This window comes from Lactuca saligna, chromosome 8 (assembly GCF_052625555.1).
Source record: "Lactuca saligna cultivar CGN05327 chromosome 8, ASM5262555v1, whole genome shotgun sequence".
NCBI classification, from domain to species: Eukaryota; Viridiplantae; Streptophyta; class Magnoliopsida; order Asterales; family Asteraceae; genus Lactuca; species Lactuca saligna.
The window spans coordinates 216,713,635-216,785,723 of NC_136424.1; the positions used below are offsets into that span (position 1 = coordinate 216,713,635).

The 72,089-nt window shown below is 37.2% G+C and overlaps 3 protein-coding genes and 1 non-coding gene across 4 annotated transcripts in view; 3 read left to right on the forward strand and 1 right to left on the reverse strand.

Annotated features, from left to right (window-relative positions):
- The window catches only part of LOC145013223 (uncharacterized), a 3,741-nt gene extending 589 nt beyond the window's left edge, over positions 1-3,152 (forward strand). Inside the window, exons 1-2 of the mRNA XM_078972032.1 lie at positions 1-664; positions 2,156-3,152. The exon at positions 1-664 is cut by the window's left edge and continues 589 nt beyond it. Coding sequence (XP_078828158.1) covers positions 1-664; positions 2,156-2,927 — 1,436 coding nt within the window. The 3' untranslated portion in view covers positions 2,928-3,152. The remainder of the gene's footprint in view (positions 665-2,155) is intronic.
- A 19,198-nt stretch (positions 3,153-22,350) lies between these two features.
- On the forward strand, positions 22,351-22,457 carry LOC145013586 (small nucleolar RNA R71). Its single transcript, XR_013665136.1, has one exon. It is a non-coding gene; the product is annotated as a small nucleolar RNA R71 (small nucleolar RNA).
- Positions 22,458-52,820: 30,363 nt separating this feature from the next.
- On the forward strand, positions 52,821-54,252 carry LOC145012342 (uncharacterized). The gene is made up of 4 exons (XM_078971138.1): positions 52,821-53,080; positions 53,478-53,657; positions 53,780-53,868; positions 54,022-54,252. The coding sequence occupies exons 2-4, from the start codon at positions 53,495-53,497 to the stop codon at positions 54,151-54,153; spliced, it is 384 nt and encodes a 127-aa protein (XP_078827264.1). The 5' UTR covers positions 52,821-53,080; positions 53,478-53,494; the 3' UTR covers positions 54,154-54,252.
- Positions 54,253-54,298: 46 nt separating this feature from the next.
- Positions 54,299-57,571, reverse strand: LOC145012341 (G-type lectin S-receptor-like serine/threonine-protein kinase At4g27290). Its single transcript, XM_078971137.1, has 7 exons — positions 56,200-57,571; positions 55,944-56,081; positions 55,652-55,803; positions 55,352-55,562; positions 55,035-55,272; positions 54,770-54,920; positions 54,299-54,676 (listed from the first exon to the last, which is right to left on the reverse strand). Exons 1-7 carry the CDS (start codon positions 57,485-57,487, stop codon positions 54,386-54,388), a joined length of 2,469 nt encoding a protein of 822 aa, XP_078827263.1. The 5' UTR covers positions 57,488-57,571; the 3' UTR covers positions 54,299-54,385.
- Between the last annotated feature and the right edge of the window lie 14,518 nt (positions 57,572-72,089).

Sequence of the window (72,089 nt, forward strand, 5' to 3'; positions counted from 1 at the left end):
CAAAACCCTCTAGATTGAGATTATTCTTGTTCCTATCAAAACCCGAAACTGCAGCTTCCATGGGATCGTTACTTGACGATGCAAAATCTGAAACGTGGTTTGTTGATGCATTAAACGGCGCCGGATTGCTCCCTAGAGGGTTGTCGGATTCTGCCACCATTGATAACTTACTTGAACATAAAGATGGGACGATTCAAGAGGAGAGAGATAACTACACGGAATCTGAGATGCAACGTCGTCGTTTAGATGTGCAGTTAAATTTGCCGGATTCTCCGTTGGTGGAAACAACGTCGTCGTTTGGATCTAGCTCTTCATCTCCTTCAATGTCGAATTTGCCGCCAATCAAGGTGAGGGTGGATCAGATGAATCAGATGGCGGGACTGGATGAGCAGTTGTCACAGTTGAATGTGAATGTTCTTCCGCCGCCTGTTCCTGTAAATAACGTCGGCGGTTGGGCTGCTGTAGTGTCATCCGCCGGAGGTGGCACGACTGTTTCTGATGATGAGAGATCCGATCACGGAGCACCCGGTGGTGGGATGAGGAAGCCGCCGTTGCCGCTTCAGCCTGTGCAAAGGAAGTTTGGTCATGATGCTTACAACTTGCCTTCGCCGGACTCGAAGCACGGTGGCGCGTATGGATTACACTCGCCTGATTCCATAGCCAGGTAAACCTCCTGTCCCTGTTGTTACCCGTTGATGTCAACTCAATTAACCGGAATATTTTTTTTACAGTTTTTTTTAGTTCATTACATTAAATTTAGTGTAAGATTTAATGTGTTCCATGAAGATGGTTTTTTACACGTTCATCTTAAATTTAATATTTTGAGAGCATCGATAAGTTTGAAAAGTTATTTTTAAATTACCTAATAATAATTCTTTGTTGCAAACCGAATATTACTACTATTATCGTAATAAACTAATAATAATTCTTTGTTGCAAACAGAATTCAAGAACATAAAAAAAACTCATTCTTTTCTTGAACATTTTACATATCTCTTTTCTTGATTCACTAAAGATTTACAAAAAATCTCTTTTCTTGATTCACTAAAGATTTACATAAACCATTTTTAAATTAGATCGAAAGAATTTATTTAATAAAATCAATTATGTTCACCTTCTAACCCCCAAATCGAGTGCAAAAACTTTGATTTTAAAACTAAGAAGAAGATCAACTTGAAACAATGTAAACGTTGTAGGAAACATTTCTGCAAAAAAGAGGTACCTCGAGAACATTTGCGAGATTTAATCTATTCACAAATTCGTAATTAAAATTAGCGAGCTTTTGTTCGAGAAATAAAGTCATGAATTAGCACGTCTTTTTCATTGTTTTGAGGGTTATTTATGATATCTTTTGAAACAATAATACGGAATTTGTTTTATAGGTCATTTATAGTTTTATTATTTTAATAGGCCATAACCTTTTTTATTTGTGCTTTCGTTATAAATTTAAAATGAATTTCAATCGAATAATTTGTGATAAATATTATATAACATCGTAGAAGTAATGTCGTGTATATCTATATAGATAAATTACGTCAGATTGAAAAATATTATAGTGAATGACCATTAAAATTTAATATCATTTTACTGGTTGAAATATGTTCTGATGATGAATCCAAGTTTTTAAAAAGGTTAAATAATACGTTAAATACAATTAAAAGACAAATAACCTAAAAAACAAATTCTTTAAAATTGTTGTCTGTTTATAAAATTAAATAACCTTAAAAAATTGTTTAACATTATTCTCATTTTTTAACATTATAATACAAATAACCTTAAAAACAAATTGTTTATATTGCTGTAATTTTATAACGTTTTTTTCCTTAAAATTCGGGTTATATGATGATAGGAGAGACCCCACCCCACGTGTAACTTTAGTCAATAACCCATAAGAATATGATATAATAAGTACAAAAATACATATCAAATCAAATAAAGAATAAAGAAATAAGTTAAATGACCCTTATTTATAAATTAAAAAGCTATAGTTATTCTAATAGTAGTTTATAATATTTAGATGCTTATGTATTTGTATTAAATGAATTTAAAACCTCAAAAAAAGTTAAAATAATGTTTGCCAACTTGCCAATGCATACGCATTCAATAGAATAATAATCGTATTCCTAATTTTATGTTATGATCAAAATATTTTACAGTGATAGCAGCATTGCATCGGCAAACTGTCACTCGAAGTCCACATTCACTCAAGATCCAAACCCTTCGTTAACCAGAGAAACCGGAACTCCACCAGCGACCACCCAACAAGTCTACCCCACCACCACCTCCGCCACCATGTCCACCATGAATTACCAAATCCCAATCCAACAAATCCCTGATTACGCCGACACACAACCACCACCACCACAACAACAACTTAACCAAGATCAACAACAACAATTCTATCAAACTCGACCACATTACATCCACAACCAGCCACCGCCACCCGGTTCATCTTACTATCCAGTCTACGCCCCACCACCACAAATGGACCACCAACAATACCCGCTCTACTTTCTTCCGGTATCGCAAAACCACCAATATGGCATGCAAATGCAGTCCAACCCACCGGATGCCGCCGTCAACCCCACCGCCATTCAATCTTCTGCCGCCGTCCCCCCACTTTACCCAACCAAAACCGCTGTCCAGATGACTACAACACCAGGGATGATTCAAATCCCAAGCAACCAATTCCAACAGCAGTATGTGAATGTCTCTCATCATCCTGCTACACCATTGCCGAATTCGAGTGGTGGAAAGTACGGATATGAATACGCCCACCCGACCCAAGATCAGGTTTATTACTCGAACCACCACTCGGTGGCGGCACCATTGCCGTCACAGTATCAGACCATATCTCCGGCATCAGCAATGTTGTTGACGCAAGTGTCGCCGCCTCAGCAACCGGCATCGGAAAGTGTCAAACAGTAGTCGGAATTGAGTCGAAGGGAATCAATCAAATGGATTTGATTTGGGAATGTGAATGATGAAATTAATATCATCATCGAGCGGTGGAATATGATGGACGCCAAGGGTTAGGTTTGGCTCATGAGGTGATGTTTAATAATATGAAAGTATTGTTTGGGATGATTTCTATAGTTCGTAGTTGTATTGTATAAGATTATAAAACAGAATAAATTTTAATTTTACAAATAATATAGATTTAAAAACTGATAAAACTTATTATCTAAAGGATCCACGTAAATCTGTCTTAAAACCCATATGAAAATCAAATACCAATACACTAACAACATTTCGAGGATGTGAGAAATCTAATTGTGGACCTCATATGTAGAATATAGTTCGGGGTGAACATTTAGACTGGTGGACCGGACTGTTTTTCGGACCCTGGATCGGTTCTCGGTTTTAGGAATCCATCAAAACCGGTCAAGTTTTTTTTTCCGATCCGGTTCGGTTTTTACGGGGTTTAGAATCAATTGGACCCAATTTAAAAAAAATATTTGTAATCTTTGAAAATTTTTAAACAGTCATAACTCATTTGTTTGAAGTCGGATTGACTCTCGGTTTTCCAAACATTTAATTTACAGTTTTTTCCAATATTCAATGAGTTACAATCTTTCAAAGTTAACTATCAAAGTTGAAAATTTTCAACTTTCCAACAATATTTTTAAAATTTTGTAATCTATCGGATTGATTCTCGGTTTTCCAAACATTTAATTTACGGGTTTTCCAATATTCAATGATTTACAATCTTTCAAAGTTAACTATCAAAGCTGAAAAATTTCAACTTTTCAACAATATTTTTAAAATTTTGTAATCTGTGAAAATTTTTAAACAACCATAACTCATTCGTTTTAAGTCGGATTGACACAACGTTTTTTTTCCAACATTTAATTGACAGTTTGTAGATAAATTTAGACTATAATTTTGTTGTTTTTGGTAAAATATTCAATGAGTTATAAGTCTTTCAAAGTTGAGCTATCAAAGTTGAAAATTTTTAGTTTTTCAGCAATATTTTTAAAAAATTTCAATCTGTGAAAATTTTTTATACAACCATAACTCATTCGTTGTAAGTTGTATTGACCTGTGGTTTTTTTCCAACATTTAATTTACAGTTTGTAGATGGATGTAGACTATACTTTTGTGGATTTTGGTATTATATTCAATGAGTTACAAATATTCAAAGTTGAGCTATCAAAGTTGAAATATTTCAACTTTTTAACTATTATTTTAGACTATAATTCTTAGTTTTATGTATCTTTGAAAGATAAATCATATGAAATGGATCTTGGTTAAATTGATTTATATGTTAGTTGCTTTTAGTTGGAAAATTAATTTTGCAAGTTATAATATTATAACATTAAGGTAGGTTAGTTATGCATGAAACGGAAACGTAATCATTTTTACAAGTTGTATCGCATCAAACCCAATGACATATTCGTTTTTACGAGTTCTATCAAACCCAAAAACTTATTTTAATGACTTGTACTCTATGTAATTAAAGTTGTACCGGTCCAAACAGGTCCAAGAACTAGAAAAACCGGACCCAGACACGACTCATCGGGTCCGGTCCACGGTCCACAATATTCTCTATAACCGGTCTGGTTCAGTCAAAATGTTCACCCCTAGAATACACATTAACCATTCGACTGCTACCGCAAAAACATAACGTATATTTTACATGTGAACTTTGGATCTTATTTTGTTTAACTTTTACGATGTGCATCAAATGGTATCGAAAGAATAAAGAAAAAAATAGCAGTATTTATTATTTATATTGTGAATTAGCAAATATATGTCCATATTCATGGATATTCGTTAATTACACAAATTTATGCACATATAAATGATATTGGCCGTTTATCCGCGCCAAGTGAAGGGCGCACAAAGTTTAATTTGAGAATTATTTTCATTCAGAAACATGTCATATTTCAAGCGAATGTTGCACAAAGGTTTACCAAAATTGCCCGGCACATCCACCGTCCATTCAGAAACATGGTCTATTATACCCTAGAACACTAAGCACAACAATTTTCAACGAAAAATATATACTGATTTTTTGTGTTGAAGACTTCGGTTCTTCATGTAAGACCTAATATATTACAATTTGTTGTTTTGTTGTTCATGATTTTGGGATTGGGCAAATAATTTGCTCTATTGGTGTTCTTCATTCCGATGCTCCCTTCACCGCCATTGGATTTTTTTGGTTGTTATCAAAAAAATCAGAAATTGAAGATTTTTTTGGTTGTTATCGAAGAAACCAAAAATTAAAGATGTGGTGAAGGTGCTTCAGTATCTGAATCCAAATCCACGCCCAACTTGAAGTTTTTAATATCATTTAGGAAAATTGGTAGTTGGGTGTATGTTGGACGCTTTGGGATCGAGAAGAACGAAATTGAGATTGACAGATTTAACAGTTTTTAAGATTTCTTGCAAATTATTGATATTGTTTAGTATTTCTTGTGATCTTACACTCTACAACCAGCATTGGGTGGTGTTTTTGGTGGTGACAGTGGATGTTTAAGGTTGTTGGGTTGTGGTGGTAGAAGGTGGGGATGGTGGAGATGGTAAAGGTAGATGAATGTGTTGTATTGGAATAGAAATGGACTTAGGGACAAATGCACTTATTTACACAAACCCTAAATAAGAAGAAATTGACAATGAATGCAAAATAGAGGTACACTCTACTTTCTCAAGCTATTATGTTGTTGTAACGCCCGTAGATTCGGGCTAGTCAATTTAGAGATAATATGGGTCGAAAATGAATGTTTGACAAAAGTTTATTTAGAATAAATAATCTTAACCAAGTTTTAGAATATGTCTCAAGGTTTCCGTACATATAAACAACGCCGAAATCCGATTTACAACGAAGAAGTTATAGCTCGTCGAAGTTTTTCGGCAAAACCGATATGGCACCGGGAGATGTAAATAGTGAAATTACGATGGATGATGTTTTAGCCTTATAAATCTAAACAAAAGTTGTAGTATACGTTAAACCGAGAACATACAAAAAAAGAACGCCCAAATATGACTTCGTATGAGTAAGTTATGAATTTTCTAAGATTTGGCATAGCAGTGCACGACCCGAAACTCGAATTTTAGTTCGAGCGGTTTTTGGACTACGCGACCAAAATGAGATTTGAAGATTTCATTATTGAAACTTAACGATAAAAAAACAAACGAAAACGGAGTCCGTATGTAGAAGTTAAGAATTTTACGCTGACATTTAACAATATAATCTCCTCCTACTATTAAATTTAAGATTGGTCGAGAATTAGTTGACGAAGTCTAAAATTAAGTTGTAGATCTTGTTTTTAGCTACGCGTGGATATAAAGAACCAGCTGGCTCATGACGTGAGCATCATAAAAATCACGACGTGAGTGACCCTCCAGCCCCTATAAATAAGAGGTGAAGCCCTCTTCATTCTCACAACTCGCATCACTTCCCTCTCTCTCTATAACTTCTCTTTAGCCCCGAAACCCCCCGAAAAGCCTACGGAACCTCCCTAGCATGAGGTGGAAACCTCGGAGTGCCCGATGGCTCTGAGAAAAAGAGTCTTTCGATTCGGGAACGCTGCTTCAGCGGAGCCCGGTTTTGATAAAAACCTACTGTAAGTGAGTTATGCCTAACCTATCTTTAGTATATCTTATGTTATAATATAGTAATGTTATTAGGAACTTATAATAAGTACTTGGGCTATTATTATGGGTTATATAAGTATTTTTTAACGCTTATATAATAGTAATAATAGCTAGACTATTAATTAGCCTCGTTGAATATTAGACTAAACTCTAGTGGTAATGATACTAGGTTTTTTCCGAGGATAATTGTTTTAAGAGTAACGAAGTGTTGTCCAAGTGCCAATGTGACATCCCCAAAATCACGGCCAGAAAAGACCGATTTTGTTTATGCTTTATAAAAATCAGAGTTCTTCTTTTAATAAAAATATTGCGGAATTTGTTCCCAGAAAAACACGATAAATACGTTATTAAAACATTTTTGAAGAAATGTATTTTTATCATTTCAAAACGTTTGGGATGTCATAGTTAATACATAAACATAAGTGTAAACAGGACTTACATTTATTTACACTAGTGATCTACATCTCTTTAAATCTCTCAGTGTAATATGACTTAATATCAACACCTGTGATATAAATAAACTGAGTGGGTCAGCTTGGGAAACCTGGTGAGTACATAGGGTTTTCAACCCACAATAATATAATTATTATGTTTAAACACTCAAACAATCAACCCAATTACCCATCCCCATTAACTTCTTTACTCTTAAGGATTTAACCTAAGAGTCATCTATCCTGCATTTGTTTATTCCGAAGTCCCTTACTTCCAGGGTCTGACACTAAATCCATAGCTGACAATGTTCGTTCGTAAAGCACTAATTCCATAGCTGCTATAGTCTACTCATCGGGTACTAAATCCATAGCTACCGGTGTTCATCTAATTAGTACTAAGTCCATAGCTACCAATTCCTAACAGGTACTAAATCCATAGCTACCAACGTCTAATAGGTACTAAATCCATAGCTACCAGTGCTTGTCCAATAGGCACTAAGTCTATAGCTGCCAATGTATACTCTCATCATCTTATATCTCTCGTCATTCATCTACCCATGTTATACCCAACATATTCGTATATATAAAATACGTATATAGTTTAAATCATTTAGAACATGTATAAAACATTCATCCAGCATAGACAACAAATATTCAGATAATATGCACACATAGTACGTAGTTTATATAAAATACTTCATATCTATGTGTAAGATGAAAGGGAACTATGCACTCACCTGATAAGGTGATGACTTGGTACTCGGACAACACTTCGTTACTGTTAAAACAATTTCCCTCGAACAAAACAACGGGTTTTTTCGCAAAACTGGGCTTCGCTGGAGCAGCGTTTCTGAGCTGAAAGGCTCCTCCTCTCGGAGCTTCCCAATGCTCCGGGACTTGCTTCTAACACCTTGGAGGTGCTAGGGAAAAACCTTGAAGGTTTGGGGGTATTTGGGAGGAAAGAAGTGGGGAGTTGTGAAGAAAATGGGAGATTTTCGCCTCTATTTATAGGCTGCCAGCGCCGAGTACGCCGAGCGTACTCAAAAATTACGCTAAGCATAATGGTTACGCTGAGCGTACTCAACATTACGCTGGGAGTAATGTGCCATGTGTCACCATCTTGTGGCTAGCCTTGGGGAGGAAGCAACGGCTGTGATCGCGCCACGTCACCCAAACTCGCACAACAGCCTCCCGACTTAGAAAAATCATAACTTTCGCATATGAGCTCCATTTTTTACGTTCTTTATATCCACGCGAAGGTGGGAACATACTCTACAACTTTCAATTAGACCCCGTCGGTTAATTTTGGCTTGATTTTAAGTTTTATATTGTTAACAGGCCGGGATAGGATTGGTCCGTTAAATCCTCATAACTTCTTCATCCGATGTCCGTTTTCACCCATATTTTTCTCGTTATGCTACTCTTAACGAGATCTTCGATTCTTGTTTAGGTCGTGTTGGCTAAAAACCGCTCGATCTAATATTCGAATTTCGGGTTGTACACTATTAACTCGAAACTTCGAAAAATCATAACTTCTTCATACGAAGTCAGATTTGGGCGTTCTTTTTATCGATGTTCTTAGTTTAACATATTCTACGACTTTCGTTTAGAGCGCTAAGGCTAAATCTCGCTCTATCGTAACTTCACTGTTTACGCTTCCCGGTGTCGTGCCGGTTCCGTCGCGAAACTTCGACGGGTCATAACTTCTTCGTTATAACTCAGATTTCGGTGTTCTTTATATGCACGGAAACCTTGTGACATATTCTATAACTTGGTTAAGATTATTTATTCTAAATAAATTTTTTTCGAAAAGTATTTTTCGACCGCTATTGCCTCTAAATTGACTAGTCCGGATCTACGGGAGTTACAATTATCTCCCCCTTAGGATGATTACGTCCCGGAATCATCAACGAAACAGGGCTCATATAATGACTCCATACGTCATTTATTCATCCTAGGTAATATTTTATAACATCCATATTCCTTCAAGTCTATCTCTTAGACTCATTGACTGCAAGCAGTACTCGATCGTGCACCTACTCTCTACCTCAGGTTAGACTCCAAATTATGACCTATCATCATGTGATGCACATTTAGACTCAGGTCTCTTAGTGTCAAATTTTAAAACAAGCTATGCCTTCCTTCATGTTCTAATGTGATATAATCACACTACCAACTTCTTTAACAACAAGTGCGATACTTCTATTGTTCGCTTTGATTTTAATCGTTTGGTTTAAGTCAGACGCTACATCGATCTTGATTTTCTAAGTCACATAGCATACTTAGCGTAGTCGGACTCAATTCGATATGACCACTAGGGTCGGAATATCAACAATCTTCTTAGTAATTACCGAAACAATGGTAACGACATACTTGAATAAAACAAAATCAATTACTAGCTTCTTGGTAACCTTGTGACTTTCCCTGATCCAAACGTGAGTCCTATGCTTCCAGTAGTATAGGCCTCTACTACCATTCACACCTACTCATACTCGTCCCAAGTATAGTCTTGCAGTTTTCCAAGTCACCATACAAGAAAATCACATAACAATTTAACACACCAGATAACAAAACGAAGATTTTATTATTTCTTGAAACTATTACATAGGTGTTCAAGTTCACCCTGGACTATGCCACTAACGGGCTACATCATACGATACTATGGCTACTGCATAACTTGATCTTTGGGTATAAAGTCCTCATCCTTGATTCCTCGCATGGTTATGTGCTTCGTCGAGGATCATGTGAAATGCCCTTGCCCTTGGTGGCGTTTTGGGTCTTGCTGCTTTATTTTTCCTTGGGCAGTGTCTAGACATGTGCCCCTTGCCTCCACATCCGTAGCATACTTTATCATTATGTGTGCAGTCTTTGGAATAGTGACCAGTCCTCCCACACTTGTAACAAGTCACATCTTCGTTACACTTCCCACCATGCTTCTTCTTGCATTTATCACACCATCTCGCTTCACCTCCATCTCCCCCTCCAAGCTTTGAGAATTTGCTAACCTTTTCAGACCTTAAAGATCCTTCAAACTTCTGCTTCTCTCCTGCCTTATCTTCTTCTAGACCCCTTTCTCTTATCTGGGCCTCTACATTCTTAGCTGCCCTAACAACTGTTTTCAAGGTAGTTGCCATTTTAACCATTGGGCCAAAGTCAGTGGGCAGTCCATTAGCAAACCTATCAATCTTGGAGAGTTCAGTAGGTACTAAGTAGGGGAATAGCTTCATCCTCTCGGTGAATGCGGTGGCATACTCATCAACACTCATCTTCCCTTTCTTCAGGTTCCGAAACTCGTTGTTTAGGTCTATCAGATCTACCTCTGAGCAGTACTGCATTTTCAACTGTTCCAAGAACTCCTCCCATGACATCCTTATGGCTTCTCCTCATGGCATCATATCTGCCAATAGCTTCCACCAGCTCAAGACTCCAGTTTTCAGTTGTCTTACAGCGAAGACGGTCTTCTGTTTCTCGCTACAGTCGCAGCTCTCAAACACCATTTCCATCTTGGAGATCCAATCCATAATCTCAACAGGCTTTGGGCTTCCTGAGAGGCTTGGTGGTTTCGCACCGAAGAAATTCTTGTACATTCGCCTATCCTTGTCGTTTCTCCTTTCCAGGCCATCCCTTTGATCACCTTGAGTCCCCACTTGACTCACTTGGCGGCTGTAGTTCCCTTCCTCTGATTGCTCGGGTTGCTTAGTGGGCACAGTAGGTTCATCCCTATTCGACATCCACCTCATTTCTTCCCTTTGTTTAGCTAGCATATCCCGAATCATGGCTTGAACTCCAGCCATGGTGACTGGCTCAGGTGCTACTTCTTCTACAACAGGTATTTGCTGAACCACTGGGGGTTGGTTCCTATTCTCATTTGCATTCACGTTTCCGCTACGGGTCCTTGCCATCTTGGTCTATACACCGAATATGGTGAATCTAGACCTTTACTTAGGATTGACGTTTAAATCATCCTTATCACTCCAAAACGTTTATATGCTAGTTCTAATATCGTAGTTAAACGCTTAGAATCCTAAACACATAAGGTTTCCAGATCCGGTCGGCAACAGACCATAGATCCGAACAAATAATAGTATGTCAGGCACAAAGCATTTAGCACATAAAAGCATTTTAGGCACAATCCCTAAAATAATCTAGTGCTCACACCTCACAATCATCGTTTAGCATTCTAAGTTTAAGTCTCGAAATAAATCCATATTCCTAGTTCGCTTAAACTAATGCTCTGATACCAACTGTGACATCCCCAAATCACAGCCAGAAAAGACCGATTTTGTTTATGCTTTATACAAATCAGAGTTCTTCTTTTAATAAAAATGTTGCGGAATTTGTTCCCAGAAAAACACGATAAATACGCTATTAAAACATTTTCGAAGAAACGTATTCTATTCATTTCAAAACGTTTGGGATGTCATCGTTAATATAGAAACATAAGCATAAACAGAACTTACATTTATTTACACTAGTGATCTACATCTCTTTAAATCTCTCAGTGTAATGTGACTTCATATCAACACCTGTGATATAAATAAACTGAGTGGATCAGGTTGGGAAACCTGGTGAGTACATAGGGTTTTCAACCCACAATAATATAATTATTATGTTTAAACACTCAAACAATCAACCCGATTACCCATCCCCATTAACTTCTTTACTCTTACGGATTTAACCTAAGAGTCATCTATCCTGCATTTGTTTATTCCGAAGTCCCTTACTTCCAGGGTCATAGGACTGACACTAAATCCATAGCTGACAATGTTCATTCGTAAAGCACTAATTCCATAGCTGCTATAGTCTACTCATCGGGTACTAAATCCATAGCTACCGGTGTTCATCAACTTGGTACTAAGTCCATAGCTACCAATTCCTAACAGGTACTAAATCCATAGCTACCAACATCTAACAGGTACTAAATCCATAGCTATCGGTGTTTGTCCAATAGGCACTAAGTCTATAGCTGCCAATGTATACTCTCATCATCTTATATCTCTCGTCATTCATCTACCCATGTTATACCCAACATATTCGTATATATAAAATACGTATACAGTTTAAATCATTTAAAACATGTATAAAACATTCATCCAACATAGACAGCAAATATTCAGATAATATGCACATATAGCACGTAGTTTATATAAAATACTTCATATCTATGTGTAAGATGAAAGGGAACTATGCACTCACCTGATAAGGTGATGACTTGGTACTCGGACAACACTTCGTTACTGTTAAAACAATTTCCCTCAGACAAAACAGCGGGTTTTTTCGCAAAACTGGGCTTCACTGGAGCAACGTTTCTGAGCTGAAAGGCTCCTCCTATCGGAGCTTCCCAATGCTCCGGGACTTGCTTCTAACACCTTGGAGGTGCTAGGGAAAAACCTTGAAGGTTTGGGGGTATTTGGGAGGAAAGAAGTGGAGAGTTGTGAAGAAAATGGGAGATTTTCGCCTCTATTTATAGGTTGCCAGCGCCGAGTACGCCGAGCGTACTCAAAAATTACGTTAAGCGTAATGGTTACATTGGGCGTACTCAACATTACGCTGGGTGTAATGTGCCACGTGTCACCATCTTGTGGCTAGCCTTGGGGAGGAAGCAACGGCTGCGATCGCGCCACGTCACCCAAACTCGCACAACACCCTCCCGACTTAGAAAAATCATAACATTCGCATAAGAGCTCCGTTTTTGACGTTCTTTATATCCACATGAAGATGGGAATGTAGTCTACAACTTTTATTTAGACGCTGTCGGTTAATTTTGGCTCGATTTTAAATTTTATATTGTTAACAGGCCGGGACAGGATTGGTCCGTTAAATCCTCATAACTTCTTCATCCGATATCCGTTTTCACCCATATTTTTCTCGTTATTCTACTCTTAACGAGATCTTCGATACTTGTTTAGTTCGTGTTGGCAAAAAACTGCTCGATCTAATATTCGAATTTCGGGTTGTACACTGTTAACTCGAAACTTCGAAAAATCATAACATCTTCATACGAAGTCAGATTTGGGCGTTCTTTTTTATCAATGTTCTTAGTTTAACATATTCTAAGACTTTCATTTAGAGTGCTAAGGCTAAATCTCGCTCTACCGTAATTTCACTATTTACGCTTCCCGGTTCCGTCGCGAAACTTTGACGGGTCATAACTTCTTCGTTATAACTCGGATTTCGGCGTTCTTTATATGCACGGAAACCTGGTGACATATTCTACAACTTGGTTAAGATTATTTATTCTAAATAATATTTTGTCGAAAAGTCGTTTTCAACCGCTATTGCCTGTAAATTGACTAGCCCGGATCTACGGGCGTTACAGCCGACTCACCACCTTACCATGTGAGTGCATAGTCTCTTTCATGAACATGATTTTAATACAAGTATTTATTGAAGTATTATGTGTGATTTAATTGATGTTGCTTGAAATATGTGTTAAAGAGCATACCTTATTATATTTGATGATTTCGGATAAAGAGTAAACCTAAATTAATTATGAGAAATATTGGGTAGTATTTTCTTATGGGTACGAGTGAGTTATACTCAGATAATAGAGTTTTAGTATATGTCATTGATCCAGGAGCATGGATTACACATAGTCATTGTCCTTAGTCCGGGAGTATGGATTAAGAAATAGTCAATTGTCCTTAGTACGGGAGTATGGATTAAGACACAGTCACTTATCCTCAGTCCGGGAGTATGGATAGGACATAGTCATTCGTCATTAATCTGGGAGAATGGATTTACACATAGACACTTATCCCTAATCCGAGAGTATGGAATGGGCACAGTTATTGATCCGAGAGCATGAAATAGATCCGAGAGTATGGGTTAAGTAAGAGGTAAAATTTAAGGTCTGAGAGTATAGATAGTCTCGTTGTAAGAACTAACGGGGTGGGGTAAGAATTTCCTATATATATATATATATATATATATATATATATATATATATATATATATATATATATATATATGTATATATATATATAGGGAAATTGTATATTTTGTGAGTTCTAAATTATATATATGATATAACATTGTGGGATTGAAAACCCTATGTACTCACCAGGTTTCCCAACCTAACCCACTCAGTTTATTTATATCACAGGTGTTGATATGAAGTCACAATACACTGAGATATTAAGGAGATATAAATCACTAGTGATAGTGAATGTTAATTTTGTTTATGCTTATGTTTATGTATTGACGATGACATCCCAAATGTTTTAAAATGAATAAAAATACTTTTCTTCGGAAATGTTTTGATAACGTATTTATCATGTTTTACTTGGAACATATTCCACAACATTTTTATTAAAAGAGGTACTCTGATTTTTATAAAGCATAAACAAAATCGATCTTTTCTGGATGTGAAAATGCGGATGTCATAGTTGTGGATTTATTCCATGTTTTCAACAATTAACATATGGTTTGAAGATCTTTGTCATCAAGAAATGAAAAGGAATGCCCTTTTCATACTTGTACATAATCTGATCCAGAGCATGAGGATGGAATGAAGGAGGTAGTGAATAGTGAAATATGTTAGTGATATGGAAAGGGGCTATTTGATGTGAAGGATGAAATAAACACTTATAATATTGGTAATTTATATCTTTATCCGTTCTCTTTTATTTCTCTTCTAATCAATAATGGATGATAAAAGGCTCAAGTTCAAAATGAGTAAAACCATACAAAAATCTGTAAACTTGGCACTTCAAAAGCAAAACAATTTGCAAAATTGGTTTGGAATGGCCTATAATCTAATTTTTGGTGTTTTCTTACATGTTATTAGTAAAAATATCTCATGAAATTACCATAATAGTTACAAACTCATCTGGGTTTTATGTGTGTAAACTCAACTAGTTTTAAACCTACTTTTAATTATAAAATAAACACACAAAGGCAGTGGACCTATCAATTGTGGTAAAGCTAAATAAGTAGCGTATCGAACACAGAGAACGGTATATTAAAACTAAAGACTAATTTTATCTAAATTAAATAATAAATAGAGGTTTTCTCTAGTTTTACAAGACTAGAAACTTACTAGCTATCACTTATACTAAAAACTAGAAAAGCAAAGATTCAATGATGAAGGGAACTTCTGCCTAGTTCAACTCAATTGATCCTATGGTTGATATTATTGTAATAGTGCAATGGATTAATTCTTCTATTGACTACCGATTCAAGTGATTAGCTTTGCATTCGCTGCACTAATCCTTAGAGAACAAACTAACTCAAACAGTGATCAGTTGTCTAATTTAATTTAATTCACTATGTTATTTATTCGAGTTAATTTAGACTTGTAATACCTAACTAATTTGGTCCTTTAGTTAACCTCTTGTTGATGGTCATCACACAAGCTCACACATGAATTTTCCTAATTTTCTATTAATTCTAGTTTCATGTTCGTTATTCCTAGACATATGATAAAGTGGTCACACAAACATATGAAGTTGACAATTAAAAGATGTTCATGCTATTTAATTATCTTCCTATCAACAGAAAAATAGTTATCATTCACACACAAGGTTCTTTAACAAGCTAAAGTCAACAAAATCACCAATATTGAATTAATCCTACCATAGATCAAACCATAGTTTCAATATTGTATCCCCAAACAGAAGTTTAAGAGTTTTAGCTCATGATTGAGGTAATTAACAGCAATAAAACAAATTCTAATTGTCTAACCATGATTGAAAACAATAGATTAAGTAGAATGATGAGAATTTGCCTCAAATCTCCTTCGGAATTAAATTCTAGGTTGTATCTTCGTTCTTCAGATCTCTCATGGCTCTGATTCGCAACTTCCTTCTCCCCAAGGGTTCCAGAATACCTTGTGTCGATCTGGACAGCTATTTTTATAGATTTGAACCGACTCGCCGAGTCCAAGACCGACTCGTCGAGTCCATCCCTTAATTCCCATACATGGTAAGTCACGGAGTCTTTATCCTCTCGAATCTTCGATAAGACTCGCCGAGTAGTCGACCCTACTCGCCGAGTACCTTGTATTTTTAGCTTTTTTTTCTTCTTTGTTCAACTCCCGAGCTCCTAACCGCTTCTCCTGCTTCCTTTTGCTTCCGAGCTTCGCTTTTGGACTGAAAACACAATTCAAACACTTTTAAGTATCTTTTGTCCATGATATGCAATAAATTAGCTAATAAATGATAAAAATCTATACTTATTATATATGAGGCTAAATATGCAAATATCAAAATACCCCACACTTGACTTTTGTTTGCCTCCAAGCAAAACTGAATTTTAACAGATTAGAATCACATAAGCCGACTCCAATCCAACACAGTCATTATGCCAAGACCGCAACACATTCATTTGTGTCTAAAAATTTCCTAATAACCCCCCATACTCCAAATACTCACAATCCTCATAAAAATCCACCCACTTGTCGCGAACAATGCTCATATTATGCATCCCTCCGAATCCATCCGCAGAAAACCTCCTATCCTCAAGGTGTTTTTGGTTGAGCAACCCAAGCATACATAATCCAGAATTACAATTTATGATACCACTATGGAGCTCTTTTGAATTCTTCACTTCCTTGATAATTTGATCTTTGATTTCTGTGAATTCACCACCTTGTTTGATTTGATTTTTGGTATCTTCAATTTTTGAACTCTTGGAATTTTGATCTTTTGATCTTACCTTAACTGCTCCAAAATTCTTACAACTTTTCTTGTAATTCTTTTTTTTTTTTTACATGTACCTCACTTTTTTTCACTCAAAATCCTGCATGCTTAAGTAGGGGCGCTCAACTTCAACCTTTATTGGTTAACGATAATAATTTTCCTGGATACATTTCTGGTACATGATGCTAAACATATTGCATCCTTTGGGCTAAGCAAGGTCGTGTTTTTGTCCCATGATTTCACTGGAATAAGAAAGCCACAAATGCACTAGAACGTATATAAGCTCAACTAAACATTTGGGTCTTCATGCAATCATCAACATAACTCTAACATGGAATCCTAATTACTTTTTACCAAAATTTTCTAAATTAAATTCTAAGTAACATTTTTGGTATGCAAAAATTTAAAAATTTACCTAAATTAGGACATTAGGATTCTACATTTACTAAGATGACATCAACCCCCTACCCCACACTTAATTTATGCAATGCCCTCATTGCATGTTATGCATAAAAAATAAAAACATGAAATATAGAGAGAATTGGAACAAACTCCTCTGGGGTAGCAGTCACTAGGTTGATATCTCTTCTCTTCAACTTCATCTTTAATTGACTTTAGACATGTGAACAAGTCATCCATGTCTTGGGCATCAAATCGCATGTGGGCAGCTCCAAATGTGTAGGAAAAATATTGTAAAATCTTCAGGAATTGATTGCAAATAATGAGTGGTCAAGTAGTATTTCCAACAGCATCGAATCAGCAGTCTTCATGGTGTAAAAATAATTTACTCGTCGAGTCATATAAACGACTCGTCAAGTATAGTCGCGGAAAGTCTCGAAAGTGTGAGCATATATTGCGACTCGTCGAGTTTGTTTAGTGCACTCAGCGAGTCTGTGCTGGTTGGAAAAATAAAAGTTCTGCACTTGTTCCAGCTTGTGATAAACCTCAAGAACTTCCCATAACTTCTAGAATTATTAACTCGTGTCCCTTAGGACCGGACTCGACACCTTAACTATAAACTTCGCCCTTTCTTTCTTTCAAACTCTAAGCCCTTTATGCAAGCATTCCTAATCCAAAATCTGAAAGTCACCAAGGCAAACATCAAGCACATGAAATTAAGTCCTAATTAAGAATTCAAAACACACCAAACAAAATAAAAACAAAAACAAATTGTTCAATCAAAACAAAAAAAACTAATCATCATCCTCTTCATCATGGCCATGTGCAGCCCCGCTCCCACCAGCTCCACTCCGTCTTGTGTAATGATCTTGTCCCAAGATGGTATGTAGGGGAAGTTACCCCCATCAATGTGTGGAATATGAAAATGGTCAAAAAGCTGCACGTGGGATTCATTGCTTAAATTTATACCCCTCGCCATTTGGTCTTGTAGCTGCCTCATATCGACATTGTACCAATCCATTGGCACTTCATCATTGTCCACCGGAATCACCGGTGGTTCCTCCTCCACTTCCCGCTCACGTATCGATTTAACCCTCCTTCCCGGTGCCTCGGGCACGACCACCGGATCGTCATGCGGGATATCATAGTGACCACCGCCATAATCTTCAATAATTCTTGCCCTCCGAAAAAAATAGGATTAAAGGGAGGGGCAGGAATCATTGTCATCAAGTTCCATGCACCGCGGGTCATCACCCCATAGGAGTTAGCTAACCGGGTCACGAACATTCCACCATTAACCTTCGAAGTTTTTCGATCTTGACCGCTCCCTCCGCCAAGTAAGAGGCCAAACACCATGGAATGTTGCAGAAGGTGTCGGGCGTGATGATACTCCAAAGATAAAATACGTCATGGTTGGAAACCTTGTCGTCGTCCTTCCTTTGATTGATTGTAGTGGAGATAAGGCGGTGTATGAGGCGGTGTGTGGGTGACCTAATGCTCCCTTCTTGAACCGATTTTGGAATATATAATTTGTTGGCGATGGTGTTCCACCAACCAATACTTGTAACACCATCGAGGAACACCTTATGAGATTGTTCCAAGAATGCGCGGAAGATAGCAGTAGTGACCAAGGGTTGGTCATAAATCCCCAACCGACATGCAAGATCAATGACCGAACATTGATGGAATTCGCCCCAAGACAAAAACTAAAGCTCCCAAGGTGGTAGCAATCATCCCATCCTCGGAAAGATACCATGGAGAAAAATTCCCAGCAGAGTTCTCGAAACACCGGCTCTTGAATTCTGAAAACTCGGCTCCATCCATCACATATAATTGACACCCCATCGTAAGTAAATTCCTTAACAAGGTAAGGCGCCAACTCTTCCTCATATCAGACATTCTTTAACCAATCCCAGTCAATCCTATTACGTACATAAACCTCCTTCTTCCTGACCTCAACCAGCCTCTTCCTCCATTTTGTCATCGTGGAAGCAGATTCAATCTGAGGGAAATTCAACCAAGGAAAATCTCCTTGGCTTCCACGAGAGCTTTGTCCTCTTGAAAACATTGTTCCTACAAAACAAAGAACAAACAACCCAGAAGATACAGAAAAACATCAAAACAGATTCCATCTGGGTCCCAGACTAGACTCGTCGAGTCCATGAATGACTCGGCGAGTCGGATGAACTGCGCGAGTTAGTCGACGGGTCGAGCGAAATTCGATAATAACACTCAAAATTTTCTACTGGGGTTTGTATTGGGATGTTCCTAAGATGTATTAGAGTAAGAATAACCATCCAAAACAATACAATTAATACAAAATCAAAACCATAAATATTCATTAAACTTCAAAATCGGGTACTCTATGAAATTGACACCTTAGAACATCTAAAAATCATGACTTTAACAGAATTATGGAAAAAATTAAGTACCTTTATTGATAGAATTCGAGAATTTTGAAGAAAAGGTGAAAAACTTGATGAGTGCTTGAGAGAGAAAGAAGAGTGGGCGCACGGCAAGTATGAATGGGAAATGATCTCATTAGGGTAAAAACCCTAGTTTTACCAGATGTAAAGATTATTTTTAATTAATTTTTTTCTGTAAATAAAATTGACTCGTCGAGTCAGGGTTAGACTCGGCGAGTCTAGTCGCGAATTGAAACTCATCTGGAATCTGAATAGACTCGTCAAGTCAGGGTCAGACTCGGCGAGTTACTTGCAAACAATTCAAAAATTATATCATTTTGTTGAAAAAAAATTCCATTCCACCCCACACTCAGCCCATACGCACTCTCAAGCAGTCATGTTTGATGATTTAGAAGATGAAAATAAAATCCTAAAAAAACGAAAAATAAAATGAGAAAGAAAGCAAACTCTCATAACGGGTTGCCTCCCACTAAGTGCTTCTTTTTAAGGAGTCGTTAGCTGGACTCCTTCTTACGTTTCTTCATTTTCCTACATCGGTAATGCATGCCTAATCTTTTGCGGTTTATACTTCGTCTTGTAAGCGTGTATCTTCTTCTTGTATGCCCGTCTCAATTCTTCTCTCTTTTTCCTTGTAGCACCATCTCCAGCTGCATGAATTTCCCTTTTCCTCACCTTCTTCTTCTTTACCCCATTCTCTTGCACCCTCTTTTGCACTCCTCCTTCTTTAAACTTCATTACTTCATAATTGGTCAAAACTCAGGCTCGAGGTTTGGTCATACATGACTCAATGAATGGGTTATCAGCATCATCTTTCCTAATCCTTGCATTTTCCTCTTCTCCAAAACTCACCTCTTCTTCAAGTGGAATGTCTTCATCTTCTTGCATTATTGTATCGAGGCACGCTACTTGAATGTTTTGAAAATCACCATATGCTTTAACCATTCTGCCTTATGCTGCTTGATCTTCTAAAGAATTAGGGAAAATCTTCATGTCCAGAACATGCAAGGAGCTGGTAACAAGCAAGTCAAGGTTGTCTTCTTTTCTGCACTTTTCGATGGGACTCGTCGAGTCTGTCAAAGAGACTCGGCGAGTCAGAGCGTATTCCATAAAATCCTTTGTTTCTTTTGGATCAGCTCCCCCAAGCAACCTCTCCATCTCTTCTAAGTCTTTATCAGCATCAAAGTTTTCTTCAGACGATAGCAAAAACTTACTTGGATCTTCTTCTTGCAAGAGTGCAAGTTCTTTTTGTAGTATTTCATCATCCAGGTCAATGAAGGAAACGTCTTCTTTTCTTGTTTCTTCTTGCTTAATCTCTGGTAGAGCTTTAAACACTGCTGACTCATCTCCTACCCTCAATGTTAGTGTGGACTCGCATACATCTATCAATGCGCATGCGGTATTCAAAAATGGTCTCCACAAAATAATTGGAATTTCGGGGTCTTCTTCCATGTCAAGCACTATGAAGTCCACAGGGATTACAAATTTCTCCACCTTAATGAGAAGATCTTCACAAACACCTTTTGGACAAATAATTGTCTTATCTGCTAAATGGATCTTCATATTCACAGGCCTTGGCTCCGGTAAATTTAGCTTCTTGAAGAAATAAAAAGGCATTAGGTTAATACTTGCACCCGAATCGGTCAATGCTTGAGTGGCAAGTATATTTCCAAGCTGGCAAGGAATCGAGATGCTTCCCGAATCGCCCTTCTTTTCTGGTAGTTTATTCAATACTAATTCCGCCACATCTGCCATATCTTTCCTAGCAGCAAAAACACCCCTAAGCAAGTTTAAATATTTGGGTGTTTGAAGCATTGTTTCAACAAATGGAATGTTGACTTAAAGGGATTTAACATGTTCCATGAAAGCTCTGTGTGCTTTGACCTTTTCATCAGGTATGGCTCGTATTGGGAATGGCAAAGGAGGATTGTAAGGCTTTAAGGAAAGCGCGGATTTGTGATCAGGGCATGGACTCGTCGAGTCCATTAGAGGGACTCGGCAAGTCTGGTTGGGTTTAGCTGAACTCGACTCTTCTGTCTTTTCTGCATGCACCTTAGTTGAGACCTTCTGTGCATGGGTCATAGGAGTGAAAATTTTTCCATAGCTGGAGGTTATAGCATTCACATTCTCCATTCTCGGATTATTCTCGGTTTTACTTGGAAGTTCACCCAGTCTTCTCTCGTTCACTTGATGTGCAAGTTGTCCAAGATATTTTTCAATGTTGAGAATAGATGCTTGCTGATTCCTTAGTATAGTTCTGGTCTCTTTTATTGCAGCATCATGATCATTGTGTCTTTTTTCAGATGCGGCTATAAATCTTGTGAACATTTCTTCTAAGTCGGCTCTCTTTTCCACCACCGGTTCTTCCTTTCGATAGTAAGCCCTTTCTTTTTGCTTATATTTCTCTTCCTTTTCCTTTTTATATTCTTCGTACGGGAGCCATTCCTTCTTGGGTTTCCTCCAATTCTCAGCGTATTTATCCCCGCTTGAGTAGAACACTTGCGCCTTCTTGTTTCCATTTTCATCCAAGTCACAATCCTTTGTGAGATGAGGTCCTCTACAGTTCTCGCACCCAAATCGAATAGCATGGATTGTTTGATCCATTTTTGTCATCCTTCTATCTAAACTATCAAGCTTAGCCATCATCGCTGCCATGCCATCATTGACTGAGTTCACTACCCCCCGACTTACTTCATTTCTTGGGTTGTGGTATTCTCTAGAATGTTTAGAAAATTCTTTAATTAATTCCTTGATTACCGGGGGTGCCTTCTTTGTGAGCGGGCCTTGCGAGTCGAGCAATTGCCTTGTGGTAACATTGAATCCATCATAGAAGATGGAAACTTCTTGTTGCCTATTAAGGTCATGGTGTGGGCAATTTATGAGAAGACCTTTGTACCTCTCCCACGCCTCATAAAGGGACTCTCCGGGTTGTTGCTCGAAGTTGGCAATAGCTTTCTTCAACTTGGCTATTTTAGAAGGCGGGAAAAAATGGTCTATGAATTCGTCTTTCATCTTAGCCCATGTGGTGACCGACCTGGGGGGAAGTGACTTGAGCCAGTCCTTTGCAGCACCCTTGAATGTGACTGGAAGCATACGAAGTAGCTAGGTCTCGTGTGACACATTTGGAACATTGAAGTAGTTGGCTACATCATTGACTTCATCCAAGTGCTTGTAGGCATCTTCGTGGTCTTTTCCATAAAAGGGAATCTCCTTGATTTGAGCGAGTATGTGGTCCTTTAGCTCGAAAGTAGCAGTAGCAGGAATTGCGGGTTGCACAAGTCCTGGGCTAGTATTGTCACGCATCATCTTCTTCCATTCCCCTATGGGGACTTCATCGATATTAGCCATAGTAATAGCTAAATCGTCCTCAAAATCGGATTCGTGATCGTATTTAGGTTCTTCTTCTTCCTCGGTCTCGTACTCGGTGTCTTCTTTAATCGGGTCTTTGATTGCTACAGAGGCGTTGGATGCTCCTGATTTACTACTCTTCTTCTTGCTGAAAACGGACTTGAGGTTCTTTAGTGGAGAATTCTTTGAAGAAGAGGATTCTCCAACGGATTTTCCTTTGTTCCTCCTTAGTGTGGATTCTGGGTCTTCGAGAGGAGGGACCAGAGGTGTATCAAATACTCAGATCATGAAACAACTGCAAATAAAACAAGAGAAATGCGTAAAAAGAACAAAAATAAAATAAAAATTAATACTGTGAACAGCGATGGACTTGCCGAGTTGTCATGAGTGCACTCGGCGAGTTCAAGGCAAAAACAGAAAAAAAAAATTTCTAATTACTTATTAAAACGGATATTTATTAAAACTTATACTAACTACTAATTTACCTAAGAATTAACTTCGTGTAAGATAAATCTCACACAAAGGATTGATAAAAATAGAAATTAGTTCTAATTTAGAACTGTTCCCCGGCAACGGCGCCAAAAACTTGATGTGTGTAAACTCAACTAGTTTTAAACCTACTTTTAATTATAAAATAAACACACAAAGGCAGTGGACCTATCAATTGTGGTAAAGCTAAATAAGTAGGGTATCGAACACAGGGAACAGTATATTAAAACTAAAGACTAATTTTATCTAAATTAAGTAACAAATAGAGGTTTTCTCTAGTTTTACAAGACTAGAAACTTACTAACTATCACTTAAACTAAAAACTAGAAAAGAAAAGATTCAATGACGAAGGGATCTTCTGCTTAGTTCAACTCAATCGATCCTATGGTTGATATTATGGTAATAGTGCAATGGATTAATTCTTCTATTGGCTACCGATTCAAGTGATTAGCTTTGCGTTCACTGCACTAATACTTAGAGAGCAAACTAACTCAAACAGTGATCAATTGTCTAATTTAATTTAATTCACTAGATTATTTATTCGGGTTAATTTAGACTTGATATAGCTAACTAATTTGGTCCTTTAGTTAACCTCTTGTTGATGGTCATCACACAAGCTCACACATGAATTTTCCTAATTTTCTATTAATTCTAGTTTCACGTTCGTTATTCCTAGACATATGATAAAGTGGTCACATAAACATATGAAGTTGACAATTAAAAGATGTTCATGCTATTTAATTATCTTCCTATCAACAGAAAAATAGTTATCATTCACATACAAGGTTCTTTAACAAGCTAAAGTCAACAAAATCACCAATATTGAATTAATCCTACCATAGATCAAACCATAGTTTCAATATTGTATCCCCAAACATAAGTTTAAGAGTTTTAGCTCATGATTGAGGTAATTAACAGCAATAAAACAAATTCTAATTGTCTAACCATGATTGAAAACAATAGATTAAGTAGAATGATGAGAATTTGCCTCAAATCTCCTTCGGAATTAAATTCTAGGTTGTATCTTCGTTCTTCAGATATCTCCTGGCTCTGATTCACAACTTCCTTCTCCCCAAGGGTTCCAGAATACCTTGTGTCGATCTGGACAGCTATTTTTATAGATTCGAACCGACTCGCCGAGTCCAAGACCGACTCATCGAGTCCATCCCTTAATTCCCATACATGGTAAGTCACGGAGTCTTTATCCTCTCAAATCTTCGTTAAGACTCGCCGAGTAGTCGACCCAACTCGCCGAGTACCTTGTATTTTTAGCTTTTTTTTTTCTTCTTTGTTCAACTCCCGAGCTCCCAACCGCTTCTCCTGCTTCCTTTTGCTTCCGAGCTTCACTTTTAGACTGAAAACACAATTCAAACACTTTTAAGTATCTTTTGTCCATGATATGCAATAAATTAGCTAATAAATGATAAAAATCTATACTTATTATGAGGTTAAATATGCAAATATCAGGGTTCTATTACATTTTTAATTTGAAGTTTAACCTATATTATTGACAAAATCATAATCAGGAATATATGTGCAATATCCAACATACAATGACTTAGATACCAATGACGTAAGAATTTGTTTCATGTGGTAAATAAACTTTGTATGAGTATTTGAGCTATACACTTCAACCGACCTAAAGTAGGTATATATTTTCAACCGACCTAAAGTAGGTATATATATATATATATATATATATATATATATATATATATATATATATATATATATATATATATATATATATATATATATATATATATATATATATATATATATATATATATATATTAAATTTTATTTGCAAACCATTAAAGGATGAAAATGAATCCAACAAACAATTAGATCACAAAGGAAAATGAACAGGAAGTTTTGGAATCAATAGTGTTGACTGAGGTAGGTTCTTAACTTATGTTTCTAACGAATTTACCATCAGTCCTCTCGTTTAACATGTGTCTTGACCCTTCCCTATGGAAAACACAAAGACCAACCAAATTACTTAATATGATCCGTAGACTTGATTAATTTGCAATAACAGTCCTCTTATTTAACATGTTAACCTTTGCAACCCCTAAATGAAATTCTCTATGTCAATTTCGTCGACCAATATATACACATATGAATCAAAAACTCATCACACATTATCCATGAGCAAAAGTGATATGTTTAACTATATTTATCTCAACTGACTTTATTTGATACCTTTGATTTTTAGGTCTTTGACACCTTTAAATTGGTGAATGAAATTATACACGTATATTTGTATTTACACACGAAAGCCCATCAATATATTTTGGGCTTAGTGCCATAACTTATTCTATGACTATAACAACCTAACATTTGTCGATACTCGATAAAAGAATTCTAAAAAGATAGAACACAAACGCTGACATTTTCCATAGCCCATCCTACATGTTCATTAAACAATCTTTTCAGCATTTGAAATACAGGATGTACTAGATTTTTTATGGGTGTTTATGTTTCTTTTCCCATATGATTATCGATTGGTAGATGTTATGCGAGTTGAAATTAGGTTAATGTAATGTAACTTAATAAAATCTTTATGTTTTGTTTATCTCTTTGCCAAATCCAACCCCGCAAAATGGGAATTCTTCCCTAGTTTGTATTTAATCCCTTAATTGTCATGTTATGAATTTATTTATATAATCGTATATAAAATGTCATTTTTACTTAGTCTGTTTTTTTACTTATTCCGGTTATGTATGATTTTTTATAGCATTTTTCTACTTTATATTTAAAAAATATATTAGTAAGAGAAGTACGATTTTAACACCTCAAATTTCAATCTAAAATTTTCAATTAAAAATTGAAGTGTTTATTCAAATCACAACTACAAAATCTTAAATAGGACCAGTTAATCTTAGAACATTCATCAGAGTATCGTCAAAAGTTATCACGTGCACAAGTCTCCCATGGATGTGATGTAATCGAGCCGTGCCTCTCCTTTATTATAAGAAAACCTTAAAACATTTAAACCACAAAGTTTAACGAGTTCCCAAAAATACCACATAACACATATAGATGGCCACATACAAGTATATCGGGTCCGTATTGGCCCCGAGCCCAGATCGGGTCCATCAGGTTTGTATCAACCCCGAGTCTATAATGACTACGAGCCTAGGTCGACTCCATGTATACAATATAAGCATAAAAGTAGAAGTCACAAAGATAACATACACAACAACACATGTCACAGTACAACAAATAAGACTCACTAGTAACACATAATCTACCACACTGGTAAGTATAGTGAGAAGACTCACCTAAATCAAAGAACTCTGAAAATAGTATGATACGATCCCTTTTCTGCACCGCTTACACCCGCGAATCCACTAACACCATATTCAGAAAAAAAAATTAATTAATAGCCCAAAATCCTCAAGTTTGACCCACGGTCAAATGTGGTCAAAAGTCAAACTTCAGGCTGAGTACGCGCAACATACTCAGCTCGTTCGAATGGCATACTCACCATAGATAATCGGGACACCGTACGAGTACGTGCAGCGTACTCAAAGGTACGCCTAACATACTCGGTCATATGGCGCTTTTCCATTAAGTGCTTATTCTCTTAAGTCCTTTAATCCAACACTCAAATCTAGTCCTACAACATCATTCTAAGTCATAAAGTTTCCACCATTATGACTTTCCATGTCTAGAAAAGGTCCAAAAGTCTAAAACTTAACTTATTAATCCATTAAGACATCATCACACTTACATGGAAGGAATAGAAGGAACAAGATCACATTTTTAAGGATCCTAATAGCTCCATAATGAATAAAGGTAACTTTATCCATCAGAATGGTACAAACAACCAAGATCTAGTTTTTAAATCACAAAGGGACCAAAAGAGCATCTCTTTCAACTTAATCCATTAAGTCCAAGTCTCCAACTTTAGATCTGAAAAAATATGATGTTTAGATGGATAAAGTTTCCAACTTTATCCATAACAAGGTCACACAGTTTCAAGATCTAAAATTTATGCACTAATGTGACAAACGCTCATAACACCCAAGACTAGCTAGATCTATCAAATGCATCATCAAGATTCAATCTTTATACCTCTAGAAGAAAGATCAAGGTGAACAAAGTCTGGATCTACAAGCTTCAATGCAACCAACACTTCTCCAAAGAGCTCTTTCTTCTCCAAGATGCACTAAGAACACTCCAAAGCACTCAAGATCACTTTCTTTTGCTCAAAAGGCTCACACTAAGGTTAGGGTTTTCATGGGAGGGTGTTGGAAAGGTGGAGGCTGAGAATGGAATGGGTTCAGGGAAGTTAAGGGGCTTAAATAGGTCTCAAACCACGAAAATAGGACTTGGGCACTGATCGCATATGCCAAGCATACTCAGAGATCCCCTAGTACGCCCAACATACTTTCCCATACGCCCAACATACACAACTTAACCCAAAATCGTCCTAGATTCGAACGGTCATAACTTCTTCATTCTAACTCTGATTTCGACGATCTTTATATCCACGGAAAGGTATTGAGGAGATATACAACCCTATATAATTAATTTTGACATAAAACACATAAAAATAAAATCCTTAATTCACAAAGCATGTTTAAAACACCACTTTTCCCATTTACCCTTTGAATCCAAAGCACAAACTGAACTCTTGGATCATATAATCTAAATTACCCACATCTAAATGGGTCTAAACCTCTATTTCTCAAATCCCGAAGCCTTATGATACTTGATCTGTGGGTCATAGACCCAAATTGTGAAACGAATCGACCCAAGGTGTTACAACTCTTCCCCATTTAAATTAGATTTCGTCCTCGAAATCACTATTTTCTAGTTTCTAGGAAATTAAAAGATCAGACCATGTCTTCTAGATCCCTAATAAAAGTCAACTTTGACTTAAGATGGCCTTCCAATAATCAAATCCATCCTTAGTAGAACCCACATACCGATGACAAATGAATCCTTGATCCCACTGACCTAAACTAATAGAGGGCAGCCATCACTACTCATCTCAAAACCAGGAATCTAATACATTATCTGGCTTTCTGACATACAAAATCATTCTCAATCACAGACAAAATGGGTCCACTTTGTAATCTAATCTGAACGAAATCCTTATGACCCTAAATTATCATGTTGTCTAATATTCTCATTTTCGATCTATCTAAGATCTTTTTAGCTCTGAGCTGATCTAACAGTTATTTGAACCATCAGATTTCTAACCGGTCGTTGAAACTAACATCATTTAAAATGACTGTACCATGAGATTCTATCCAAGAGTATGTCTGGCAAAGCTACCCTAACCTACTTGTACATAATGCTTCAACAACCCTCTGACTCTAACCATGGATATCATAACTAGCCATCACACCGATGCAACGTAGCTTACTTTGCTCTAAATGAATTTTACATGCCTAGTTGTAGTCTTACATCATAATCGCACCCATACGGCCCACCACCTTCCTCGATTCCATGGATATTGTGTCCTTCCCATAGTCAAACTACAATCCTGCTATGGTCTAATCCCACCAAGATAAAACTATGAGCAAAATTGTAGAGTCACCACACTCTCTTAGCTACTCATGGACCAGGTGAATGCTACGGGTCACCACACTCTAATGTTTTCTAAGAATTTGAAGGTATAGTGCTAGTCTTTCACCTTTAACTGCATAGGATCCATTAAAGTAGTTAGTTATTAATAAAAAACCGACATATACATGAAGATCCTTAATATGAATATCCTTGACTAGTTGTAGCCCCATGATTAGTGCTTCATACTCTGGTTCATTTTTAGTTGCATTGAATTTATAACTAACTGCCTTGGGTAGGATGTCCCCCTTTGGCGATGTTAGTATGATCTATGGGCTTGCTCCTCTAAAGTTGCGAGTTCCATCTACAAAAGCGTTTATTTTCCCATGCTTTCTTATTTTTTGAGTTGTTGGCTTTCAAATTCTGCTTTGGGTTGTATATCATCACTAAAATGAGCAACAAAGTATGCTAGTTCCTATGAATTTATTGAGGATCATGGCTCATATTTGATGTCATATGGGATGAGCTTTATTGACCACTTAGTTATTCTACCTAACATTTCTAGATTTCTCATGAAATTCTTGATAAGATAATTATTTTTGACACGTATAGTATGAGTTTCAATATAATATCTTAATTTGGTAGAAGTTGTAACTAGTTCAAGTATTAGTTTTTCAAAGTTGGAGTACCTGGTCTTAGCATCCAAGAGGCTTTTACTTACATAGTAGATGGGATGTTGGTCCCCGTTAAGACCTTTAGCTAAGACTACACTCACCGTGTTTGAGGATACTGAAAGGTAAAGAAGAAGTGGTCCCCATCTAATGTTCTTACCAATAAGGGTGTTGAACTTAAATATTTTTTAAGTTACTGGAAAGCATATGCATGTTCCTTGGTCCATTCGAACCTTTTGTTCTTCTTCAAGACGTCATAGAAAGGCTTGCATCTTTCTAAGGATCTTTGAGATGGACCTGTTTGGGGTTGCCACTCTTCATGTTAGTCTTTGAATATCTTTTGTCGAGGATGGTGATCTTAGGTCGAGGATGGCCTTGATTTGCTCTGGGCTTGCTTCATTTCCTCTTCTCGCCACCATGTATCCAAGGAATTTGCATGATCTCATTCCAAAGTGACACTTGGAGGGATTCAACTTCATGTTATATTCATCCAGTATGTCGAAGTTTCTTCAAGATCATTGAGGTGGTCTTCAGCTTCCTTGACCACCACGTCATTGATGTATACTTCCATGGTGTCCCCCAGTTTCTCTTTTAACATCTTGTTGACTAGCGTATGGTATGGTGCACCTACATTTTAAAGACCAAACAACATGGTAGTATAACAACAGATACCTATTGGAGTTATGAATGTCATATCATCTTGGTCGGATGGTTCCATCTGGATATGTTGGAATCCCGCTAATGCATCCAAGAATGTTAATAATTCATGACCCGCTATCACGTTTATCATGGAGTCATTCTTCTTCTGTACTATGACCACGTTGGCCAGCCACCTTGGGAACTTGACTTCCTTGATCATCCCTATTTTGAGAAGCTTTTCCACTTGCTCTTGAATGATCAAGTTACTTTCAGGTGCCAACTTCCTTCTATTTTGGCATATGGGTCTGAAAGAAGGGTCAATGTTAAGTTTATAAGTTATAATATTCTTATGTATACTCGTCATGTCTTCGTGTTTCCATGAGAAGGTTTTCCTTCTTTCTTTTAGGAGTGTAATTAGGTCCTTTTCGTTTTCTTTTGGTAGTGAGGATCCTCAAGATTTAGGGGAACTTATTTTATATCTTGCTCATTCACTTCTGGTACGTCTCGTGCCCCCTACTTTAATCGTTATTCTTTCCTTGGTAATGATGAAAGCTTCGTCAAAGTCTTATAGCAATCTTTGGATTCTTGCTGATCTCGAAGGATCTGTACTGTCCTCCCAGGGGTAGGCATTTTGACACATTAATGGTACATCAAGGGAACTACTTTCATGCTATAGATCTATGGACTACCTAATATAAAACTGTAGAAAGACAAAACACTAGTAATACAAAAGCGTTGCATAGAGCCTACCCCTTTGATGTAGATAGGTAGTGTGATTTCTCCAATTGTATGCTTTGTTTCACCGTTGAATCCCATTAATGGGATTCTGGGATGTTCATCCTGGTCAGAGCATCTAAGAGTATGATGTTTATCGAGGACCCTTCATCCATCGGGATCCTTTTGTTATTGATGTCTTCTTTTGGGGTCTTTCTTCTTTTTCTATTTTGGATACTTAGTATGTCTTTTTTCTGTAGAGTAAGAAGTTACACAAATATCAAAGCCCCTAGAGATAACATTAATTTCCTTTGTGTTCGAAGGGGGGGGGGGATCATTGTTTTTCCAGGATCTTCGTAGGATACTGCTCTTTTTCCTTCAATATTTCTTTTCATTTTCCTAGGATCTCTTTGAGATGTCCTTTGCTTAGGAGATAACTAATCTCCTTTCTGAGGGATATGCAATGCTCAGTGATGTGGCTAAAATCTTCATGGTATGTGCACCATTTAGACTTGTCTTTCCAGCTACTCAATTTCTCTTCTTTCCTAAGCCACCATGCTTTCTCGCCAAGATCTTGCATGGTAAAGATTAGACCTGAAAAATCCACAGTAAAACAATTGTCACTGATCCTAGGGAATTCATCTTCCTACTTTTCATCAAGGGAATTAACCGTATGATGACCAAGTTTAGAATATGGTTTTAGCTTGTAGGATATTTAGGCCGAGTAATCGGCCTTCCTAATAGGATTGTCATATGAGTTTAGGGAGCAAGTCATCTTCTAGATTTCCTTTCCGTCTTTAAGTCTAATGAACCTTGATGTTCTACTTCTGACTTCATCCGTTTTCCTGCATGGGGTCATTATGAGATCCTCATAAAAGTGATTATCCTTCTTTAAACCCATCTTGAAGGCTTCCACAACAATGATTATGTCGATATAGTGTGATGCACTGCGATCAAGCTGGCTCCTTTCCTTTGAAAACGAAGTACTTGAAACCAAAATTGAAAACCGTAAGCACAAAGCTTAGTGAGTTCCCCCCCCCCCCATCACACCACATACCATACAATACACATACTGCCTAGCATATCTGGGTGCTGGCCTACCCCTTTGGTCTCTTTCATCCGATAACTGCCTAGCATATTTGGGTGCTAGCCTCCCCTTCGGTATCTTTCAACTGGTAGCCGGGAGCTAACCTCCCCTTTGGTATCTTTCAACTGGTAACCAGGAGCTAACCTCCCCTTTGGTATCTTTCAACTGGTAACCAGGAGCTAACCTCCCCTTCGGTATATTTAACCGGTAACCGGGAGCTAACCCGCCCTTCGATATCTTTCAACCGGTAGCTAAGAGCTAACCTCCCCTGCGATATCTTTGAACCGGTAACCGGGAGCTAACCTCCCCTTCAATATCTTTCAATCAGTAACCGGGAGCTAACCTCCCCTTCTGTGTCTTTCAACCGGTAACCGGGGACTACTTCACCCCTACCATTACCACATAATAACATAATATAAACACATTGCTAGGCATACACGGTTTCTGACGACCCCTTCGATATCATTCAACCGGTATCCGGAGACTATTTCACCCCTACTACTACAAACATGTATCACAGAGCATCCTAGCACACAAACATAATAGATAAGGGCATACCAGATAATTATCACAAAGACAATCATCTAACAAACAACTCCTACTGGTGGGCCGACATTGTGGCCTTAGGCCCACTTCTACTGGAAGGTAACTCACCTCACACTGTTGAAGTCTCGCAGACGAAACCTAGGTTGCTAGATGACAGATTCCCAAACTGTCAACATCAAAATAACAGCCAATTAATAATTGGGTACCAACACATATCATAAGTCCATACTTGGGGTAAAAGGCTACTTAACCCCCAAAAGTCAATTATGAGTCAAATCCCAACATATGGCCCAATTTTCTAAATTGGGCCTAAACCTCTACATGATCTTCTCCTAAGGCCCAACCATTTAGTCCAATCCAAAGATTTGGCATTCAAACGACACAATATCTCATAATCATCAAGGCCCAAATTATCGCCAATCTATGGCCTAATTTTCCAAATTGGGTTCAACCCCTCAATGGGACTTACCCTAAAGCCCCTCCAATTATTCTAGTCCATATGATTGTTCTTGAACGTCCCATTATTGGCCCAATCACCAAAGCCCAATAGAAAGGCCCAACTTAAGGCCCAAGTAAAACTAGGGTTATAAAATGACAATTAGGGTTAAGTGTTTCTGACTTAACCCATTAAGGACTTAATCCATTAAGTCCATCAATCTATTGGGTAAATCATATAGTGTGGCGGGCTTAATACACAATCCCAATCCTGTCATCCAAAATGCGGGTCCCGACAACCCATAATCCATATATCTAAAATTAGGGTTTTCTAAACCCTAATTACGGTTTCAGACCCAATAGGCCCAAAACTAAGTCTTTAGATCAATTAGGGTTTCATTAGGCCCACTAGGGTCTCATAAAGGCCCATTTGAGTTTCATAGGTTGGGCACCACCAACTACCACCTCGGGTAGTGGTGTTCAACGACGGATCACGGTGGTGGTTATGGTTCTAGTCCAATCGAGTCCAAGCATCCCAAAAGTAATCCAAACACATGCAATGCGCACCACCACCCGACACGGCGGTCGGTGGTGGCAGCCACCACCCTATGGTGGTGGTTTTGAGTATTCCTATCCAATTACAATCTTACAATGCAAAATCTCAAATAACACACACACTAAGATAAACACACACACACAACCACCTTGCGGTGGCCGACGGTGGTAGATGGTGGTAGCCACCACCTCACGGTGGTAGTTATGGTTGTTCTCAGTTTTCCGGCCAAGCTACACTATACACACAAACACACCAAAAATAGAAACGCACCCATCCACACTTCTATTCGCAAGCATCCAGCTACCCTCCTGGTGGCATACGGCAACGACAACATACTCACGAAATGGCGGCAACAGTGGTTAATGGTGGTGATTTGCGATGATAGCCACCAGCTCACAATGGTGGCGGTGGTCTCTCTTTCTCTTCAGCCCATCAAATAGGTCAACACCCGAGGGATACGATGTGAAACATCAACCTTTAGCCACCGACTTGGTGGCCAACAGCGTTGGAGTATGAGGAAGTGGCGATTGAGGCCGACAGTGGTAGTAAAGGCGTTCCATACGTCATGCACACCGGAAATAATAAAGGAGAAGAAGAAATGGGTTGTAGCTAGCCCACTGTGTGCCTCCGGTCGTGGAAAACTCAAGCAGTGACGTTCACAACCCACACTTTGGTCTCAGTGGGCTTTCCCGGCCATTCACGACATTACAAGCGACATTAGGTGGCTGAACGGTAGCGTTTGTTGATGAGGTAGTAGGTAGCGGTCATTCAGGAATTCATTTGGTCAAAAAACAATAATGTGAAAGCAGGGTGGTGGTGGTTGATGTTTTGCTTTAGGGTTAGGGTTCGCATGGTGGAATAAGGTGACAGGTTTAATACCCGTATCCCATACAAACTTTGCGTCCAAATAACACCTTTGGTCCTTCCTTCCCGTTTTCTTTCCAAGATTAGGCTACAACTTACCATTTAAACCATGTCGCCTAAAACCCTTTACAAATTAAGTCCGAATTTTACCAAATAGCCCCTCCCTCTGCAAATCCTTCTCAAATTAGGTCCAAAATTTACTCTTTAGCCCTCAACATTCTAAATTCATTTCAATTTAGGTCTAATGATAAAACTTCGACTATGTTAACATTTTTAGTTCTTCCCTCTCATTCTTTTCAGCCTAAGCTCCAATAATTACCATGAAACCCCTATCTTCATAAATATTTATGACCTGAATCCAAAATTTACACTTTTAACACCCAATCTCTAAAATTATGACAATTAGCTCCTCAAGACCAACACCTTACTATATAGTTATTGATTTTAGGGATACTATACATTAATTAATTAATTAATTAGTTAATTAAATAAACGGGGTGTTACATACAGTATACCTTAGGGGTGTCCGAATTAAGAGGAATTGCTTCACTTCCTTTGAGGTATATCTATTGTAGTGTCAGGTTCCATAACCTCGGACTTAGAAGCTTTTTTGACTTCCTCCTTTCTGTGAACTTTCGAAAGTCTTGCCATAACACTTCTGGTAGATCAACGGTGTTGGATTGGTCAGTAAAATTACTGTAGACAACGAAGAGCCAATCATTGATCATGATGTCTGCCCTGCCGTGTTTACCGAACAAGCCTCTGAGAATCATATGCATCAACACAGTCCAAATTTCAGAAACTGGTGATTTCTTGAACTCCTTAGCCTTGAATTCCCCTTTGTATCCGATTTGAAAAAGAACAGATTGAAATTCTTTAGGAGAGGATTCCACCACTTGGAATCCTTGATGATTTGCTGCAAATACAATGGAACAAAGGATGCTTTCTTTGTGAGTAGTAATGATAAGATCAACAATAATCTTGCACTTGAGCACTCCACCTTCAAACTTAACTCGCTCAAAGGCTTTGTGCAACAATTTGAGAGGGAAGCTGGGTTTGGGATTTTGGTGAGAGAAATGGAAATGGTGTGTTTGGATATATACTCGATCATAACCCCTACATAATCTTCATAATCCATAGGACCAATGGAGAACATTATATTTTTCCCTTAGAATGATCTTAGTCGAAGAGGATGAAGCATATCCCTTCGATGACTTCTTCTAAGTTGCAGGTTTGGAAGATTTTGACGCCATTGTTATGAGAGCTTGAAGAATACTGGAGAAAAAAGGAGTGTAGCTGAAGATTCTAAAAAAAGATAGCCAAAGTGAGAAAAGTTGAACAATTATGATACAAAATCCTTTTATAGGTGGGTGTTTTCGGATCAGGTAGAAGAATAGGAATAATGACACCCAACTCAAGAAACGGGTTGCATTAAATGCATAGGTCTAAAAGACCTCCTTATGTAACAGTTAAAGACCACGAGATAAGACCTTTGTTCGCATAAACAGGGCAACTGTCGACTCGTTTCAGAAACGCTCAATGATATTTTTAAAAGGCATGCCAAAGCATGTTTATTGGGAATTAAAAGGATAATCATAGAGGAAATTACTCTTTAAATTATCATGAGAAACGTGTTGGAAATAACACATTAATTGATAACCTTAAAATTCAATTTATTAGATAAGGATCTTGGAAGGATTTGGTTCTGAGATGGAAAAACTTAAGATACTTCTGAAAGAAAGTTAAAAGAGCATTAATACTTGATATAGGTTCAAGAGATGGCACAATCTCTAAACGAATATTAAAGGTAAAAATGACTGAGGATCTGAGAGGTCAAGTTTTGAAAAACTTATATTGAGAAGTTCCGAGAGCTCAATGAGTTAAGCTCGGAAAGAGACAAGTATGGAGATCACAATACCAGCTCGGATTTGAATTCGGAGGAAGACTCTGTTGGAGAAGGTGTCTAAGTCCATAACTTATTTGGTATATACTTGACCCGACCCGGCATGGTCCATTTGGGTTGCATTGCATTCGAACTATTTATGGATAATTTTATGAGAGTTATACACATATGTCTATTAATATATTGTAAGTTATAATATATTAATATGAAGTTATTTAATTAGTGTTAGTCTTAAATTAATTATGAATTAATTTAGAGATTAAAAGGAAGACTAATTAAATTGTGGGCTATTGTTTTATATGGTGTGGGCTAATACTCATTAGTTAATGGGCTAGGCTTATATGGAAGTCAATGGATGATCCATGGAGCTTTTAACCCATGGATCCTTGGGAAAGGAAAGGTCATGGGTTATTAGGGTTTCACCCTAACCATGCACACTATATAAGCATGCTTATGTTGCATGAAATGGATAGCTAGCTCATGTGTGTTTGTGTGTGGCCGATTTTATAAGTGTGTATACACTCTCTCAAAGTTTTCCATGAGTTTGTGGTGATTTGTGATTCCATTTGAGGCATTCACACTATTGGTGCTTGGCCCTCAAACTCCTTAGGAATCAAACTCATCATCAAAAGGTATGTAATCTCATCTAATTCTTTTATGTTTAAAAGTACCCCATGCCATGTTAGATAGGTTATGAACCTTGGAAAATTAGTATTTTGCATGTATTTAGACAAACATAGATCCAAGGTTTATTAGGGCTGCATGCACACTTAGGAAGTGTTAGATTGCTCAAAACCCAACAGTGGTATCAAAGCCTACGCTTGTTTTCTTGAATACTTGATGCAAATTGCTGAAAAATGTCGAAAAACTGCATTCTGCACAGCAGACTCGCCGAGTCCATGTGTAGATTCAAACAACTCACCGAGTCAGTTCATGCACTCAACGAGTTGTCAGGCCTGAGTGCAGATTTTCGAGTTTTGGTGTTGGAATTGGTCTAAAATCATTACCTTAAACTGTTTTGATCTTATAAAACCTGTTTTTGATGTGGTAATGATGATGGTGGACCAATTTCAAAGTTATAATCAAAATTTCAAGTTTCTTTGTGTTCATATGATTCTTGAAATTGTTGATGTGGATGTTCATGTTCATATGAGTTTTGTTAGATCATAGGAATTATTTGCAAATTGTTTGTTAGTTAATTCTTGATCTTAATGTGTTTTAATGGAATTCATAATTTGTCCTCAAGTTATGGAATTCCAAAAGTTTTTCTTTTAAATGTTTTTTTTAAGAAGTCATAAGTTACACTTTTGAAGAGTTTTTCTAATAAATGCTTTTATGGACGTCATAACTTGTCCTCAAGTTATGGATTTCCAAAAGACTCTTCATTAAAAGTATTAAACACTTAATTAAAACTCATAAGTTATAAATATCCAAAAGTTTATGAATTCTTCAAAACTTGCCCTCAAGTTTTGGAATTTGTAAAGTCTTACACAAACTTTAATTCCAAACCCTTAGAGTTTTAAAAATTAAAATTCAACACTTATACTATTATAAGATTAATGGTTAATTATTATATATATGTATAAGAACAAGTCGTTTTATCGTTAGTAGGCCTCATTCACGAAGCCGGTCTATAAGGTTGTTGCCTATAAAATGGCAACTTAATGGGTGTCCACTCTCACCCACCGCTTGCTTGACTGGTGGAGGGTCGTTAGCCTAACGGGTAGGATAATAACTTTAAATTCTCATTAAAAGTATAATGATTATTATAAAGTAACTAAATATTTTTTTTATTTAATTCCCAATCTTAGTTACTTTAGGAAAAATGTGAATTTGGTGCTAGCCCATGGAATTCACACTTTGTACCTTACCAAGTCGTTGGTGGAGCGTGTGTGGTTAACCGGCACACTAACTTCGACTAGTAAGGATCACGAAGGGTGACTTAATGTTTGTCATAGATTAATGGAGCGTGTGTGGTTAACCGGCATATTGATTAGGTGATAATATTAAGGGTACCAAGTGAATTGGTATGGTTATTCACACCTTGTTTTGTGATCCTCGGCATCCCAGTCACAAAATTTGAGAGGGCACACTTGAGATTGAAACATGCCATTGAAAAGTTTAATGAATCTCAAAAGATATAGGAATTTCAAATCCAATTAAAACGTAATAAATTATTTCGTTTTTCATGGTGGAAATTGGAGAATCGTCATTCGCCTACCTTCAAATATTTTATAGCTTGGATTACGGCATCCCTCTTCCAAATTATAAAATATGGTGTTGGGTCCTAGCCTTAATAGTTTATATTGGGTGTTATATTAAGGATTTTGAATCAACTAACTTGATTTTCTCCCATTATAGATGTCTGGTTCAGACAACTATGATCTTCCCAAATCTCTTGAAGATGGTATCCCTCAACATCATGCTTCACTTCCTCCACCTCCTCCAATTATTCTCCCTCGCCCACAAGTTCTTGAAAAGTTTAAAGTCACTCAATCCCTATTGGCAAGCATAGTCTATGTGTGCTCACATCTTGGAGATAAAGTCACATATTGACAAGCCGGGAGAGTTGGGTGTCAAAGTCTCGTGAAAGTTGGATGTTCAATCACTTTCTTAGTAACATAGTGAGTCTCTTTGGGACTACTATGAGACAGACTATGACACGAGCCTTAATGATCTTATCTATTTGCTCAGTGCTGCAGATTCAGCAATGATTCAGAACACTAGTAAAGAAAATTTTATTAGAAGATCAACTTCCTAAACCTTAAATGGACATTGGCAATGGTAGCATTGGATATCTAGAAAAACATTTCTCTTCCCAATGGAAAGGGATCGGCCATAGTCAACTCGGTTGACCAAATGGTAAAGAGAAAGGCTAAGTCTGAGATAGTCTCATGTGCCATTACCAAAGGGTCTATATGTTTTATTGCCAAAGGGAGGGACACTGATTGCGAAGCTGCCATATTTACCTAAAAGATCATAAGATTGATCAAGTCAAAAAGTTCGACTCTACTTTAGTTAAAGTCCACTAACTAACTCTATTAAGTTCCTATTTGGAGATTCTTATTACATAATGTGAATGGGTCACATGTTGATGTTTTTTTTAAGAATCAAAGAAAATATAGGAAGCTTAAAGTAAGTATATGTTGATTCTGATTACGAAGGTGGGTTTCGATCGCATGGTTCGGTAATCAGAATTTTGAGCTGTTGCTGAAGAGTTATAATATATTGCTTATGAATAGATAACAACAAGGTTTTCATGTGGATTGTAAGGATAAGTTTTTCCACAAAGTTTTAAAAAGAAAAGAAAAAAAAGGTTTTAATTTTATTTATTTTAAAAATATCCTTACAATGGCATCTGTGGAAAATTGTTGCTGATATGTTTCCAGTAATAGCAATATTGGAAAGCGAATTTGATTCTTTCATTTGTGGTAGTGTCTGAATTTACCAAATGAAGAAAGTTTTTCATCACCCAAGTTTCAATTGGAAAGAAACTTGGAATCATACAAGTTGTATTGTATGATGAATGAGAATTTTGATCTTTGAAAATTAAGACTAATTCTTTGATCACATGTATATGTGAGTCAATTGAAGGACTAAGGAATTAGGTACACTGGGTGTATGCTGGTCAAGGTCCACCACAAAGATTGATTTGTCATGATTTACTAAAGATTAGTAAATATGATTATACTTATAAGGTTAAGTATAATTCTGTAATATTGGAAAGGTTACAATGTATGACAAAACAAATGAGAAGAATCAAATTAGGCAGAAAGATAAAAGTTTCTCAAATCTGAAAGGATGGGCGAGTACTTTAGTATCATATTTCATGATCATCTTAATGATTATGAAACCATATCACAAATTCATACTCTAAGGACGTCTTAGTGCATTGTTATGGCTAAGAAGAGAGGTCATTAATTGTTGTATTGGTTAAAATCAAGAAGATGAGTCATACTTCGTTCCAAAACAATTCTTAGAGTCACACTCCAAGATTGTAACCTTGAGTGACATAAAGGAAAATTTATCAACACTAGTCAAATGTAAGAGTAAAATGTTTTCTACTCTTGTACAATTGAGATTGGTAAGTTGTGATGTCTTGGATGAGACACAGACCAACTAAGACCAATTGTGTGAAGTGTTAGTCTTGATAAGAATCCGCACTATCCCTTGAATATTTGTTTTGTCAAGGAATGGTTCTTGACTGGGGAAACTTATATGTCAAGGGGACAGTGGGAGCCTTAAAGATCCTGAAAGAGTGTCAAGATTTAATAAAGAGTAAAACATGTAATTTATCACTAGCACACGACTTAAGGTTTGCAACCTATCGTGTTGACATAATTCTTATTTCTGTACCTACTTCAAATAAGTTGAACTTGCATGTGAGTTATCAGAGTTCAACTTGGAAGCATTGGTGGGCCTTGTGCTACCAAGGTGACAAGAAACTAAGATTGAACAAGTTTAATCCATGTAAGGCTGAATTTGTCACTAACCTTATCTTGTGATTATGGTTTTGACAAATTCACATGGATAGGAACTCATACACTATAAAATCTAAGTGTCATAAGGTTTCTCTCCGATTCATGAGAATGATGGTGAGGAAACGCTTTCACTAAGTAGTTTTTAAGTAGATAGCAATTGTGTTATTTGCATTTTCAAAAGTCGTTAGTGGAGCGTGTGTGGTTAACCGGCACACTAACATGGACTTGTGAGAAATGGAAAATGCCTAAGAAATTGAGACTATGATTACAACATCCCTTTTCATAGTTCTGAAAATTGTTTAGACACACATGTGAGCTATCTAAGAAAGGGTGTATGAATCTAAATTTCAGAAGTCCAAGATTTCTGGAAATATGTCAGAGCTAGTGGGAGCATAAGTGTTATGCTGATAATCATCATGTTAGTAGGAGGATAATTATTACATTTAGTGTTGCAAGTTAGCAATGTTAATTATAGAAAACAAAGTTTCAATTCGTGAAGTTTCAGGGGTTGAAAAGTTGTTTTGCTATAATTAAGGGAGAGGAAATTATACTTCATTTCAATTCTAGAAGCTTAGATTGAGATTTAAATCATCTTTAGTCAAGGACATATATAAGAATTTTATGTCTGAATGGTTCGACTTAAGCAAATTCTATATATATTGCGTTCTCAAAATTCAATTATGACTAAGGCATCCCTCTTCATAGTTAAATTTTAAAAATATGGAAAATAAAAAATATTGTAGCAAAAGACTGGTCTAGTATCATGTCTTTATGTCAAACATCATGAATCATGTACCATATGCTTCGGATATAGGATCGATTGCATGTGCTATAATATTCATCTTTTCTAAATTTTCCAAATGATGAAGGCATTGAGAAGGGAAAAGTCTAGAACTGGATATGACTAAAGTGATTAAGCAATTGTCGAGGACAATCTAAGGTTCGCCAAAGATTGGTTGCTCAGGGAAAGTTGGAAGTATGATATAAGTTGTCGGAAAGGACTGTATTGACATGTTCTGAAAAGAAGTAACTCTTGTTCAGAAGTGATAGTCAAAATGGGACTATGGAAATGTCTCCATAGGTGGAAGTTATTCAATCTATGTAAGATTAGAAAACTTTAATGCAAGAAGGATGTTCAAAGCAATGTACTTTGAATATGAGACTTCCGTTCCATAGAAGTTGACCTTCTTTGGAATACTCTATAATGACTGGTGACAAGGTTTTAGTGACTTTGTGAATAATAATTACAAGAGGAACATTGCATAAAAGTTTAAAATCTAACAGATTTTTGGTAAATGATAGGAATCGGGGATTCTCACATTTACAATAAGGATTTGGGACTGTAAAATAAGTATCATTGGAATCATGTTCAATTGATCTACATCACAATGTAAGGATCATAGACAAACATAGTGTGCATATTTAGAGTATGGCGCATAACTATTGTTTAGAAAAACAAAGTGTACATTCTAGGAGCATGGGACGACTGTTGTTTTTATTCAAGTCTTAAGTTGATTGTTTGAAACATTATACAATGAATAATGTGTAATCAATATGGTGATAAATAAAAGGTGGTTCTATTTATATTCAAAAGGGCTCTGAGACCATATTGGATTCGATTATTATTGTGTTTCACTTTGCATGTTTTGACTTCCAAAATAGCTAGATTATTCTTTCCGAATGACTAAGTTATTTAAACACTCCACAGTCGTTCATATGTTGGAAGTAGGTATGAATCAAGACTGTCATGAATCGAGTTTGTAGATGGCTAAATGGGTTTAGTCATAGCAATGGTTGCTACAACATTCATGAGTGCTCATAAGTTATGAGTATTGGAATAAACCCACGCTCACTTGTATCACTTCATGGAATTTATCTCGAGTGATCGTGAGACGGTAATATCATATAAATCTTCAAACCTAGAGATATGAGTTGTTACCTATGAGTTGGTTGTGCATTGATTGCACGTAAACGCATAAGTAACTTGATGTTATAAAATGTGCCTTTATGTACAATTCAACAAGTAGTAGAACAAGCATATCAGTCGAAGTTTATCTGTTCCTTCTAGAAATAGAAGCGATATCTGGGCCCCTCGATAATTTTGTTGTGACCTATGTACCGGCCGGTCAGAACTAAATTGATGTGTTCGATTAAGTTCTTTGTCAAACAAATCGAAAATCGGGAAACAAACTGCTGGACAATAAGTACGACGTTGTTCCATGTATTTGTCCGGCTGATATCATGAGAACAGAGGATTATATGATCACTTATCTAAAATGGCGCTTCATAGTTCAACAGAGTTTTCGAGAGCTACGATTGTTGGTTGGTTCCTGAAGTAACATACGCAAATGTAGTTATTAGACTTATCCAAGTGGGAGTCTGTTGGATAAGGTGTCTAAGTCCATAACTTATTTGGTATATACTTGACCCGACCCGGCATGGTCCATTTGGGTTGCATTGCATCCGAACTATTTATGGATAATTTTATGAGAGTTATACACATATGTCTATTAATATATTGTAAGTTATAATATATTAATATGAAGTTATTTATTTAGTGTTAGTCTTAAATTAATTATGAATTAATTTAGACATTAAAAGGAAGACTAATTAAATTGTGGGCTATTGTTTTATATGGTGTGGGCTAATACTCATTAGTTAATGGGCTAGGCTTATATGGAAGTCAATGGATGATCCATGGAGCTTTTAACCCATGGATCCTTGGGAAAGGAAAGGTCATGGGTTATTAGGGTTTCACCCTAACCATTCACACTATATAAGCATGCTTATGTTGCATGAAATGGATAGCTAGCTCATGTGTGTTTGTGTGTGGCCGATTTTATAAGTGTGTATATACTCTCTCAAAGTTTTCCATGAGTTTGTGGTGATTTGTGATTCCATTTGAGGCATTCACACTATTGGTGCTTGGCCCTCAAACTCCTTAGGAATCAAACTCATCATCAAAAGGTATGTAATCTCATCTAATTCTTTTATGTTTAAAAGTACCCCATGCCATGTTAAATAGGTTATGAACCTTGGAAAATTATTATTTTGCATGTATTTAGACAAACATAGATCCAAGGTTTATTAGGGTTGCATGCACACTTAGGAAGTGTTAGATTGCTCAAAACCCAACAGACTCAACATGGGATTTCAGAATGTGAAAATTTTCGAGGTAAATCATTTTCAAGATATTTGACAAAGACAGGTCTGACATAGTTTTCCATGAACAGACAACCTGAAAGAACTTAAGACTGGAAGAAGGGTTAGACAAAAAGACATATAATAGGTTTGATCTCGGAATTGTTTGACTTTCCGATATTGACGTCAGACAGTAAAAGCTTCCTGGAAGAATTGAGGACTGGTCATCATCATTCCCATTTTGTTCAAAAACATATTGAACTTAGTTTCGTCTAATTCCTTAGTAAATACATCAGCAATTTCATCATCAGATGGAACAAAAATGAGCTCAATGTTACCATTAAGAACATGATCTTTAATGAAATGGTACTGAATATTAATGTGTTTGGTCATGGATTGTGATAGATCGTGATGGCACTTTGAGAATCACAATAGATTGGAATCTGTTTAATTCGATAACCATAGTCTAACAGCTGAGATTTCATCCATAGAATTTGAGAGATGCAACTTTCGTCTGTTGAAACTGTTATGTAGTTTTGTTTCTTAGATGACCAATTAACCAATCATCCAACCAAAAATTGACAACCACCAGAGGTGCTTTTCCAATCAAGTTGGAGTCCCCCATAATTTAAGTTTGAATAATCTTGTAGTAAGAAGCTTTCATTGGGTAGATACCAAATTCCGAGGCTATTTATCCTTTTAAGACATCTGAAGATTTGCTTAACTGCCAAAAGATGAGACATGTTCGGATTGACCTGGAATCTAGCACATAGACATGTAGAGAACATGATGTCGAGATGACTAACAGTGTGGTATAGTAGCGATCCAATCATTCTCATATACTTCTTCTGCTTAACATCTTCACCAGACTGGCCCAAGAAGATCTTGATTACGAAACCCATCAAAACCTTTACCGAGGCACAGGTGTCCATTGAATATTTCATCAGAAGTTCGGAAATGTATTTGACATAGTGAATGAAGATTCCTCAATTGGACTATTTGAATTTTATTCCAAGAAAGAAACTTAACTCACAATTCATACTCATTTGTAATTGGCTAACCATCAACTTGGCAAAGTCAACAAACATAGTTAGATCGGTTGACCCTAAGATGATGTCATTGACATATATTTTCACTAACATGTGATGCTTCCCATTTGATCTTTGGAAAAATGTAGGATCAAGAATTCCTCTTTGAAAACTAGAATTAGAAAACAAGTGAGTGTCTCGTACTAGGCGCGAGGAGCTTGCTTGAGGCCATAAACAACTTTTTGGAGTTCATAGGAGTAGTTCAGATAAGATAAGTTCACAAACCCAGGACGCTATTGAAGATATAATTCACTATCAATTTTACTAGTAAGGAATGGACTTTTAATGTCTATTTGGTAAACTTTAAAGAATTTATGAGCAACATAAACGAGAAAGATTCGGATATGTTCAAGACGGGCAACAGGAGAAAAAGTCTCATTGTAATCAAGACCTTCGATCTGAGTGAATCCTTTGGCTACCAATCTCGCTTTGTTTCGGACAATGAATCCTTCATTGTCGAGTTTGTTTTGGAAAACCCATCGAGTACCAACAATAGGGTGATCCTGGCGAGGAGGGACAAGAGTCCATACTTGATTTCTATCAAAATCTGTTAATTCTTCTTAAATGGCTATAATCCAATCTGAATGTTCTAGAGCTTCTTTGATGGATTTGGGTTCAACCATAGATATGAATGCCAAGAAATGACACTTATTTACTAGCAGTACAATGAATTTGAACCCCGATGTTGAGATTTCCAATGACTTGATTTGGAGGATGATCTTTTGTGCATATATGCAATATCGGAAGTACTTGTGCAAAAGATGATCTGACATCAACAATGGGGTTGAGTTGCTCACCTTGAACTGCTTGAATATGAGGATGACGCACCCCATGAACTTCTGAACCGGATATGTCAGCATCATCATCGTTCGAAAATTCAAAGAAGTTCGCATCATCTTCATTTTTGTTTGGAATAGGACCAATTTCAATAAAATTGGTCTGCAGCATCTTGAAAACCATCAACATTTGATTCGAGGGTTGGATTACTTCCGTGTTCATGAGGCATGTAAGTGGAAGGATTCTCCCCCTCAACCCGAGATGGGAATATTTCAGAATCAAATGGAGGAAAAGTTGGTGTCGGACCAAACATATTTTGAGAAACATGAGTTGGAGTTGAGGACAGTGTTGATCGATATTTCAAGTCAAGAGTTGTTTCCATTGGTCTGAAAATGATTTTGAAATCAACTTCATAGATAACTTGAGGATTCGGAGACCCAAGAGGTGGAACATTGGACTCCTATTTATGTATGTTGTAACGTGACTTGGTTTTGAGTTCCAAACTAAATTATCATCAAAACTAATATCAAAACTTTCTTCAATTACACGGGTATGACGATTAAGAACCTAATAAGCTTTCTATTTATCATAGTATATGAGGAATATGGATTCATCTGACGTAGGTTGAAATTTGTTGAGTTGATCTCAGTTGTTCTTGATAAAACATCAGCATCCAAAAACATGTAGGAACGAGATACTCGGATTAAGACCATTCAATGCTTCATATGGTGTTTTGTTGAGTTGACGGTTGATGATACTCTAATTTTGAGTAAAGCATGTTGTTGAGACTGCTTCGGCCCAAAGATAAAGAGGAAGATTTGCAAAGTTTAGCATCGATCGAGTTGCTTCAACTAGGGTTTGGTTTCTTCTTTCAACAACACCATTTTTCTATGGAGTATAAGGAACAAAAAATTTATGTTCAATGCCTTTGTCAGTTAAGAACTTTTCAATGGTGACATTTGTGAATTCAAAACCCTTGTCACTCTGAATTCTTCTAATAGGTAGCTTTGTAATAGCATCAACTCCTTTAATGAAGTTGATGAGCCCGTAAGCAGTTTCTGGATTCAATCGTAGAAAGAAAACCCAGGTAAATCTTGTGTAGTTGTCTACAATGACAAGAATGTACTTCTTGTGAAGCAAGCTTTCAACAGTAAATGATCCAAAAATATATATGTGAAGAAGTTTAAGAGGATCAGTAATTGATTTTTCGATTAGAACATGATGACCCTTCTTTTTATTGCTTCCCACACTCACATGCAACACAACGATGGTCATTCTCAAATTTAAGGAGTGGAAAACCTCGGACCATTTCACTACAGACCTGATCATTCATATATCGAAAGTTAAGATAGTTAAGCCTCCGATGCCATAGCTAACTTACATCATGAATTTTTTTTTTGTAAGAAGACACGTTTGAGGCTTTCTAATGATCATATTAGTGTCTAGAGGATACATGTTCTTGTTTCGATCAGATCTAATGAGACATTCTTTTCGATCGTTTTTCATAATGTAGGTGTGCTTCTTATAGAACTCAACTATTCGATTTGCATCAGTGAGTTGGGATACACTGATCAAATTATGCTTGAGATTAGTTATGTAAGCCACATTAGAGACAGAGAAAATCGAATTTGGGATTTTTTATTGTTACCATATCTGACATAACCAACATTTGGAGTGAGCTTCAAATCACACAAAAAATATTTCTGCCCAGTTATGTGCATGGAAAAAGCACTATCAATATACCATATTATATCCTATTTTGAAGCACACAAAGCCTGCAAAATCAGTGAGTTTTAGAGTCTTTAGGCTTAGGGAATTTAACATGGGCTTTGGACTTAGCTTTTGATTTATGAACAACTAGTATCTCAGAATGCGTTTTCCGAGATTCTTTTAGGAATATGCAAAATGTCAAAGTCATTTCATTAATCCAAAAGTCATACTCAACACATGGTTTCTTAGACACAAATTTCTTCGTAGGGATAGTTTTTTTAGATGGTTTAGGAAAACTATGTTCCAAGATGGTTCAGTTGAATTTTCATTCCTTTTAACCTTCCATTCAAATTTCAGATTTGATCCTTTTGACGGGTTCTGAACATGGGAGTTCTCTGTATCTTTTCCTTTATTTACTACTTTCGGAAGCGCATTTGGTTTTGAAATTGATTTTGTGTAAAGATTTTTCCATCCAAGGTAGCAATAAATACCGAAGAGGATACATTCCGAGGTGAGTTACTCGTTTTGGTGAGTTCACAACATTGATAGATTTTGTTGAATTTTTCTTAGTAGAAGCAAAGGAGTCCGAAATAACACGAACATATGGTATCTTAAGAATTTTGAAAGGAATATAGGTGTTGTGATTCCTAGTAGCTCGGCTAACTGCTTTCTATGACACTTTCTTAATAGACTTCTCAAGGAACCTAGAGCTTTTTCTTGATGCAGTTTCGTTCTCAAGAGATTTCCTAGCCTTAGTTTATGAATTAGCGATATCCTTTTTGTTCAATCAGGACTTTTTAATAAATTCAGATGATAACTTAGAAGTTTGTCCTATAGACAGATTGTTAAAACAATGCTTAATTGGAACTAAGGTGGTCTTAGAAACAACTGTAGAGTCCAAAATGGAGGAATCAGATTAGGAGTCATCATCACACCAAATATTTTCATCTTTATCACTATTAAGGGACGCCCAGAACGAGTTAAGATAGCCTAAGCCATGTTCGTTTGTATTAGGAGGAATTTCCTCGGCAACACAATTATTTAGGGGACTAGATTTCGGAAGATGGATTCCAGTACCCCCTGTATTATGTGGAAGTTCCGAAGACTAATTCAGGTCCACGGTTATCAGAGGCAGAAGTTGCTTTGAATCACGACATGTAATAGTGATTGGTTTGAAATTAGGAATTAATGATTTATATAATGGCAAGAAAAGGGTATCTGAATAAGTGTGATTCGGAATGTCTCCCATAAATGTCAAATTCTGAAGTTCCTTTAGAGGACGAGCAATAGGTTTCGGAAAATCTCTTCCTAGACCAGGTGCTTTAGACCAGGGATGACGAAAAGTGTGTCATTCTTTCATTAGCTTCAAGAACATTACAATATTTATGCAGAGCATCAGTTTTTACATTAAGACACATATTTTCTTTAACTAATAGATTTCTTTCACTAACTGAAATTTCACATTTGTCATTAAGGATGATACATTTGTCCCTAGCTATTACAATTTCACGCTCCAAAAATTCAATCTTAAGCTTGTGTTCTTTGAGTCATAATCTAAGGTGGTTTAACTCACTATCCAACTTCTCACTAACTTCTATGGCAAACTCATAGGATTTAAGAATAATCGTCATAATTGATTGAATTTAAGTTAGATAAGGTTCACAGATATACTAATCAAAATTATTATCAGTAATCACGGATATTACCTGTTGGATGATGCTTCTTCCATATGGATCGTTGGTTTCCATGTAGTAGTTTGGCCTAGTATCCTCATTATCAGCTTCAAAACTAGAAGACCAATAGCCTTCATCACACTTGATCATTTGTCTAGCCATAAGACACTAGTCTTGACCAAAATTCCCTTCATCCTTATCACCTTAACACCAATACTCATCAAAATTTCATGAAACCTTAGTGACAAATGCCTTTTCACTTTCTGTAAGTTCCCGTGCTCTCCGAGAACAGTAGGCAAAATCTTTCACCTTTGGTTTCTGAGGAACATCAGCCAAGCGGTTCTTTGCATAATGGTTACCAAGACCACATTTGTGACACACAATCTTTGATTTGGCTGAGTTCAGAATTTCTTGAGGTTCCGGGTAGCGGTTCGGAATGTTAGGATGATAAGCTGGTAAATTCTTAGTTGGTTTAAGTAAGGATTGGAAGATGATAGAAGCAACCATTGATATTAAGATATCAAAGCTAAAGTGGTATATAGAATAACTTTATCTGAAACACAGAAATGATTGAGATACCAAGGTAATCTTCAATCAAGTATAATTTGTTCTTATGGATTGAAAGGACAACCACTCAAGCTCTGATATCAATTGTGAGAACTAGGAATTAGACGGACAAGGTTTGAAAAATCAAACCTTTAATTAATTTTACATCAATGGTTTCTAATAATGAAAGATCCAGTTAGGTCTGGTATACCAATCAATTTTGAAATGATTAACTTCAAAAAGTGCTCAAGATAGATATTATTAAGAATGAGCAATGTAAAGCATATAAGAATAAGAAGAATGTTATAGAAATGATTGACTGAATGATTTCTTTAATGGGGGGTAAAAGGTGTACACTGGTAAAATGGATAATCAGTTATGGGTGTTGCCAAAACAAAAGATGACAACTCCTGATATAGCCATGGAGTTACTAAAATACAAATACATAAAAGGTGTGCGTGAACTGAGAGAGGACCGAAGATCAATAGCATGACACAACCATTGTTGTTGATCTTGTCTCTTGTACTATAGTACACGAAACTTCGAACAATACAAAATAGTACTAGACACCTTAAATGCATCACATACTCAAATACTTCCAAATGCAAAATGATCTCAGAAAGGTCTTCACTTCGGAAACTAGTTCCATCTCGGGCTCTATAACATCTCGGAATACCACATGATCTCAGGCTGACACAACATATCAGATTGACTAAGGGGTACTTCATGTACTAACTCAAATCACCTGCATTTGATTTCATGAATTTGGGAAAAAAATCGAAACGAAACTAATGTAGCTGAAATTTGACTTAATGGATTTATGCATAAAAGGAGAATATCAGAGCACATACTTGAGGATAGGATTTCTTTATTGCTATTGTGTATCTTCATGTAAAAAAGAAGCATATATATATGTTAATAATAAAATATTGAGATGTAGTTATACCACATAAATATAGATTTTTTAACAATTCATATCTTTATTTCTTGGGTTGTGGTTTGAATTATACGATCACAAATTATGGTTTAATCTAATTCAAAATACTTCCATTGTCTCAGACTTTTGTCTATAATGCACACAACAAGAGTTTGTCCTTTTGATAATAGAAAGTTTTATGTAATACATCAATTTTGCACATATTAACATTCCCGCTGCTTCTTACTTAATGACTTTCACCCCTATCAAGTAAAAATTATAGTAAATTATGTTTCTTCGTACTCCTACTCTTTGAATCTAACGGATTGTGCATCTCAAGAATCATTGCTTATCAATTAGTAGATTGATACTCGAGGGTTTAATAAGTAGATGGGGGTTATGGTCCAATTTGAGATAATTAGCACATGGTCATCGAAGCAGCAATAAGTGAAAGGCGGGTCACATACCAAGCTATGAAAAATGCATAAACAAAGGAAAAGGCAAGACGCTGATTCGAAGACAGTGTACTACAAACTAAAACCTAGATGGTATGAAGAAAGAAAACATGATGTAGAAGAAGAAGATCGGTAAGCGAAGTGGTAAAAAAACACGTGGGGGAGAACACAAATTCGAGGATCATATAAGAAAAAGGAAATCGGACACATGAGAAGGATAGCAGAGGATTGGAAGATGATAGAGGCAATGTCATGCAACGACGACTTGAAACAGGGCGTATTGGAGTCGGCTCAATGTCGTCATTAAAGCAAAGGGATAATGACTTTAAAAGGTAACGAAGTTTCAAAAGTGTACAAAAAAGACCATTGTTGTTTTTTTAGTACAAAAAATACCCTTAATGTTACTATTTGTACACAGAATACCAACAAAATACACATGTGTTCAACTAAAACATTGTGGTAACCAGGTACTTCAGGTAAATGGGATGAGATGAGCGTAATCAGCAAGTGCTTGTTTAATTTTTGTTGAAATTGTTGGAAAAGATCTTACTTCCACCGTATGATCAGCCGAACAAGATTACAGGTGATGCTTCGGCTGATAAATTTTTCTTCAAATCGGTGATGAGAAGAGCGTAATCAGCAAGTGCTTGTTCGGCTGTTAGATAGGCTAAAGTAGAAGCATTCTTGTATGCCTCTTTCTGGTTTCCATATGGCATCGATTCACCATAATATCGACACTAGATCAAATCATGCAGCTTTTGATAAAATTGTATTATTAAAGGTCTGCAAGTGAACAAATTAATGTAGAGTAAAGTGATTAGGGCTTTTACTTCGGGGAAAATGACCATGGCACCAAAACGAGGGGCGAGTTCCCAAACGAAGTCGGTGTTGGCAGCGAACCATTCGATGTCGCCTTCGTTGCCGCAATAAAGGAAGATTGGGCCCAAACGACTAGGGCCTGGGCCCACCCAATGATCGGAGTTGATGAGATAATGTTGTTGGAACTTGGGAAGATCATTGAAACTGAAATGATCAAGAGTCTGATCAAAGTATCGTGTCTCGTAAGTGTACTTCGGCTGAACAAGAATTTTTGGGTTTGGAGAAGCCGTGGGGATTTGCCGAGAAACGGAGGTGGCCGGTGAGATTCCGGCGTTGATGAAAGTAGGCAGATGATTAGGAGGAAGAATAAGAAAAAGGGTTTTGCCATGGTGGTGGAGGGTGGCGATGAATAACAGTAGTGACCGAAGTGAAGTGGAAGGTTCTTTATAAAAAGTAGCTAAATTTCCATTACATTCAAAGAAGGAAAAATGACTTAAAAAGGTAATGAAGTTTCAAAAATGTACAAAAAAGACCATTGTTTTTTTTTTTTTTTTGTACACAAAATACCATTTTACCGGCTATTATAGGTTACCCACAAGGTATTATTTGAACACATGTGTACTTCATTGGTATTTTGTGTATAAAAAATATACTTTAATGGTATTTTAAGTACTAAAAATAAAATAATGGTATTTTTTACATATTTTTAAAACTTCATTACCTTTTTAAGTTAAAAGCAAATTAGTTGTAGATGAGAACTAAACACTATTCGTAAGCCATGTCGCTATTTACTATTCGTAAGCCATGTCCCCATTTAATATGTATAATAATAATAAAAGAAACAATCAAGTGAAAAAATAGTTTTGGGGATGAAATCCACAATAATTGACATACAAAAAGGACCAAATTTGTAAATTTTCCTTAAACAAAATGAAAAGAATAGTCGGGAAATAAACCTTTTCATTCCTTCCCGAGAACACTACCGAGATTCTTTCCCATATTGGTTTCCTTCGTCTCCAGGCGATCATGATTTCTGTGATAAATTAGGTTGTCAAAAAAATTGTTCTGTTGAAGCCTTCAAGCTCTAATCGAAAGTGGCCATGATCGAGAGTTGAAACATACTCAACTTGTTTGTTCGTGTGTGAATCCACTGATTTACGGATTTTTATGTTCGTCTCTCGATTTCAATTTCTGTATTGCAAGCTGGTAAGTGCTGCATGTTTAATTACGATGTCCCATTGATTCCGATAAAGCTGATAGTTGAATATTTCTACTGTGGTTTCTCATTAGTAGAATCAGTTTGTATAGGGGATTCGTGAAGTTGAACAAAATTTAGGTTTTACTCTGCCTCCAATCTATTTTTATTCGCATAATTAGTCAATTAACATTTTTGTGAAGCTGTGAATAACATCAATCATAGCGTTTCAGTCAGATCATGAGAACATTACTTACCATCAAGTCTTTACGATCAGTCATTTTGAAATTTTAGCTATTACAGTAACTTGTCTTGATCTTGCTGTTCTATTTGGCATTATACCAATGTGTGTATAGATGATTAAGTTGTTAATAAATTGATAAACATTGATTGGAGTTCATTTATCAGATTCTTGAAACCCCAAAATGCCCCCAACAAAAAAAGGTAAAGCTAAAGCCAAGTCAACAGAGTCAACGCCTCCACCACCTTCTACAACCAAATTCCCTGGATGTATGCGATTTATCCCCCCTTCATCTGTAGCTATCACCATACATGCCAAACCTGGTTCTAAAGTTGCCACCATTACAGGTTTTTTTTTTTTTTTTTTTTTCTATTTCAGGTTTAATACAAGAACTGAAAACATACAAAACAACTTTCATTACTTTTGAAGCTGAAACTACTAATCTGTGTTGCATGTATTGGAAATTTAGATTTTGATGATGATGCTTTAGGAGTACAAATTGATGCACCTGCAAAGGATGGTGAAGCCAATGCTGCACTCCTTGATTTTATAAGCTCGGTAATTCTGTTTATAAATTTGTAATACTTAATATTGTATAAGTTTTCTCTAAATGATTGTATAGAATGAAGTTAATAACTCAATATTACATTAAATATTTTATTTGTAGTTATAGTTTCTAAATATATTTATTTCCATGTATATTATGTATAGGTTATAGGGGTAAAAAAGAGGCAAGTTTCATTGGGTGCTGGCTCAAAATCAAGGGACAAGGTTCTGATAGTTGAAGGTGTATCACTAGAGGCTGTGTATAATGCTCTTGATACAGGATTACATAATCCCTGATGAAAAAAATGACATTTTTTTAAAGACAAGCCACCCGATGTCTGTAGGATTTGAACCTCTGTCAACTTCATTTTAAAGTTTTTCATACCACTTTTGTTATATTGCGTGTAGTATTATGCATCTAAACTAAGATTGAGATTGGCGTTCATGACACAAAGTTAAGATGTTATGTCTTGTCTAAAAAGGTTGAACAAGGCAATTGAAGCTATTGAACCCAAGAACATATGGCCATTTATCTAGGATACAATAGTGTTATCATGTATTCATCATCCAATGATGAAACAGAGTTAAGTAAACCATTGCTTTCTTCGGTGAAAAAGGCTGGTTGTTTAGGTGGAGGCAATACACCATCGCTTATGAGCATAAGAACCACTGATAACATAGTTGGCCTATCTTCTGGATGATGTTGAACACACAATAATCCAATATGTATTGATCGTTGTATTTCAGAGACGACACATGAGTTGCGTAAAGACACACTCATGAGTTCAATGGACTTGCCTTCCTTATAGAGTCTCCATGCCTGATCCAAACCCATCATAGATCATATAAGTATGTCAAAGCCCAAAGGATGATGTTAATATGAGATTGGTTTTATTCTACCTAGTTAACTTACATGTCCAAGAAGGTTGTCACTACGAGCCTCATGAGAGAATTCTTTATTTTTCTTCCCACTTACTATCTCTAGCACAAGAACACCAAAGCTAAATACATCTGACTTTATTGAGAAACGTCCATGTATTGCATACTCTGGAGAAATGTATCCACTGCACCCAAGATCAGTTCAAAAACACATTATTGCTAGGATTTTGTGTCTACTTTATTTGAAAAAGTCCTATTTTCATTGGAAGGAATTGCTAAAATGTTTTATAGATTCTTACTGTGTTCCAACCACCTTCTTTGTCTTAGCCGTGGCATCCTCTCCTACAAACATTCTTGCAAGCCCAAAATCAGATATTTTTGGATTCATTTGGTTGTCCAACAATATATTACCTGCCTTGAGATCTCTATGGATGATTTGGAGGCGGGAATCTTGATGTAAATAAAGAATACCTCGTGCCATACCATGTATGATGTTAAAGCGTTGAGGCCAATCAAGCATTGAACTTCTAGTTTCATCTGTTCAATATGAACTACTTATAGTACATGCAAGTCGACCACAACAAGTGTAAATGTAAGAAATTAGAGAGGACCAAACCAAATAGAAACGAGTCCAAGCTTTTGTTATCCATGTATTCATAAATTAGAATCTTTTCATTTCCATGAATGCAATATCCAAGGAGCTTCACAAGATTCCGATGCTGAAGTTTGGCGATACAAATGACTTCATTCTGGAACTCTTCGTGTCCTTGTTGGGATGTTTCTGAGAGCCGCTTTATAGCTACTACTTTTCCGTCTTCCAACACACCCTAATTAAAAGATATATTTATATATTGGAGCTTGTGATTGAAAAATTCCTCAAGTATTGCCTTTTATTCACAAAACATCAATATGTTACCTTGTAAACTGGACCAAAACCACCTTCTCCAATCTGATTGTCAATGCTAAAGTTATTAGTAGCCTTTGCTATTCTATACAGGCTGAAAAATGGTAATTCACCAAAGTTTTCCATCTCAACTTTATCCTTATCAAATGTCTGCCACCTGTTCCCTACACAAGTTCACTTTCAACTTGTCATTATTACATGCATCTTCCAAAAATCATACTCATACAAACTTGTACTTAGTCATAAATAATGTTTGTTAATGTTTCATTTCTTGAAGCATAAAAAATGACTTGTTTATGTTTACCTCGTCCTTTCTTGTGAGGCCTTTTCATTTTCTTTCTACAAGCATATGCTACTGCAGACACAAGCATTGCTGCTGAAGAAACCGAAAGCGCTATAATGAGAACTGCCTTCTTCTTGTTATAACCGGATCTACCTTTTTCTAATAAATACAATAATTAGTAAGACTACAAATCAAACCAAATAAACTAAATCCTCATCCTTTGTATTATCAATATGTTTAGCATGTAGTAGGATCCACTGTTGTGTAAAGATTGTACCTGGTATCTCGGAGATTGCCATTTTTATGTAAAGTTGTTGATTATCATCATACTTTCGAATGTCCATAAGATCATCAAACCATAACAAACATCCACTTCCCCCATTTCTGATATCTAAATCTGCGTAAGCTGTACAAGAGCAATTCCTTCTGCATGCCTTCTCACATTCTTCACGAGACATGCTCACATTGTACGATGAATGACGTGTATCTGGAAATTTCACTCCTGAAATTTTATGGAAGACATCTTTGGTCCCACAATTCAAAGGTTTCTTGCGTTTACACCCATCAGACATATCTCCTTGAATCCATCCTTTTAGGACTCTTGGTTCAAAACCTTCAATACACCTGCAAATCGGATTTTCAACTGTGCATATTCCATAAGGACCACATCGTCCATAAAGACTACATGTATCAACAACTATATTTCCATACACAGCCCATTCTTGTGTTCGCTCAACCCAATTCGACTGCATTATAATGCCATCATGCATAATAATCATTCTAAAAAAAACAAAACTCTTGAGTGTAAATCTATAATACATCTCCTTCTCGTTAACAGTAAACTCGATCAAGAAAATTGGACCTGTGTTTTCAAATGGACGCCCACGAAACCAAAGACCATTCCATGGTCCAACCCTAGCGTGTTCAACTTGACCTTTTTCCATAAATAACTGTGGATATCCATTCGGGTCTAACCAGAGTTTATACAGACCAATAGAAGGATCATCAGGGCTTTTCCATGATGATAAGAAGCTCTCTCTTCCTGTTGTCAAATCCTTCCCGATTTTCATCCCTGGTAGCAACGTGTTACCAGGAAAGTCAAAACTTTGCCAGATTAGATTCTCTTTTCTGCTATTTTCCCACACCACAAGATTTCCATTGTCGAGAAGTTGTGCCACTGGATTTATATTATTTGTAGATACTATCGAATCTGATGACCAGATTATAGTGTTATCACGACTAAGTATCTGAAGGGTTCCTTCTGTAGTGAGTTCAAACATGCCTGATGTGTCGATAATTGGTTTCTCTCTGTTAGCAACCCACGCAACGGTTAATGGTGATATCTTCTTGTACCATATTCCCAGGTGCCGATTCTTGGACTCGCCGGGGCTAAAAAAGCCCAGTTCAAACGTCTCTCCCTCTGAAACAATGGAGCTGCCATCTTTGATTGGTTGATATGCAGATATTGTATCTACTGCAGCAGAACCCGACATGAAGAAGAAGAAGAAGAAGAAGAATATGGTACTAGACACTAACATAAGAATGGGTTGATACTCCATGGACATATGTTCTCGAAAATGGTGAGGCTTAGATATATATTTTTTGGTAAGCTTTGTTGGACTTATGCCATTCCTATTATGTGTGAGATTATAGCGATTCAAATTAAGGTTAAGAAAGCTCCTTTTTCCACATTGACTGAAATGTGAAAGACGACTATATAGGGGAGTAAAAAAGAGTATAGAAAGCGTGTGGAGAAGAAGAAAGATAACGGTCAAGAAAAAACCCCTAACTAATTAATAAACTAATTACAAGCAAAGATTATGGATTACAGGACATAAATACTCGATTACCAAGCCTAACAACCATGATTAAAATATATAAAACTGGTTATTTTGTTACTATATTTACGCTTACACCCCCTCAAGTAAGACGACCGTAAGGAAGATGCAACTTGACAGATAAGACGTTAAACCTGACTTTAGAAAGGCCCGTTGTTAACAAATCTACTAACTGATTATCGGTGGAGATATAGTGTAGCTTTAAAAATCCACGAGTGACCGCTCTTGTATGAAATTATAGTCTATCTCAATGTGACGAACAGGTCTGACCCTTACATATCGGAGGCCTTGTGCGAAAATCAAAGTAAGGACCCATAAATTTTTTCTTGTAAAATACCATCAAAGAAATTTGCTATCACTAAATTCAAAACTCAAAGTTGCTAACAAACATATCGTAAATTCGCTACCACAACATCATGTCTTCACTCATTAGATGTTCTTGTTTCTATGATCATAGATATTCATTGAATATATTCTTTGTTACCATCATTACCATTCAAGGTGACTATGTCTCCATCTACATATACATAATACATATCTTCTGGCACTTACAATACATATTCTTCTCTAGGTTTTTCTACAACATCATGAACTTCTTCTTTAGGTTTTTCCACAACTTCTTGAATTTCATTCATTTTTTGTTGGCATACTCAATTCAACTTCTTCTTCTCTATGTTCTTTCACAACCGATTATTCATTACAATGGTATTTCGGAACTTGTTTGACGATAGAATGATTGACTGATCCTTTTTTACTACGAATAAATTGTTATTCTTTTTGTTTTCTATTGTTAATAACTTAAAAATATATGTGTAATATTTATCAAAAAGTTAATGTTTAAAATAGTTAAATCAATAAACAAAATTCTTGTTTTATAATCTCTCTAAGTATTATATTATATTATATTAATATTAAAAACCAAAAAATGAGAAGCCCATTGTCACCCTCCCTCACCCCCACCCTAAAATATGCCAATGTGCTACACCTTTATACCAAACATTGAAAAGTTAAAGCTATAAAGCATAGTTATAGAGTGATAAACTCAATTCATAAGTCAATATACGATATACCCCTATATTCCAAAACATTAAAACACTAAATTTATAAAACATATTGATAAAGTGATAACCACAATTCATAAGACATCATAATATACAAAAAGACAACTCAAGAACATTGGTATATATTTTTTTTTTTACTTTCTCTACTTCGTTAAGAGTTCACAAATAAATCATTCAAATAAAAAGGAACATTTAGCCTGGGAGAGAAAGAAGTTAACCACGGTTGGCATTTGGGAAATTTAAAGAGATAAGAGATACTATCTTGTAGTTAGGGACTCAGTTAGAGCACTTAAAGGAGGCCAAGTCGACTATCAACAACTCTATCGACATCGTTATTAGGTTTGTTAGGGTTTGATGTTTTGGTGAGTTTCATAAAAACTATAACGTTTGCTTGGACTTATATTAGAAACATATATGTAGTTTTTATATATAGAATTTGTGATAAGTTTTTGATTTTTTTATTTTTGTTATTTTTTTTTCTCAATTAAATTACTTCAAGATTGCAACCAAATGTTACATTAGGTATATAGCTGTGACAACTCGAAGTTTCCATTCTATACAAACAGTATCACTTCAATAGAAGTTATAACAGTCATAATCGATTTTCAGACTTTTCGTATAAGTTGGAGTAATTTAGGGTTTACACTTCAGTAAATATCAGGAGAGTGGATGCACTACGGTTTTGTGCGACACTGTTATTCCAACACTCGGATATATTAGAAATCAATTCCAGAATAAAAATATTTTCTACCAAAAATATTTCAGGACTATAAATAGATTTCTGAACTAAATTCATTCATTATTCATAATTCCAACTAGAGAAAAGCCATTTTCTCTCTCACGGATCTTCGGGTTTTCATCCCAAATCATGAGTCTACTTTCCTAGATGTGTTTTAATGCTTGTTATATGCTTAATAACATTGTTTACATGTCAAATATGTAAGATCCGGGAGTTTACCGCCCAAGAACGTTCTTGGGGAGTAAACTCCAAAACGAAGCCTAAAGGCTATCTAGTCCCATTTCCTTGTTAGGTAACTAGTTAAGGACATTATGTATGATCATTTAAGGCTAGAACACAATCAAGAACACCTAGTTTTAGGAGTTTACGGCCCAAGAGTTTCTTGGACCGTAAACACAAATTTCAAGGGCTTAAATGTGCCCTAATCACTCCTAAGGCTTTAAGACATTAACCCCCTGATACTTCTAGCTATTTTGGAGACTTAAACACATCAAAAACACCCCTTAAAGGGAGTTTACGGCCAAGGAATAACTCTTGGGCCGTAAACTCCAAGTAAAGGCACCAAAGTGTGCCTAAGGTCCCCTTTAGCCTTAAACAAAAGTCTAGAAATTATCCTTTGTGTGCAAGAGGCTTGAATGAATTAAAACACCCACCCCATAGGAGTTTACGGCCGTAAACTCTAGGGGATATGGTCTTTAGGCCATAAACTCCTCAAAGGAGCATTCTAAGGCCCTAAACTACCTAAAGGATTAAACCAACCATGCTAGGCTTATTCTAGAAATCATTTAACACTTTAAAACACCCAAAAACACCAAGACAAGAGTTCATACCCCTTTAATTAACCTTTGAAATGCTTTTAAATGTTTTAAATACTTTATGGGGGATACAAGTTAAATACTTATAGTTATTACATCAATCACATGTGATTACATTAATCACATGCGATTAATAACTAGAAAACCAATGATTTTATCACTGTTCAAACTGTTTATCAAACTGTTTTACTTCAAAATGCTTTACAAACTCTTTTACTTATCAAATGCTTTTATTAAACTTTGTTTTACTTCTTATAAATTGCATGCCCATATATGTATAGATATATAAGAAATGTTTAAAGGGCTTAGGAAGGCCATCCGCCCTATTTCCTTTTCGCGCTTGAGATGTGGTCTGGTGGGATTTCGGGTAGCCATCCGAAGGTCGTTTCAATATTAATTATATATCAAATATACATATATAGACATAAAAGTACTTCCATATTCATGCGTACTAGTTACATCATTAATAAGTTACCATCAGGGTAACACAGGATCATACTACTACAATTTCTAGATCAATGAGTCATTTCATTCATGAGTCAATACTTATTACAATAAGAACATATGCATTACATTACTAGGAGTACATATACAACTATACTATAGAAGAACATATACAACTATACTAGGAAGAGAACATATACAACGATACTAGAACAAGTAACATTACATTTCATATACATGAATACGTCAACAATTGTGATCCACTGTATCGGAGCATGCCTTAAATGTCATGGCCCGAGTTGTAGCCAGAATTCTCTTGGAGGGAGAGCATGAGTTTGCGTATAGATCTATACTGGATTGACTATCCTACACCTTGCTGCTAGCTACAGCCGGACCTGCAGGTCTGCGGGTGCCAAACGTCATTCCGTTATTACGACCATTCGTATGTCGTTGTTACCAGTCGATAGTATGGTGCAATTTATCACAAGATACCTTAATATAAATCCGGTTTAAGGTAGTTAGTACAGCAGTAGTTCCTATAATACAACACTACAGTACTACATTAATTTACTCTTTACACAATTAGTGATCTTTCACTTAAACATTTATGTACAAACTATATTTTGAAAATGATAGTTACAATTGAGTAAATTACACACTTTTACAGTAAATGAACATACAAAGCAGTTAACCCTTGGTAGAAGGCTACTTTAATAGAAAATATAGGTTTTTCTGAGAGATTCAAACTTTTACAAACACTTACAAATATTTACATACATTTTACAAACTTACACTTGATACATGTTCAAACGTTTTTGGATGACAAATACCGACACTAAAATACTTATGAACTCACCAGCTTAATGTTGATAAATGCTTTCAAAATAACTTGTATTCTCAGGTCATCAGTAGACAGGTACTGAGGCCAGCTTTTAAGAAGATGAAGCGCATCCAAGACTCATCTTATTATTTTGATTTACATTATTTTTGGTGTCTATATTGTACACAACACGCTTGTATTAAAATTATATATTTAATGCAATGGATGATGTTGTTTGCTTATTTACATTTACTGTGTTGTGATACTTTACATGACGTCCTCCGCCCCAGAACGTTTCCGCCGTTCTTGGTTTTGGGGTGTGACAGATTGGTATCAGAGCATTGTTTATAGTGAATCAAGTATATCAACCCATAAAAGATATACTAAACTATAAACCCATTTGGGATTAAAACACTCTGACCAAGAGTCTATACATTAAATACTAAAATATTTAATTAAGTATACTAGTCTGCATTCATACTAAAACAAGTGTCACAACAACAAGAACAAAAGTATTACGATTGTTAATATCACAGGTAAGCTCGGGGATGTATGGTCAGTCCTGGGAATGGCATAGCCTGATCAACTATGCTGGTCCGAGGAGTGATTAGCATATGCCCTAGAATGGTTGTGATGTGTTAACAAGTCTAAAAACTTACCAACAATACCACAAGAAGATCAATAGAACCTAAACTTAAAATACTATAGGTGTATTTTGTACTTCTAGCTACATATATACTATATCTTTATACCTCTCTTCTCGCGTAGATTTAAATGGTTGGATTCCATCACGGCGACCCGTACTTTCCAAATGAAGGCAACGCAGGATGGCTCGAAGCAGAGTCCGATGATGAGCACCAAATTCCGTTGGATGATCATCAAGCTGAAGGCTTCTCGGATGGATCAGACTCTGAGCCCGAAGTCAACAACCTATCTCCAGTAGGTCAAGCCCCGAAAAACAACCCTCGACCAGCTTTTCCAGGTCCTACTCCCTTGTGGATAGATAACTTGAATCGCTGGAGTGACGAACAGGGTCAAACCTTACCATACATAGGGGACCGAAGCCTTTACAACGTTAGCGATGGTGGTTCTGTTGACCGAGCTCTGCCCTCATTATCCGCAGAATAGCTCGTAATGTTGAGCAGGGTCGAGTAGCCATCGACCGGTTCGTGGAGATTGATGCCAACTCTGGTGTCAACACAGTCCGCATCCGCCGTCTCGAAGAAGACATGGAACGGACCCGGAGAACCAATGAAACCCTACAGTAACATCTGGTTGCCTCTCAAGCAAAAGTCATGGAACTTCGAGCTCGTCAAAGGGCTCATGAATGACACCTTCAAGAGGTGATTCGTCAAATGAGAGACCTCAGGGTTCTCCCGAGGAATACTCATCGCCGTTAGATGATGTCTAGTACATCATTATCTTTTGGGTTAAGGATTAGCCTTTAACATTTGTGCTCTAAGTAGCACTTATCTGTAAAGTATTCCTAACTTTCAGTACTCTAATTAGGAATCTAAGAACTGTCAAACTTTCCGTATGGTATGATGTAAGACCTACTGTTAGGTCAATTTTCATTGAACTCGTTACATCAGTAATACCAGTATTATTGACAACTACATACTCTGTGGGAAGAATCTTTACACTTGTGTTTTCCTACAAATCTTCCTTGTTATGATCTCAAACACTCATTCAATTGTTGGGCTATGGTTAGTTAGTCCATGTGTCACTCTCACCTTACTTACAAATTGATTCTTACCACTTTTCTCATCTTTATAAACTTATAGCTGAAAGATGCCTCCTCGCAAATCTCCCCGGAATAACCCTACACCTACACCGCCTCCTCCACCTCCGGTCATCAATACAGCAGCCCTAAATGCTGTCGTAGCTGCAACAGTGGCAACTGCCATGGCACAGTATCACTCTACTGATGCCAGCAGAGGTGGAACCCCTGTTAACTCTATTCCGGTTGAAACTCCTGTGCACTCGAGAGAGTGCTCTTACAAGGATTTCACCAACTGCAAGCCGAAGTCCTTTCATGGGACCGGCGGAGTCATTGCCCTCTCGCAATGGTTCGAGAAGACTGAATCAGTCTTCGAAATTTGTTCATGCCCTGCTGCGAGCAAAGTCAAATATGCCGCATGCACCTTTGAAGGAAAGGCCCTGACGTGGTGGAACGGCCACGTTAAAGCTCTAACTCTCGTCGTAGCCAACGACATAGGCTGGGAAACGATGAAAGACCTCATGATTGAGGAATACTGCCCGAGGGGCGAAATCCAGAAATTGGAGCAGGAGCTTTGGAGCCTGACCATGAAGGGCACCAACATTGTCGCTTATACCGCCAGATTCAGCGAATTGGTGGCGCTTTGCCCTAATATGGTTCCCACTGAAGGGAAAAAGATCGAAAGGTACATATAGGGGCTAGTGCCTCTGTATCAGGGGAATGTCCTATCATCAAACCCCGCTACCTTCGACAGTGCCAAGCGACTGGCACAACGACTCATTGACCATGGAGTCAAAACCCCTGCAACCACAACAACCATAGCCATCCCGGAACCCTCCAAACCCGCTGACACCAAGCGAAAGTTCTGGGATGACAAGAAGAAGCAGCGAGCTGCTAAAAAGCAGCAAGTTGTGGCTGTTCATGCCGCGATAACCCCTGCTGCTGATACTGCTCCGGTGAGACAGTATGCTGGAAGTTTGCCTAAGTGCAACAAATGCAACTTCCACCACAACGGCCCCTGCTGTGAAATGCAGTGCTCTAACTGCAACAGGAAAGGACACACCATCCATTTCTATAAGTTCCCGACAAAACCGATCACCAAAGTCCCCGACTTTGGCGCGAGCCCAACCTGCTATGGATGTGGCGAAGCAGGCCACTTTAAGAGGGACTGCCCCAAAGCGAAGAATGCTGGAGGAGCAGGGAGGGTACTATCTATAGGCCACAGGGAAGCAGTTGCTGACCCGACAGTGGTGACTGGTATGTTCCTCCTCGATAACTCCTATGCATGCATTCTGTTCGATAGTGGAGCGGAGCGAAGCTTCGTGAACCATAAATTTGCTCGCATGCTTAAACAACAACCACACACACTTAAAGAACAATTCACAGTAGAAATGGCTAATGGAAAAACAGAAAACACCAGTAGCATATACTTAGTATGTACCCTAACTCTAGATAACCATTCATTCCCAATCGACCTTATGCCGGTCTCGATTAAAAGCTTCGACGTTATTATCGGCATGGATTGGTTAAGTCTTCATCGCGTCGACATCATGTGTTATGAGAAAGCAGTCCGTCTAAACCTTTTGTCTAACAAAATTCTTATCGTCTATGGCGACAAACCTGGTGCGAGTCTCCGTATTATATCAAGTATTCAAGCACAGAAATATCTGCGTAAAGAATACCATGCATTCCTTGCTCACATCGTTGACACGAACCTCGAAACGAAAGAACTAAAGAACATTCCAATAGTGAGCGACTTCCCCGACATTTTCCCAGAAGAGCTACCTGGATTACCTCCGCAACGACAGGTCGAGTTCAGAATCGACTTAGTCCAGGAGCTACCCCAGTAGCCAAGTCGCCCTACCGATTAGCACCAGCAGAGATGCAGGAACTATCCGGTCAACTTAACGAACTGCTCAGCAAGGGTTTCATAAGACCAAGCTTCTCACCTTGGGGAGCACCAGTTTTGTTTGTTAAGAAGAAAGACGGATCATTCTGTATGTGTATCGACTATAAAGAACTCAACAAACTGACGGTCAAGAATTGTTACCCTCTGCCGCGCATAGACGATCTATTTGACCAACTGCAAGGGGCGAACTATTTTTCCAAAATTGATCTGAGATCCGGATATCACCAGTTACGGGTACTAGAGGAGGATGTTCCAAAGACAACCTTCCGAACTCGTTACGGACACTACGAGTTCGTGGTGATGCCATTCGGATTGACCAATGCGCCCGCAGTTTTCATGGACCTGATGAACAGAGTATGTCGACCTTACTTGGATCAGTTCGTCATCGTTTTCATTGACGACATCCTGATCTACTCCCGAAGTAAGGAAGAGCATGGTGATCACCTGCGACAAGTTTTAGGAACTTTACGAACGGAGAAACTCTATGCGAAGTTCTCGAAATGTGAATTTTGGATCCGAAGAGTCGAATTCTTAAGACACGTGGTAAGCGAAGAGGGAATCCACGTGGACCCATCCAAAATTAAAGCCATTGAGAACTGGTCAGCACCGAAGATGCCTACTGAAATTCATCAATTTCTAGGCCTCGCTGGCTACTACCGCAGATTCATATAGAACTTCTCCCGAATAGCGAAACCTCTTACAACCCTGACCCAGAAACGCGTGGCCTTTGACTGGGAAGAGAAACAAGAAAGAGCGTTCCAAACACTCAAGCGAGCCTTGTGCACCGCGCCAATACTATCCCTCCCCGAAGGGATAGAGGATTTCGTAGTCTACTGCAATGCATCTAATCAAGGGCTCGGGTGTGTTCCGGTGCAGCGAGGTAAGGTCATCGCCTACGCCTCCAGATAGTTGAAGACACATGAAGTTAACTACACGACCCACGATCTTGAACTGGGAGCAGTGGTGTTTGCTCTGAAGATCTGGAGACATTACTTGTATGGAACGAAAAGCACTATCTTTATCGACCACAAGAGTTTACAACACATATTCGATCAGAAGGAGTTCAACATCAGACAATGATGGTGGGTCGAGCTACTCAGTGATTACGAATGCGATATTCGTTATCATTCGGGTAAAGCCAACGTAGTGGCAGACGCCCTAAGTCGGAAGGAATACTCTGGTCGCAGAGTCAAGTCATTATCAATAACCATCCATTCACACTTGTCTAAACAAATTCAGGCGGCCCAACTTGAAGCCATGAAACCTGAAAATGTGCCGAGTGAATCCCTCAGAGGAATGGATAAGAATTTAGAAGCCAAGTGTGACGGAGCCTTATATTTCATGGATCGGATCTAGACACCAAAACACGGTGGTTTCCGAGACTTGGTCCTGACCGAGGCGCACAACACTCGGTATTCTGTCCACCCAGGTTTAGATAAGATGTATCTGGATCTTAAAAAGCTATACTGGTGGCCTAATATGAAAGCAGAGATTGCTACCTTCGTAAGTAAATGCCTTACTTGCGCAAAGGTTAAGGTCGAGTACCAGAAGCCCTCCGGTTTACTTCAACAACCAGAGATTCCAGAATGGAAGTGGGAGCGGATCACTATGGATTTCATAACCAAGTTGCCCAAGACAACGGGTGGACTTGATACCATATGGGTCATCGTCGATAGATTGACCAAGTCTGCACACTTCTTGCCTATCAAATAAACCGACAAGATGGAGAAACTTACGAGAACATACATTAGGGAAATCGTACGGCTACATGGTGTTCCTATATCCATTATCTCCGATAGAGATAGTAGGTTCACCTCAAGATTCTGGCAATCACTACAACATTCCCTGGGAACAAGGCTAGACATGAGCACAACCTACCATCCACAGACTGACGGACAAAGTGAGAGAACAATCCAGACTTTAGAAGATATGTTGCGTGCTTGTGTAATTGACTTTGGAAAAGCGTGGGATACCCATTTACCCCTCGTCGAATTTTCCTACAACAACAGTTATCACACAAGCATAAAGGCAGCACCATTTGAAGCCCTCTACGGCCGAAAGTGCAGATCCACTCTGTGCTGGGCTGAAGTGGGTGATACCCAATTAGCTAGGGGGCAAGCTTCTGATAGTACCCTCACCGGTCCGGAGATCATTCGGGAAACGACAGAGAAAATCGTTTAGATTCGTGAACGATTGAAAGCCTCTAGAGACCGACAGAAGAGCTACGCTGATAAACGAAGAAAACCTTTAGAATTTCAGGTGGGAGACCGAGTCCTTCTCAAAGTCTCACCCTGGAAAGGCTTGATACGCTTCGGTAAGCATGGGAAGCTTAATCCGAGGTACATAGGGCCTTTCGAGATTCTCGTAAGAGTCGGCCCCGTAGCTTACAAACTTGATCTACCTGACACACTTCGTAACGTACATTCTACATTCCACGTATCTAACTTGAAAAAGTGTCTGTCCGACGAGACTCTTGTAATCCCACTCGACGAGATCGAGATCAACGAGAGCCTCAACTTCGTGGAAGAACCTGTAGAGATCATGGACCGTGAGGTCAAACAAACGAAACAAAGTCGTATCCCGATTGTGAAGGTTCGCTGGAACGCCAAGCGAGGACCGGAATTCACTTGGGAACGCGAGGATTAGATGAAACTGAAATACCCTCATCTTTTCGCTTAGTTATTTGTAACTTCTTAATTGTTTAAATTCTGATTTCGGGACAAAATTCCTTCTAACGTGGGGATGATGTGACACCTCGAAATTTCCATTCTATACAAACAGTATTACTTCAATAGAAGTTATAACAGTCATAGTCGATTTTCAGACTTTTCGTATAAGTTGGAGTAATTTAGGGTTTACACTTCAGTAAATATCAGGAGAGTGGATGCACTACGGTTTTGTGCAACACTGTTATTCCAACACTCGGATATATTAGAAATCAATTCCGGAATAAAAATATTTTCTGCCAAAAATATTTCACGACTAAAAATAGATTTCTTAACTAAATTCATTCATTATTCACATTTCTAACTAGAGAAAAGCCATTTTTTCTCTCACGGATCTTCGGGTTTTCATCCCAAATTGTGAGTCTACTTTCCTAGATGTGTTTTAATGCTTGTTATATGCTTAATAACATTGTTTACATGTCAAATATGTAAGATCCGGGAGTTTACCGCCCAAGAACATTCTTGGGGAGTAAACTCCAAAACGAAGCCTAAAGGCTATCTAGTCCCATTTCCTTGTTAGGTAACTAGTTAAGGACATTATGTATGATCATTTAAGGCTAGAACACAATCAAGAACACCTAGTTTTAGGAGTTTACAGCCCAAGAGTTTCTTGGACCGTAAACACAAATTTCAAGGGCATAAATGTGCCCTAATCACTCCTAAGGCTTTAAGACATTAACCCCCTGATACTTCTAGCTATTTTGGAGACTTAAACACATCAAAAACACCCCTTAAAGGGAGTTTACGGCCAAGGAATAACTCTTGGGCCGTAAACTCCAAGTAAAGGCACAAAAGTGTGCCTAAGGTCCCCTTTAGCCTTAAACAAAAGTCTAGAAATTATCCTTTGTGTGCAAGAGGCTTGAATGAATTAAAACACCCACCCCATAGGAGTTTACGGCCGTAAACTCTAGGGGATATGGTCTTTAGCCCGTAAACTCCTCAAAGGATCATTCTAAGGCCCTAAACTACCTAAAGGATTAAACCACCCATGCTAGGATTATTCTAGAAATCATTTAACACTTTAAAACACCCAAAAACACCAAGACAAGAGTTCACGGCCGTAAACTTAAGGGTTTACGACTTTAAACTCCTTGTGTGGAGTTTATTGGGTAGTAAACTCTTATTCAAGGTCTTTTGGTACATTAAACCCTTTAACCTTGTCCCATAATTGTTGGATAAGGTGTCTAAGTCCATAACTTATGTACTTGACCCGACCCGGCATGGTCCATTTGGGTTGCATGGCACCATGCAATTGGATAGACTAAATGAGAGAAATAACACTTGGAGATTATTAATATATTATAAGTTCTAATATATTAATAATACTATTTGATTAGTTTGATCAAGAATTAATTTAGAATTAATTAAGTGATCAAAAAGATAACTAATTAAATATATGGGTTGATTATGTAAATCATCCATATCTTGTATAGTGGGATAAGAGGCTCCATGGACTATCAAGTTGGGTTCCACCCATAGGATGCTCCATGGATGCTCCATGGGAGTTACAAACCCATGGGTCATGGAAATGAAGAGTCATGACACATTAGGGTTTACATGGTGTAACCCTAGATGTGTCAACACTATATAAGAATCATATTCTCCACCAAAATTGGTAACACTAAGGAAACAAGAGGGCTTGGCCGATTTCAAGAAGTGTGTGTTCTCTCATAAGTTTTTTCAAGAGCATTTGGTGTTGTGTGAAGCATTTGAGGCATCACACTTGGGGTGCTAGGCTCACAAGGTTTCAAGGAACACAAGCAACAACAAGGTAAGTTATTCTATCAATCATTCAAGTTAAAATTGTTCCCCATGTATGCTAGATAGGAATATAGCCTTGGAATTCAACTTTGCATGATAATTAGACAAACATAGATCCAAGGTTATTAGGGTTGCATGTACACTTAGGAAGTGTTAGAATGCTCAAAACCCATCAGTGGTATCAGAGCCTAGGCTTGTTTGCTTTTTATTTGTGCTTAAAAGTTGAAAAAAGTCAAAAATCTTGCTGTCTACGAGTGGACTCGTCGAGTCTATAGGGGGGACTCGTCGAGTTCACGTGTATCTTCAACCAACTCGGCGAGTAAGTTCATGCACTCGGCGAGTAGGGTCGACTAGAAATTACAAGTTTTAGTACTTGAAAACTTGTTTTGGTACTTGAAAACTTGTTTTGATGGTGTAATGTTCTTTCTAGTTCATTTACAACAACTAGTTATCAAAATTACAAGTTTTAAGTGTAATTTTGATTTATGAATGTGTTCATATTCATGTTCTTGTTCTTATGATGTTTTAGATGATCATAGGAATTATTTGTAACCTATGTGGTAGATTAATTCTTGATCATAATGTGTTTTAATGGAGTCCATAACTTGTCCTCAAGTTATGGAAAACCAAGAGTCACACTTGAATTAAAACCATTAAAAGAACACAAGAGTTAGAAAATGAAGAGTCTTCATTTTATTACTCTATTAAACTCATAAGTTACAAGAAATGAACAGTTTTGAAAGTTACAAAACTTGCCCTCAAGTTTTGGAACAAGTAAAGTTAAGTTAAAACTTTAGTTCCAACCCCTAGAATTTAAAAAAATTAAAATTCAACCCTTATACTTATATTATGATGATTTAATAATATATATATGTATAAGAATAAAGTCGTCTTACCGCTAGTACGCCTCATTCACGAAGCCGGTCTATAAGGTGGGTATAAGGTTGTTTCCTATAAAATGGTGACTTAATGGGTGTCTACTCTCACCCACCGCTTGCTTGACTGGTGGAGGGTCGTTAGCCGAACGGGTAAGACAAGGACTTATAAATTCTCATTCAAAGTATGATGAATATTATAAAGTAACTAAATGTTTTATTAAATTCCCAATCTTAGTTACTTTAGGAAAATGTGAATAAGGTGCTAATCCATGAAATTACACTTTACACTTTGTCTAAGTCGTTGGTGGAGCGTGTGTGGTTAACCGGCACACTAACTTGGACTTAACAAGGTAGGTAAAGGGTGACTTAAGGTTTATTATAGTATCGGTGGAGCGTGTGTGGTTTAACGGCACATCGATTGAGTGATAAACTTTAAGGGTACCAAGTGATTTGCATGGTTACTTCACACCTCATTTTGTGATCCTCGGTATCCCAGTCACAAAACTTGGAGGGCACTCTCGAGATTGAAACATGCCTTTGAAAACTTCATTGAATCTCAAAGAATCTAGGAATTTCTAAGAACCAATCATAAAACCTAATATCTAATATTTCGGTTTTCATGGTGGAAATTGGTGAATCGTCATTCACCTACCTTTCAAATATGGTATAGCTTAGATTACGGCATACCTCTTCTAAGTTATATTATATTGTGATTGGATCCTAGCCTTAATATTACATTTGGGTGTTTTATTAAGGACTCTCTTATATCTATACTAAACTTGTTCTCTTCTTTCAGATGTCTTCAAATAATGCTGCTTCTGGCTCGAATCCTAATGGCTCCTTTACTCTTATGAGTTTGTGTGGGAAAGTCACCTTTGATGGATCCAACTTCAATGAATGGATCAGAAACATCAGGATGATTACCCACTACGAGGACAAAGAATATGTCCTTGACAAGGAGCTTAAGGAGATTGATGAGACCACTGCAACTCCTCAGGAGATCGTTGACTTTCAGGCACATGAAAGGGATGCTACGAAAGTAGCATGCATCATGATGGCCACAATGACAGCAGAACTCCAAAAGTCCTATGAGGATTTCTACCCTTATGAAATGCACCAAGATTTGATGGAAAGATACCATCAAAGTGCACGACAAGAGAGGTACGAAATCATCTGCTCCATGATAACAACCATGATGAAGGACGGGGATTCTGTCATGAGCCACATGCAGAAAATGCAAAGGTATGTGGATCGATTGCTGAAGCTTAATGTGAACTTCCCTGAGGAGCTTGCAATAGATATAATTTTGCGCTCCTTACCATCGTGCTATGATCAATTCCGCATGACATATCACATGAATAAGGAAGAGGTCACACTCAACAAACTTCAGGGACTTCTCAAGACTGTAGAATCAGGTCTTAAGGGGAAGTCGGTTGCTATCACTCCTACTCCAAAC

Coding starts and splice junctions, on each gene's coding strand:
- LOC145012342 (XM_078971138.1), top strand. CDS start 53,495: ATGCCCCCAACAAAAAAAGGTAAAGCTAAAGCCAAGTCAACAGAGTCA. Junction 53,658..53,779: donor TAAAGTTGCCACCATTACAG/GTTTTTTTTTTT, acceptor TTGGAAATTTAG/ATTTTGATGATGATGCTTTA. Junction 53,869..54,021: donor TCCTTGATTTTATAAGCTCG/GTAATTCTGTTT, acceptor TATTATGTATAG/GTTATAGGGGTAAAAAAGAG.
- LOC145012341 (XM_078971137.1), bottom strand. CDS start 57,487: ATGTCCATGGAGTATCAACCCATTCTTATGTTAGTGTCTAGTACCATA. Junction 55,804..55,943: donor GCCTCACAAGAAAGGACGAG/GTAAACATAAAC, acceptor GAACTTGTGTAG/GGAACAGGTGGCAGACATTT. Junction 55,273..55,351: donor CTTGGACTCGTTTCTATTTG/GTTTGGTCCTCT, acceptor CATATTGAACAG/ATGAAACTAGAAGTTCAATG.